The sequence below is a fragment of the Lichenostomus cassidix genome, chromosome Z, assembly GCF_008360975.1.
Source record: "Lichenostomus cassidix isolate B80296 chromosome Z, HeHo_3.0, whole genome shotgun sequence".
In the NCBI taxonomy this organism is placed as follows: Eukaryota; Metazoa; Chordata; class Aves; order Passeriformes; family Meliphagidae; genus Lichenostomus; species Lichenostomus cassidix.
In genome coordinates, this window is record NC_139511.1 from 29,598,439 (window position 1) to 29,670,527 (window position 72,089).

The 72,089-nt window shown below is 38.8% G+C and overlaps 1 protein-coding gene across 12 annotated transcripts; it reads right to left on the reverse strand.

The window, feature by feature from the left end:
- Nucleotides 1-635: 635 nt before the first annotated feature.
- PCGF3 (polycomb group ring finger 3) lies at nt 636-56,897 on the reverse strand. Of its 12 annotated transcripts, none has more exons than XR_014847113.1 (13): nt 56,618-56,897; nt 50,767-50,830; nt 29,183-29,225; nt 24,598-24,660; nt 21,769-21,886; nt 16,762-16,858; nt 12,902-12,957; nt 11,834-11,944; nt 11,243-11,331; nt 9,473-9,610; nt 7,401-7,481; nt 7,114-7,246; nt 636-5,945 (listed from the first exon to the last, which is right to left on the reverse strand). XR_014847113.1 is itself a non-coding variant. In XM_085043757.1 (13 exons), the coding sequence occupies exons 6-13, from the start codon at nt 21,875-21,877 to the stop codon at nt 5,898-5,900; spliced, it is 729 nt and encodes a 242-aa protein (XP_084899883.1). In that variant the 5' UTR covers nt 21,878-21,886; nt 24,598-24,660; nt 29,183-29,225; nt 30,808-30,906; nt 50,767-50,830; nt 56,618-56,896; the 3' UTR covers nt 636-5,897. The 12 variants fall into 12 exon arrangements, 11 of the variants coding, with proteins under 11 accessions (XP_084899883.1, XP_084899881.1, XP_084899887.1 ...); XM_085043757.1 differs by lacking the exon at nt 7,114-7,246 and adding an exon at nt 30,808-30,906 and having other exon boundaries at nt 56,618-56,896; XM_085043755.1 differs by lacking the exon at nt 7,114-7,246 and having other exon boundaries at nt 56,618-56,896.
- Nucleotides 56,898-72,089: the final 15,192 nt, after the last annotated feature.

Genomic DNA, 72,089 nt, shown 5'->3' on the forward strand with positions numbered 1-72,089 from the left:
CTACCTAAAAATTCCCCCGTGCCTTTGATGTCTTCAGGTATTAATATAAACCTCAAGGATCTTGAAGGATAGAAGCTCTTCAGTTTATGTAGTGAGCAACTACCAATGTTTACCAAATACCACAACAAGCCAATTTTTTCAAAGACCAAACATATTCAGTTCAATCAAAGACTCCTGTAAGTAAGAGACTTTTTCGCCTGCCCAGCAGCACACCTAACTAAAATGAAACCTGGAAAGCATTTCCACATGTTCTGTTGGGCCTGTGTGCAGGTGGATGTCTGTGTTCCATGACACTGCAGGTGGTCCCTGTGCACCAACACCTCTTAAGGCTGAAAAGAACACATACAGGTCAGGTAAGTACTTTTTGAACATGACAATGGTGTTCTCCCTCTTGGTGACTGAAGCCATTTAATTTCCTATCTGGCAGTGATTTGACATACACTTGTCACAGACAGACTGCCAGTGAAGTGATACTTTGGGCCATCCTTGAGTTTTGAGTAAAAGGCTGATTTTATGACAATGCAATGACACACCACCTCTGTTTCAGTCACACTGCATTTATTCAGTGCTGTAACAACTGCTAGTTCCTTATGTTCCCGGGAGAGAGTGGGACAAAAACTTCCAGTCTCACAGCATTTCAGTTAGTTTCTTTGCTTTTATTAACAAGCATATAATATTCATTGGCAAAACACTGGATACAAGCTTCACTATCATAAAATCAAAACATTAAGCATTAATCCCCAATAGGCTTATTCAGACAAAACTAGCCACCAGTAGTACAGGAATTACACAGCAACACAAAGCATAAAAAATTGTAAACTTTTAAATGAAGCTAAGCCAAAAATATGGTTTTACACTCTGACAGTTCCAGAATCTTTATTATGCAACATATGAGGATAAAGGCTTAGTGGTTGCACTGGCTAATTGTCCCTTAACTGCAAAATAATCCATTGCAGAAGGAAAGCAAAAACTTTCCTTTTGTCCAGATAAGTCACTTGAATTAAAGATTCCATCAAACCAATACTTTCAGTTTCAAACAGAAATAACAAAAAGAGTGGAATATCAGTATTCAAAACTCAGGACTTCTTCCTTCAGCCATACCTATCTATTTGCATGAATGATTGCACTGGTTTCTGTGGAACCATCCAGGTTATTACTAAAGTTACCAATGCAGATGCTCACAGAATTGGACATTTAGCTCCTACCCTACCACCGGGACATGAACAGGTCATTGTAGCTTCAAAAGATTTCCAAAAACCTCTAAGTATGATAAAATATGGATCAAATAGTAGAGTCATACCTTTAATTTGTATATAAATAAACAGGTAAAACATTACCTGTTGACTTGCCACAAGACCCAAGTTCCTAGGTATTTTTTGTCCTGATGCAAGTTTTGACTAAAGCCGAGATTGAAGCATTGTTCCATGTTCTTTAATAATGTTCTCTGCATCTTTTTCTTCAACAACAGATCTCAATACCTAAGTAACATTTAATTATCTCTTACGTAGGGAGACTCATGTGTGGAACAATTTCTTTCCCTTTTATCAACTTTAGGCAGACTAACTGAAGTTGCATTAATATTTTCAGTGAAATATCCAAACTGAAGTGATTACCTGAGGAAAAGCAGAAACTTGATTTTTCTGTTCAGTAAAGCCTTCTGTACAAAATATGTACTTAAGATTCATCTCACTGATGTACAGACTGGTGGCTTTTTCCTATTTTATTTATCTCAATGTAATATGCAGAATGCTGTAAAATAGCAAGCTATATTTATCATCTAGTAGAAAAAAAAAAATCTGTAGATCCCCTAGGACTGTGTTGTTACAAAGACAATAAGAGCCAGACGAGCTTTCAAAGGCTCATAGCCTATTGGAAAAAATAGCACCATCATAGTTGTAGTCTGATATTTTTTATGGTCCCATATCTCCTGAGGTGACAGTGTTGTGTACACTATTGCACAACCAGTAAAAAAATTTTTTCCCAGGTTTGATGGTACACAAATATACCAGACCTAACAATGGCACCAAAACATTTTCAGATAGGCTGCAAGTCTTGTCGATTGCTTCCACAATTCACATTAAGGTTTCTTGCAAGATCATTTATTTTAAAATATTGCTGACAGATAGTTCTTGTACTTACACAAATTTTAAATCCCCCATTTCACTCTTAAAACAAAAAATGGAACAAAGCAAAAAACACACACACCCACGCCCAAATAACAGCCCCAAATAAAACTCCATTTGAACAAGTAAGAAAAGCCATCTACATTCCTTTTAAATGTATGGTAAGTAGATGCTACATTTACAATTTAAACATATGCCTAATAAATGCATGTTTCAAACCTATTGCACAAAAGCATAAGTAATGCTCTTTATCCATACAAAACAAAAACATACAGATGAAAGCTACTCAAACTCAATGTAAAATGAAGAAGCTTGTAAAAACATCTTACAATTTCATTTTATATGCCCGTAAATAAAGCTGGACCACTGAAACCAAAAATACTTGGATGGTAAAATAAGATAGAAGGCTTAAAATAGAATAAATAATTTTATAAAGTTAAAATTTAAACCCCCAAATCTTATTTAAATCAGTATTATATATCCTATCTGAATTCTTTATTTTTAATGAAAGTATACTTCATGAGACTCTGAACCCAGGTGATTCATCAGTCTCATTGCTGCTGAGGATAATGCACCAAGATACTTCCGTACTGCAATTATTTACCAGCGTAAGAAATTGCAAAAACTACTTCACAGTAATGGCATCTTCACAAAAGCCAAAATAAACTACTCTCACCAGGATTAAGAATTGTGTATGGCCGAATCCAAATTTTAGTTCAACTTTGAACAGTATCAGTGTTACTTTACCAAATACAATCTTGACATAAATTAACTGTCTGTCAAGTGTCACAGAAATGAAGCAAGGCTCTGACCCAAAGAAGACCTTGCTCTGTGTATTGTAGTCTTTTAGTGAGACCAACATATGGTGCAGACACGGTAACATCACTCCCAAGGGAAATTTTTGTAGTGAAGACGTTATCACATGTGATTTAGAAAAATAACTGAGTGACTTTGGAGTTTTACTTTGATTTGGGGTTTATTTTGTTTGGGGTTTTGTTTGTTTGTTTACTGGTGTGGTTTTATCAGATTAAACACATTGCAAAAGCAGTTACACACAATTACAAGCAAAAACCCCAGCTATAGGTATTAATACTGGCTTGAATTTATGTATTCATATAGTTATAAACAGTTTTCTATATACTGATAGCACCATAACAAATTCAAGTGATTCTAAAGATGGTTAAAAACTTATAGGTTTTGTATTGTAAGTTGTTACAGCAAGAGATAGATTTGAAAGGCTTCTGAATTTGTGTGTTTGTAATTAATTTCTCAGTTGCTCAAGTACACAGGGAAGCAATAAATCCCAACGTACTTTAACAGCACTGCGTCAATATCTAGTTATACAAAAGGTTTCTGCAGTACACACACTCTGAGGTAGGCAGATCTCATTTATATGTGTATATGTGTGTATATATATATATATATTTGCTTTTATGTGTGTGTGTATACATATATTCTGATTAAGGTGGTTAATCAGATGCTGTCTGGCAGCTTTAGTTTTATGTCTACATCAGGTACAGCCACTGTGTGTATACTCTGGGTGAACAGAGGGGGGACCCTTACAGTCCTGTTCATATTCTCAGTGGCAAAGCCAGCCTCTTATTTACATTAGAACAGTAACAACCACGTGAAAAACAGCTCCAGGAAGGCCCAGTATGTCAGCTTGTGTACACATCCATACTACCTGCATTCACTGTTTTCATGGAAAGTTTTAAAAATGGTAGACACATGATCTCATTTGTTCTTTTCTGCCAGATCAAGCAAGGACTGAAAAAAAGCTAAAAATACACATATCTGAGTTCACAAACAGCAAGACAAAATAAGAGCCACGATTGATTCCATGAATCACAGACATGCACACACAAACTCCACACAAAAACCATATGTGGAGTTCTGTGTAACCTAAACATTTAAATGCAGCTATCTTACTTTCACCTGCAAAGACAGAAGTGTGTTCTGGCCTTTGTGTGGCTCTCTTTTCCATCTCCACAATTCAGTAGACTCCCTTTCATTCTCTGCTCACATAGTTTTTTATTTCCTTCCTATTCACATCTGTGACTGCAACCAAAAATAAGGAGCCCTGCTTTCAAAGGTTAAGCACAAGCAGCAGCAGAGCTGGGAAGGAGGAGTGAAGACTCCAAAGAAAGAAATTGAGGAACATGTGCTGAGGAATGTAGTGCTTTGAAAACTCAAGAAGAGGAAGAAGATTTGAAATGTTTAGATAAATCTCTTGCAGTACCAGCTTCCGGTTATCAAGTAACACTTTCTAACAGAAGAGGCAAAGGAGCACAGCAAGAGGAAGCAGGGCTTCTTATCGAAAGACAATTTAACAAAAAAATAACAGGGTCTTATAATAAAAAGAGCAACTAGCATTTTCACCTGACAGGAAAACTCTTCCAAAAATTAGGTTAACTATTTCCAGCTGGCAATAATAGGGCATAGACTGTTTTCAGCAACTTGACACCTGTGCCAGACAAATGTTCTCACAATCATACTGTATATGCCATAGTGGATACAGCTTGCAGAAATCACTTTCAACTACTCTTTTTAAAAATCCAAATATTACAAAAAAGCCTTACAAAAAGTGCAGTGAGCCCTGCTAAGTGCTATTGAGGGTGCTTTCTATAACATATATAGTTATATGTGTATATAGATGTATGTACCCATACATACATGAATGTGTATTACCTTGCATCAATTAGGGCTGATGCAAGCAACATTATTAGTTAAGGCCAAAAGGTGCTGAAATAATCTTGTCTGACTCCCCATTCCTCCCTACCCCAAGTTAGCTAGGAATTGCAGTAAGGAAAATGCTATGGTTTCATAAGAAAACAGCTAAAGAAATATAAAGCTGCCCATAATATCTGAGGAAGTTTTAATCAGTGAAATGAAAAATCTGCCATACTCCCAAGGTTGTCCAAGAGCCACTGTTTCAACAGCTAGTGATAGCAAATTCTCTCTAAATTAAAAACTGATTTCTGCAAGCCACAACTACATAAGAAATGTTTATTTTTAAGAAATTCACAAATCTAGCACTTGTGAGTATTTGTCATTACGTGGTGCAATTTATACCATAGCAAAATATGTATCACGGCACATTAAAATCAACTGAAATTATTTCTTACCAAATTAATACATATACAGAAGTATCAAAACTTTATTAAAACACAAGGTAAGGGAGAGCAATAACTGGGCAAAAATGACGAATTTATTGGTTTCCCAGATTTTCTTAAGTTTTCAATGCAGCATAATAAATTATCACCAGTCACTGTATTATTAGGTATGTTCAATGCTCTACATAATAACTTGAATAAAGCCAATGCAATCAGGCATACTATATAAGACAATAACACTTTGCAAAAATATAGTTTTTAAAGATTTAGAATGCGAAAAGTAACTAAATGCAACTTGGTGTCAAAAGCAACATATATATATCACCCCACAACACTCTAAATTTTTTTCTGTGTAACTGTAAGAGACAAATCAGGCTGAGCTACATGAACTGTGAAGTGTTTTCAGTATCTGTAAACTTAATGCTGGTAGTGTCTTGCTGAGTTCAGACTTCTTTCTTCCGTACAAAAAAAGTATAAATATTTTCTGCCCAGAAGTCTAGGTAATGCATCCCTAGAAGAAATATTCAGGACAGTCCACTATGAAAGCCCTCCAATCTTCCAAAATTATTCAGCTGGTTTGTGTCATGTGGTTAGTGATGCACTAAGGTGCCAGATGATAGTCTCTGCAAAAAGCTCTGTCCAGAAGGACAATAAAGTTCCCTTACAGCAAGTCCATTTTGGGTCTATAATGTAGCAGTAGAGGTGCTTTCTGCAAAACAGAAATACCAGTAAGTTAAGAAACAAACCTCAGACTAATCTGTTTAGTAGGATAAACTTCTGTGTCATAAACTAAAGCTTCAATTAAAGACCAGAACAGCTATCTTGTCTGTCAAAAATTCACCAAGACAAAGACAAGGCACATCTTCATCTGTGAGGCTCAAACAAGATAAAAAACCCTTTCCTCTTTATCTCAGGAGCAGATCTGTTTATCTTGGAAATCTCCCTCAAGTAAGAGACATGCCTACAAAGCAGTATTAGAGTATGTGGTATTTCACATTTAATAGCTCTCACTTGACTCCTCTTCTGTGAAAGTATCCATTTATTTATTTTTTTTTAATGAATAGGTAAACTTCTAACAACAACAACATCCTGCACTATGGAGCTCTGTGTCTCATGAAAACAATTACTTCAGATTGTTTGTTCTGGACCTCCCACATCTCAGTTTCATTTTACATCCCCTACTTCTTTCACGTGGGAAGGCAGTTTACAGTTCTGTTTTCCACATGACTCACAATTCCACAGATCTCCCTGATAAAGGTGAAGAGTAGACTATAAAGATGCATGTCAATTTGATGCTCCTGTTTAGTTCTCCCTGCTACCACACAAACCCCTAAAATTTGCATTGTATCCTTTTATCTGTAAAAACATTCAACTTCAGGTGTTTGTTAATCACTGGTCACTCAGAAAGTGACCAGTGTCACTTTTACAAAGCTTGTAAAGGCTTTGTCCAGTACTTTATCATCGATCTGTCATTAACCTAATAATGACAATGCTGTCACTGCACTGTTAATGAACTACTTCAAATCTGTTTCCAGGTCATTCAGAAACACCATATAAAACAGATTCCAGCAGGATTCCACTTGTGACATCTCTGCATTTTTAACACTGACCATTGACTTTATACTGCAACTCATACACAGGTCAATTATTTTTCAACTCCAAGACACAAAAACGCTTCTCTATTCCCATGTGGACCTGTTCTAGATATGCATTCAATGCCATCGAGTAATTTCACCTCAGTGTACACTATATGCTCAGAATGTGTTGCTGTTCCATTACAAATACTAACTTCTTCCAATAATCCTATGTATACATATACTGACTCTGTTCAGTGTTGAATTCCCTCCTAGGTGTTCAGTTTTGCTATTCATTCTTACCACCTGAAAGGGTTAAAAATGACACTTCCTTGTAGCTTCCACTTCCTTTGCCAGACTTGATAACAATTTGACAGCTAATGCAGTGTTCCCTCATCTCTTGCAATGAATATTTAATTCTCCTTTCCTTCATCTACTGGAAACAAATAAATACATGGGGTGTCTAAGGATGCTTATAAAAGTACCTTTTATTGAGTTTGCGGTTACCGCAGTATAGTTCCAAATTATTGCTATTTTATAAACATTTTATTTGGGCACTTCACAATTTACTTGGAACCACTGTGTCATACCTTAAATCTCCATCTAGTAACAACTACAAACTTGAGCGTGTGGTCCTTGCCAAGAATCTCTTCATTGCATAATATGTCCAGCTGACAAAAAAAAGGTGACAGTTAATTCATTGGGACCCAGTACATCAAACAACATATTTCACATAATACTACACATTTAACAAGACTTTCTTCTCTGAAGATATTGGAACTGGTAATCCTGCAGTTGCCCTGCAGACACAAATAATACCAGGAAAAGAAAAGATAATATCTGCCTTCAACATGAAGTACTGAAAGACCATGTCAGTGCCTGCCTAGGAAATACAATATGATCTGGACTTAACTGTTTGATTTATCTTCCCAAGCAGTATTAATGCCCTTTCCTGAAAGCCTTATCTGCTTTTAAACAGGTTGAATAAATGAGGAAGGAAACAGAAATCTCAAAGACAGCTATCATTTAGCATATTATGATTTTTTTTTTTAATCTATCACCAGTTAGGTGGCATCATTACAAGGATACACTTTTTAAAAAAACCCTGTCTGCCACATACTTATATGCCATATTTATGGTTTTTTTGCAGATACTCAATAAGTATTCTCATTTTCTATCTCAGTTTTGAAAAATCTGGTTATCAGAAACAGGGAGAATCTCAACATAAAAGCATGGGATCATATGACTGCTAATCAGCTGAACTACAATATCTGAACGTGAACTAAAACCAGGGAACATGCATGAGTCAGTAAGTTCCACCAAGGTGGCTTATATCATGATGCTTTGCCCCACAGCCTGGAAAGGCCTGAATGTGCATGCAGTCCACTTACATGGCAATAACTCAAACCTGCAATAGTCTGTAACAAGCAACCAAGTGCCCACAAGCTTAAACTCTCTTTCTATGTTACTTGGTACTGGTACAATGATTACACCACCATTTATGTACCTTTTAAGAAGGTAGAAAGGGATAGCAAAGGAACAAACAGTTCTCCCGAAAGTTCTTCCTTCAGTAAAAGCAAAGTAGCTTTTTAGGACAGACTGGCATAGTGCATTGGAAGGCTTACACATGCATCTACCAGAAGAATGTATTTTAAAAAAAAACCCTTTTGAACAATCCTTGTATCTTTGCAGCTGCTGGGCTAAAACCAGGAGTCAACCACTTCTGAGCCGGCTGAGGCCAAGACAGGATACACCATTTTGTTTCAGGAAGACCAGCAGAGTTTGGGGACATACTTTAACCATAACACAGAGTGTTATTTTAAAGTGTACAGAAGTTATGAAGGGAAAGTGATAGGCAAATTAGCTGTTGAGCAGAAAGGTGTTGACACACTGGACTGGAAAGCAGGTGATTTCATTTGAATGAAGAGTCTTAATAAAATTCAATGAATCAGTGTAATAATGTGGAATTGAGAGATGTCAAGCTGAAAGTCAACTGAGATGTTCAGAGACTGTGACCAAGATCCAGCCAAGTGATAAACAGAGGCTGCATTCATATTTGGCTGTTAATTTTTAACTCTGATCTAGGAGAAGAGCAAAGTATTGCTTTCCCTTCTGTACCTTTCACCTTAAATTCTTCCCGTGATTCCGTGTAAAGACAGAGAAAAGTAGGCATCTGATAACACTCTGGTTGTGGTATGCAGCAACTTCACTTTGAGCTTCAGTAAGAGCACAGAAGAGAAACCAGTATTTGTGGTACTTTCTCTTTAACTGGGCTTTGGTAGCATTAAAGTGTTTGTTACTGCCTGGCCCCTGCACAGAGGGCAAACCTCCGGAAAGGGTGGGGATAAACTCAACTACAACCTATCAAACAAATCATCTTGCCAGAGTTCATTTCAACACATGTGGAAGTATATTGCCAAGCCTTTCAGCTGAACTACTTATAAACGCACATGAAAAGATGCATGCAAAATAAGTGGCAAGGCCGGTACAGACCCAAGAAAGGACAATAAAATGGCTATATAACATATGATTCAAGAAGCAGTATATGCTTCTGTTTTCCGAAAATAAAATCATTATAAAAGACATTCTTTTGCAAAGGAACAAACTCAACCCTTTAAAGTTTTTGTATCAATAAACTTATTTTAAAAAATTGAAGTATTACCTCATTAAAAGAAGAAAGGTTCAGTTTTTTGGCAATGAACTTCTTTAGATGCAAGACTGTTGCCTGTGCTGAGCAACGAATCCATTTTCGTTTCAATCCACGCAATTTGCTGCTATTGCACTCCAAGCAGATGCTCACCTTCAGGAAAAGACAAACCATCAAAAGTTGGCTGGAACAATTTTCTGCAGTCCCCCATTATGTATTCCACATGCAGTTATTATTAATACAATAAAGTGAAGTACAGTACTAGTATTCTTTAAACTGAAATGTCTAATAAACCCCCCACATTCTCTAAGACCTTGTAAGCTGAGTGGTAAGTAATAGACAAAAATGTTCAAGAAGTTATTTTTGATGTCAGAACAAGGCTGCATCAGTCCAAATTCATAGGCTGTCAATAACTCAAGAGAACCATATGATAAAAGCTAAAACCAGAAAACAGTAAGAAAATCATGACAATTCTTAATGATTGCTTCTAACACAACTTCTTACTTTTAAAGCAACTGCTAATCTAGTTTAATTTTAACACGTTTAAAAAGAATGAATACAAATGATGTAACAAATTTTTTGTATTTTCATTTCTTCTCGCATCCAGCTATTCATTACAGTCTAAGTTCTTTGTGGTGATATGCTTCTATGCACTAGGAGTATCTAGTAACAAGTACAATCCCTTTAAAATTCCCTTACATGGCAATTGAAAAGAAAATTAACCCAAGCTAAAGTTACCCTGGACACACATAACAGAAAAACATAAAAGGCATGGCTTGTTTATCCAAAAGGAGTTTTCACCTTCAAACAAGCTTTGTGTTTAAAACTTAACAGTGGGTTTTTTCCTGCTTTTCTGCTATTTGTATGGTATAGGGCTAACACAAACTTAGTATTAAAGGCTGAAAACAAAGTATGTAGTAAGTTAGTAAGAATGCCAGTAAGAGTGCTGTTAAGGAAACTTCCCTGTCTGATCATCCAGGAACCACTCTGGCAGTCACATTCTCACCACCTGGGATTGAAGCCTCCTAATAGCTACACCCCTCACACTCACAGTCAGACCAGGATTCCTCACCAGATCAACCCCAGGTTTCCCACAGCAGAGTATCAGAAATCCAGATCCTTCAGATAGCTTAATCGTGGTACAATAACTAAAAAGTAATAGCTCTAGCAGGTGCCTCTGAGGAGGGACCCTGAACAAAGGAACCCCATGGCTTTTACACCCTCACAGCAGCAAAGGCTGGACTCCTGCTGTTTCTCAGTATCCAGTTCCCTGGCTGGTGCCACAGGTCCCTGTGACTTTTCCTGTGCCAAAGGTTGGCAGTTCATGGCCTCTTGCCTCGGGCTCCCACCAAGAGCTCAACCTGCAGCTTTCACCGCAGCTTCACCCTGAGCTACCTTCACTGAATGCATTAACAGTGCCGAAGGTTTGATTTGTAATTATGAATACACATTCAGCTCAATATATCGTGGTAACACCAGGGTACACTCCTGTAGAAGGAAGGAAAATGACATGATTTTGTTTTGAAAGCAAGTAAATACTTTGGAAACCTAAACAGTCAGAAGTATCATATCTTAATGCAAATGTCTTTAATGTATTCTCCATTCCTGCCAAAACCCAAAGGTAAAACCTCACATTTATAAAAAAGCATTGCACAAACCTTGTTTGTATCAGAAAACAGAAAAAGTAGCTTGAAAGAAGCTTATTTTCTTCTCTTATCAAAGTTACCTTACAAAGCACAACAGCTAAAATACAAGATAAAAGTAGAGCATGTCCTATGAGCCCACCTGTTCATCACTTCGGTGGTAGTCATTATCTTCTTCCTGTTTTTCCTCTGAAGTTTCTTTATTTATATTTTCATCTGGTTTAGTTTCCCCTTAGATTAAAAAAAGATATATGGGATACTTATATATTATTTTTATATAAAAATCCCAGATACACTCAGCAGCAGCTTATAATGCTCGTACAATTAAAACAGCACAGTTCAGCATCACAGCATAGAATAAACTTTGCTTTTCCCAAATTATGCTTATCAGCTCAAGCAGTACATGCTGCCAACAACCCGTGACATGAAAGAGGGGAACACCTACGGAGTTCAGCTGCTAGCAGCCCAGAAGCTGGGTAATTTCACAGTCCCCATGTAGGCACTGCTATGGAGACCGACTTTGCCACGAGCAACATGCTATTGACTGCTAAAAACAAAGACTCTATGCACAAATAAGGGACAAGGCAACAATCCTATGATGACTCTATTCCTCACTGTTAGGAAACAACTGTAACTGTAATATACCAACCGGGCATATACTTCCAACAGATCTGTTTATCAATTTACTAGCCATCACCCACTAAAGACAGAATAAATAAAAAAAGTTATTTACCATTTCGATGAGAATCTAGGTGCTGTTTTGTAGAACATGTCTCCCCTTTGATGTCCCCTGGAACTTCCATGCCCAGTTTGTGATAAAACTCCCTTTGCTTTTTCATTTCCGCTGTTTAAAATTGCAAATATTAATCCCTGTAATAAACTCCTAATGCAATATTTATGAAGTTATTCCAAACACTTTCCCACTTAAGGACTGCCAACAAGTGGTGGTGGTGTCATTATTTACTATCTTCTCTCTCTGCTATTGCATCAAGTCATGCCTCATCCTATTTTTCAGAGTTAGAACAGCATAAAGTCATCCTTTAGTTACTATTATACCATTACTACTAGAATGAGATAGTATTTAAAGTACTGTAGTTAATTCTGAATATCCCCCATTTTTAATACAACAGTATTTCAGTCAAAACATTATTGAAGTTTTATAGTTCTAATTTTCAACAGCCTAGAAATAATTTTTAATTAATCTATTTCATCTTATTGATATTTGAAAATGCTCTGGTTAATAAGCAGCTTAAATAGCTTAAAATACTCTATTTAAATGAAAGTTTTAACATACATTAAGACAAAAACCCACTGAGCAATTTTATAAAGCATTTCTTTAGAAGAACAGATCTAGTGTCAAAGAGGATTCTGAAAACAGAAACTGAAAATTCCCTGGTAAGAAAGAACTCACAGAACAGCAGAAACTAAATGCTGTTCTGCATTGCATTTTAGCTCTGAGAATTCTAGAAAGCTTGCACAACAGGTACACAGTTTAATAAAAACAAATTACAGTTATGGTATGGCAACATTCAAAAGCTGAACGACTATTCTGCTTTACTTAATACTGCATTTGGAAAAAATATCCCATGTTGCCTACTACCACCCCCACACTTAATTGCTGCTAGTACAGGTATGAAATCAAATTAATTGCTTAAAAATACACAAGTAAAAAAATCCGGTTTTCCATTGTATTTTTTCTCAGTTGCCCCCCTTCTCTTTTTCACCACTTGAAACTTTCTTTTTTTTAATGGTAAGGAAGTACGTGCAAACTGACCTTTAAAAAGGTCACACCACGACTTACCTTCTTGGAGGCCTGGGACAAGTTTGTAAACAATATCTTGCATTGTTCTGTCATGACTAGCAAGAAAAAAAAAACAAAATCCAAAGTTTAAGTTAACCATCTTGATTCAAAACATTTCTCTTTAAAAAGTCCTGGTACTAACTATATGCAAAAATCTCTAAGTTCACCTAATAAGAATTTGACTTCTGAGATCTGTATTTCTATCAAACCAGAAAGGAAAGTAACATAAAACAAATTATGAAAAAGTACAGGCTAAGACAAAAAACAAACGAAAATCTGAGAAAGAGTAGTCAGTGGAGGAAATCACCCCACTAAATATGGCCTTCTGCATCAAGACAAATATATCACTAATAATCTAAAATTCTTTCACAATTTAGAGATAAACTCATTTTTACTACAAAAAGGATAGCTTACTACAAGGAGAGCTTGTTTCTCAACCCTACAGACTAATTTATCACATATCTAGATTAGTTATCTTTACTAGGATTCTTCTAAAATGCAAGAGAACAGTTAACAGAAGAAGACCACAACAACTAAATTTTACTTTGTTCTTAAAAGACAACATTTTAACAGCGAGAAACATTATGCAGCTAAGTAGCCTGTACAGATAGTGTGCCTCAAATTAAAAAAAAGGTAGTAAACACACTGCAAGTAGAACAGTAGGGCCAGTTTAGATTCTAAACTTTAATTCCCAGCTCACCTAAAAAGCCCCTAGAAATAAGTCACTGTCTGAAAGAAATTAAATACTACCTTAAATTCCAATAGAGAAATAATAGAAGAAGCATTTCAAGTGTCTGGCTTGGCGGCTGCAATGTCACTACCCTGAAAGAGTCTGCAATATCAAATCCTAAATCTGACTTGAACAGAAAAGGCTTAGAAGAGTAGTCTCAAGCTTCTCATCACCTGACATGAGCACTTCACAGCAGCAGAGATCAATGAGTAAGTACAGAAATGGTGACAAATCAAGACATTTACAAACAGTAATTACAATATTTTAAGTAGCTCTACAACAAGATTAAGAATGTCATTAACTCTAAATTCACATCATTTTGACCAGTGGTAATTCCACTCGTACAGGCTGGGATTATCAAGTGTCACTTATGGACTGCAGACACATCACCAAAAATATTTCAAAAAAATATGTAAGACATCACTGTTACATCAGAGGCGACAATTTGGGGGTTGGAACTAGATGACACAGATGATCTTTAAGGCCCCTTACAACTCAAAGAATTTTAAGATTCTATGATGCTATTTAACAGTATTTAGAAATGTAAAAAAAGGAGACATATTTGGTTTACCTATTTTCCAGACAGAGAGAGATGAATAAGAGCGCAAATCTACATTTTAAGGCACCTTGTGGAACTCCAGACTGTCAAATATTTATTTAAAAAGTAAATAGATAAAAAAGTAGGCTGGATAAAAGCTGTTTCACTTTTGATGGTGCAGTATTTTACAACTAGTACAAGCACCTTACTTAAGTTGAACTGTATTCAACAACAGAAAACAACAAATTGCCTTCTTAGCTGTTCTCAATGCCATGTTGTTTCCTGGCCCCTTTTTGCACAGAAAAAAATGTTTATGAACCAAGGCAAAAACCATGTTATCTTACATGTCATTAATTCATTCTTGCCTATTTGCATCTAGTTGTCCCTTTAATTATACACTCATACAGGATATTATCAGTGTATTATATAAAAGTAGAGACAGCATAACTAGTTTTGGGCTCCTGAATGAGCATGACCTTGAGCAACATGTGTGTAGAATATCACCAGTTTTCCATAAAAGTGAAATCAGACTCACATGGCTTCATAAATTGTTATAGGAATGAGAAAGGTACATGGAAAAATCACATGAAAAAATGTAAGCTCTTTATAAAGGAAGAAAAAACATTACTTGATATTCAATAGCTAGTGCAGACACAGCATCACAATGTATTTTCATCAGAAGAGTTACTACACTGCAGTTAAATGAAAAGAAAGCAATCAAGGAAAAGAATGGGGATGTCTTCTGAAAACAAAAGGAAGAAAAAACCCAAAAAAATACTTAGTAAAAATGAAAATTGACTACGCAAATGCATATGGAAAATAAGGAGGTGATTGGCAACAGCCAGCATGGCCTTCCCTAAGAGCAAACAGTGTCTGACAAATTTGGTGGTCTGTGACGAGGTTACAGAGGTAGTGGATGAGGAAAAGGTGACTCATGGCACCTACTTGGACTTGTGCAAAGCATTTGATGCTGTCCTGCACAACATCCTTGTCTCTAAACTGGAGAGACATGGATTTGATCGATGCAGCACTTGATGGATTAGGAATTGACTGGATGACTCAAAAGAGTTGCGATCAGCAGTTCAATATCCAAGAGGAGACCGGTGACAAGTGGTGTCCTCAGGGGTCAGTCCCGGGACCAGCACTGTTCAAAGTCTTTGTCAGCAATGTGGACAGTGGGATTGAAGGCACGCTCAGCAAGTTTGCCACTGACACCAAGATCTGTGGGACAGTTGACATGCTGGAGGGAAGGGATGCTTAGGAGGTGGGTCCATGTGAAGCTCATAAACTTCAACAAGGCCAAGTGCAAGGTCCTGCATCTGGGCTGGGGCAATCAAAACACAAATATAGGCTGGGCAGAGAAGTGATTAAGTGCAGCCCTGAGGAGAAGGACTTGGGGGTCTTAGCGGATGGGAAACTTATGATCTGGCCATATGCACTTGCAGTCCAGAAAGCCAATTGCATCCCGGGCTGCATCAAGAGAAACTTGGCCAGCAGGTTGAAGCAGGTGATTCTGTCCTTCTACTCTGCCCTCAAAAGACCCCAGCTGACACACTGCTTTCAGCTCTGGAGCCCCCAAATAAGAGGGATGTGGACCTGTTGGAGGGAGTACAGAGGACAGCCATGAAAATCATGAGAGGAATGGACCTCCTCTCCTGTGAAGACAGAGAGAGCTGGGGTTGTAGTGCCTGGAGAAGGAAGATTCCAGGGAGCCCTCAGAGCAGCCTTCCAGTACATGCAGGGAACCCATAAGAAGGCTGGAAACAGACTTTTTACACAGGTATGAAGTGATAGGACATGGGGGGAAATGGTTTTAAACTAAAAGATAGCAGGTGTAGGTTAGATAACAGGTAGAAATTCTTCACTGAGAGTGGCAAGGCTGGAAGAGGCTGCCCAGAAAAGTTGTACACACCTGACCCCTGGAAATGTTCAGCCCAGACTGCATAACTAAGTCCAGGTCAAAGACATTACTTTGAGTAATCAAGTCCAGGTCAAAGATGTCCCTGCCCACGGCAGGACAGTTGAAACTAGATGATCTAAAAGGTCCCTTCCAAACCAAATCATTTTAAGATGATTCTTTGACATTCTTACCTGTTCCTATGACCTAAACCTTTGAAAGATTAACTGAACAATAAAGCTCAAAATTATTTCTCTCATTATTGTCAGACACTGAAAAGCACTGTTCAAGTGAGACTGAGGATTTTGTAAAAGTGTAATTCCTACAAATGTTTCATATATATAATTTTTACAACCCAAGCATCCAAAATGAGGAATTACTCAATCCCATTAAAAATCACACAGAATTTAAATATTTAAGTGTACACTTCACTTGTTTTTAAGTCTGGAACAAGCTGCCATGCTAGGGACTTGTAAATTCATAGCAAAGTTTCATCCTGTATCTCCTCAATCACCTCCAAACTTCTTTTCAAATGTTTAATATACTGATAAGCAAGAATAAAAATTCTGGGAGAAGCTGTACTGTATCTAGAATAGATACAGTACAGTCTAGAATAAAGTCTAGAATAAAGCTAGTACAGTCTAGCTATGTACAGTCTAGAATAAAGCTACTTGCACTTCGGCTTTTATACTTACCCAATATACTGTAATGGGTGGCTCTGATGTATAACAATTCTACAGGTTGGACAGGTGTTGTTTTCCTCCAAATATTTCACTAGGCAGCTTCTACAGACTAGTAACATAGACATTCACAATTAAAAAGGAATAACAGTAACATATAAAAGTAGCATAAAAAAGTCACAGAAATGCACATTACTGAAATTTACATGAAGTTCATTTTTTTTACATCATATGTGCATGATGTCTAATCTTGCAGAATACAGTTTCCAGTACCTTTCATTGATTTTCTTGATACAGGGAAGGTATGCATTAGAATTAAGGCATCTATACCTATTGAAAACCTTCTTAATACAGCATACAGCACAAAATGCCACTTTGGAATTTACTACAACAACAATTTCTAGCAGGTCAGTATTCAGCTTGCATGGATGACCTTAAAGAAACTATATGCCATTAAGATACTAAACAAAACATATGTGCTTTAACCATGGCCACATACAGAACAAATGTATGTGACAGCAATGAACCCAACATAAAAAAAAATTCTGAAGCTGGAAGGTGGATATCTGGTTGTTATTTTAATTCTAACTTTTGCAGAGTATGGTACAGTTAAACTTCCACCAGAAAAAGAATTACATTGGTACAAATCTCAGTACTAGTAAAATGTCCTGGTAGGAGTTGCTGAAGCAGTCATTCATCATAAAGCTGCACATTTCTCTATGCATACACACAATCATCCATCTCTCTTTCAAAGTAAAGTTTTTATACTCTACTTTCCTCTGTCCTGCCCCAAAACACTACTCATAAAATACACTACTACATATTATCCTGACTCACTTGAAGTTACAGCTCAAAAGGGTATGGAGAAAACAAGGGAGGAATAGCTTTTGCTTGAAATGCAGTACTTCATGTAGTCTTAGTATTAATGCACTCGCCATACAAAATGAAAGTATTTCTGTAACTATAGTGCCATCTATCTCTCAAACAACAAGAAAGTACAATTACATAAATACTTGTTAATTAAAAAAAAATAGGCAACCATAAATGAAGTGTAGTAAATGTGCACTGTGCTTTGCATTTACACACTTAGAATGACAGCACTATTGGTGGCAGAGGTTAGACAAAGCCTCATAGCTTTGCACATCAAGCACAGATCTCGCACAGCAGTTTATTCCAGCAGAGTGCCAGAGTAGTAGATACATTTCCAAAAGTGAAGCCAAAACCCATTCTTACACAGTCAATGAAAGCAGACTCTGACAGAGGAAGCAGAGACAGGTACCCTGGAAAAAGTATAGGGATGTTGCTAACTTGTGTAGAGAGGGGTCAGAAAGGCCAAATCACAGCTGAATCTGAACTTGGCAAGGGACATGAAGAATTGTAAGGACTTCTACAGGTTCGTCAGTCAGAAAAAGGCGGCCAAAGAATGTGTAGCCCCCAGACAAACAAGACTGGCAAACCAATAACAATGCACAAGAAGAAGGCTGAGGTTCTCAATTTTTTTGCTTTAGTCTTCTCTGGCAATTTCTCTTCCCACACCTCTCCACAAAGCAGAGACTGGAAGAACCTGAATACACATAAGTCTCTGGGACCTGAAGAAATGTGTCCCAGGGTCTTGAGGGAATTGGCTGATGTAGTTACCAGGCCACCCACAGCAATTGCCCTGACAGTCAGGTGAAATCCCCAGTGACTAGAAAAAGGGAAACACTACATCCACTTATAGGAAGTGGTAGAAAAAGAGGAACCTGGAAACCACCAACCTGTCTGCCTTAACTCTGTGCTTGGGAAGATCATGGAGCAGATCCTCCTGGAAGCTGTGCTAAGGCATATGGAGGACAGGGAGGTGATTCCAGACAGCCAGCACAGCTTCACCAAGGGCTCTGAGCAACTTGATGCAGCTGAAGATGCCCCTGCTCATTGCAGTGGTAATACATTAACTGACTTTTATAGGTGCCTTCCAACCCCAACCATTCTGTGATACCTAAAACATCATCCCATGTCAGTACATCTTGCAGTTTGGACTAGGTATGCACTGACTCCTCCTAAAATTAACTGGTCACAAGCTGGCTAATGTTCTGGCAGGCTTATCAGTCTGAGCACAGCGTTCAAATAAATGCAACTAGATGGCTTATGAAGGGTGCTGCAGCCTTCTGGATTCTTTTTCTCTGGGATCCGGTTGGGATTAATAAACTCTACTGAAAATTGAAATCTTTGGAGTAATGGACAGACAACACAGAAATCATTCTACAATCTGAAACAATAGTATTCCTAGAGTTTTCCATTACCGTGATTTTCCCATATTGCTGATCTCTGTTTACTCAGACACATGGGCACTGACTGTGGGCATGAACTGAGCTGCATCTTTCCTGATTTCTTAAATATGTCAGAGAGCTTTCACCAGAACAGGAACAGGCAAGGTTAATGCTCACTTTTTTACCGGTTTAATTTCTCTTGACTTTTTTCATTTCTATATCTAGTTCAAGTTGACTTTTTATATCATCCTGATGAATCCAGAAGATTATACCTTTCATCATGTGAGATTTTCCCTTTCATAACATAGGACAGTTTTCACATGTAAGCACTAACAAAACTGACATTACAAACAAAAAGTTTAACAAGACCTGCAAATATAATCTAGCCTAGAATTTTAATCAAGGAACAGATATAAACTAAAAAAAGACTTAAGACTGAGTCACTACTAATGAAGCTTTTAGCTACTGGCTTACAGGCCTACTTGTCACCAACAAGCTAAAACGCAGAGAAACAAGTAGTAAAGAAAGCAAAAAAACTTTGTTTTCTCTTGAATACAGTTTTATAAAAATTGGCCCTGTTTCGCCAGAGGACTGGCCTTGGTCCTCCAAATTACTTTCACCAAAGGACTCAAGAACTTCATTTCCTACTGAATGGCTGAAGATCAGGAAATTAAAGAAAAATGAAAAAGGTAAGGAAAGTGAGCAGTTCTGAGTAGAACAGAATGACAACTTCAAGGTGATATAATTCAGAAGAGATTTCACTATCTCAACAGACAGGGTTGATAGATTTTGCAAGGATGTTTGTCCGGGAACATACATTACTAGCATTATCTTACACAATACAAACAATGCCGACATGTACAAAGCTTTTTAAAAAAACAGGGCTCTGTGCCTCTTCTCACAAAACTAATTCTACAGGACACAAAGTGAAGTAGTGTTCATAAAATATAATCTGTCAAAATAAGGAAGAAACAAGCAAAAAAGAAAAAAAAAAGAAAAACCCAACAGAAAAAGCAGCAGGAAAAGGTAGTAAGGTGCATTCCCTGGCTTTTGAAGCAAGCACTGTAGCACTGTGAATTAATCTACATATTTCCTCCGTAAGCAAATATAAGAGATGGTGCAGATGATATCAGCTGAGGGGTATCTGTGAGGTTTTGTTTTATTTTTAAAGAACAATGAAAAATTACCTTCTAGCTCTGTGTCAGCCATGTTAAGTTGTTATGATACTCATTTTGTATGCAATCTTCTTAGTACCATAAGTAAAGAAATTTTGCAAAACTAAGCAGAAGTCCAGCTTAAGGATCTTCCTCTGAAAACAACACTATGGAAATTGAGATGTGAAACCAATGCAGAAGGGACATGAGACGCTGATTACTGCATCCAGTTCTGGGGCTTCCAACATAAGAATGATATGGACCCACTGTACTGAGTCCAGAGGAGAGCCATGAAGCTGATCACAGGGCTGGAACTCTCCTAAGAAGACAGGATGAGAAAGTTGGGGTTGTTCAGCCTAGAGAACAAAAGGCTTTGGAGAGACCTTAAAGAAGCTTTCAAACAACTGAAGGGCACTACAAGAAAGATGAAGAGAGATTTTTACAGGGACAGGTACTGACAGGACAAGTGGGGATTGATTCAAACTGAAAGAGGATAGGTTCAGATTAGATATTAGAAAGAATTCTTTACTGTGAGGGAACTGGTATAGGTTGCCCAAAGAAGTTGTGGATGTCCCATCCCTGGAATCATTCAAGGCCAGGTTAGATGGGGCTTTGAGTAACCTGACCCAGTAGAAGCTGACTCTGCCCATGGCCAGGGGATTGGATCTAGATTCTAGTTTCAAGAACCATTCCGTAGTTCTTGGAATCATAGAATGAACCATTCTATGATCCTAGATTCTAGGATACTTGAGAAAGGATGAAGTGTGACAAGTACATCAAATTCATTAATGATGATAAACAGAGCTTCTAAATGGAATATAATAAAATACACAATCACTGACAAATCACGAGCATTGCATTTCCCCTTTGTCAGGTATATTAGGTGAGGAAGATGTCTGCTGAAACTTTTCATTTTATGATGAAGACACAATCACCAAATAACTGCCTTCCAAGAAAATCTAGGACTGTAAGTCATTAAGCAATTAAACAACATACTAGCTTTATCAGAATAAACATAAATATTGTGACACAATAATTTTAAAACATGATTTTAAAATTATGGGATGCATTGCAAGGTTCTAGGTCATCCTTCACTTACATGAAAGTAGAAATTCACAAAATAAGTTAACAACAAACAACTACCTTATCACACTATTTTGGAATACAAGCTCATTTCTAGGGTACAATGCAACAAACTTATTCTTGATCGATAAACTACTCTGCTTTCTGCAGAGGAATAGGAGAGAAAGAGACATTTGAAAGGCTCCAGGTGGAGAATATATGCTATGTCAACTGTCACAGAAGACAGAACTAGGTATTCCACATTCCTTTATCAGGAAGACAGACTGCATTCTTGAATATTTACATTACCACTAATTGTGTATGGCTTCAAGTTTATGCAGTACAGCTTTAATCTTCCCTTCATTTACTTTGTTAAAAAGGTGAATTGTCTGTCAAAGAAAAGCAGTGTCTAGTAAAGCACATGCTATTTTGGCTGATGCACAATAGGTATTTCAAATTTCAACTGAAAACCATTACCACATGCTGCATATCAAGTTAAAAAAACCCAAAAACCAAAAACCAAACCAGCAACTTTAATTTATTATACTTCTACTTACAAGTATGCAAGCATTCTGTTACAGTAGTAGCATCAATCAGGTATCCATTGCACAGACGACAGGTTATATGGGCATTAATGTCCCAAAGCTTAATCTTTCTTGTTAGCATCTTTGGTATCTGTGGAAGAGACATATCACAAAGTAACGCAGCTGCAGTCTTTTGCGAATAAATTATTAACTACTATTAATCCACCTTTAGAGTTTCACACAATGTACATGCATGTGCATGCACAATGATGGCACTAACTTTTATGTCACTTCACAGAAGCAGAACAATGTAAAACCCACACTACTTTGTGAGTCAGTACTGCAAGAGCATTGAAAATGGCCCTTCTGGCATCCTAAGAGTTCCTCTACCAACCAAGGGACTCACATTCAAGGTGAAACCCTACTATCCTGGTAAATTAAATCATCATTTCCAGTCTAGTAATGCTGGAAAACTCACAAAAATATGAAGGAGAAAATACTCAAAGTAATTTCAGAATCAACAGTGTTTTGACAGTTGAAAAGTCAAAGTAACTATTAGGTTTAACCACACTTTTAAGCGTTTGCCTTGTGCCAGTATGTGAAAGCATGATTTTGAATTTTTCTCTCAATAATGGGGTTGGAACATAAAACTTCTGAAATCCCTTTTATTTAAACACAAGTTAATTAAAGACTACATTACAGATTAAAATAATTTCACTGGCAGAGTTGCAGCTTTTTGTACTAAAACTTGAACCAGACATTATTCCTTTCTTTTGAGCATGGGATGGCATAAGCACCTTTAAAAGGAAGAAAAGTTAGAAATCAAAAATGAAAAACCTCATTTAACTTTTTTTTGCAGCAACCCCAATTGCTTAGAGCGAAAACACCACACAAAGCCCATGCCTTAACAAAAAAACTGTTACCTTTTAAACACAGCTGTATTATGTTTTCCAAAATACTCTGAAAATTGCACTGTTACCATAACTTGAAAGCATTCTAGTGAATTTACAGAGAAGGCTATGCTTGCTTACAGTCGACTGCATTTGGTTCCCACACTACAGAACTCACCAAATTACACTGTTATTCCTTAAAGGGATGTTACTGTCCCAAACTCACACATACGGGTTTTCATCTAGCTTAGTTTGAAAAACATTTCAGAATTTGAATGGTGACACAAGTTCCCCAAGTTTCACACAAAAACATTGTAACAAGGTTGTCTGATCTTTAATTTTGTCATCTTTTTTTTCCTACGTTCAATGAAGTGGAACTAAGAAAAAAGAACTATCAGAAGGCAAACTTCCACACCAAAATGGACTATTCCAGTGCAGAAAAGTACCTTATGTTCCACTAAAAATATGGAAAAGCATATCCAACACCTACACATTAAAATCTGCATTGTGCTACACAAAAACGACTAGGAGAAGTTCCAGTTCTCATGGTTAAGAAGTAAATGTGGGGGGGGGGGGGAAATAAACTTATTTTACAGTATTTGAAATTTATTTAAAAATCTAGTTACTACACATTACAAAGGAATAAAAGTGCAGCTTGGTTTTGCAGTAGATAAAATAGGTCACAACCTACACTCTGAAACTGAATTACTTTTCTAAATCGTAGAATTCTTTTTAACCCTCTGAAAACCAAACACACATTAAATCGTTGCAAGTTAGTGCATGAGGTCATCAGTTAAAAGCTATTGCATTAGGTACATACATTTCCATAGTGCTAAGGAAGAGCAATTCAACATCACTCTTCGAGAAGAGTTCAAGGGATGGCATCAAGCCATCCCTTGAACCAGTTAAACAGAAAGTCAGCATGCCAGAAAATGCAATTCATGACAGGCAAAAGAGTAATTAGCCTACACAGATCCTGAGAAAAGTAATATGAACACAACTCTAGTTACTTGTCTAGGCAGGAATTCAGAAGGTGTTCAGGATCACCACAGTCAAAATCCAAGCCCTACTAAGGCAGGAGAGCCAAAGCTTTAACAGTGAATGTGAAATTGTTCATTTTCTAGAAAAAACATTGCAATTTTTTCCTTACTACAGTAGCAATAAACATTGCCACCAGAAGAACCATCAACAATTTTTTTAGAAGTTCAGATGGGGTATAATGAGAACAGTGACTGGATCATACAGCAAAGGCAAAAATAATACAAAAAAAAATAATAAAGCCCTTTGTGCCAGGAGAAAAAAAAATGGGAGAGCACAAATAATACACACTTTGCCAATTTAATAGGAAAAAGATCATACACATTTTGACACTGGAAAAATTAATATCTTCTAGAATATCCAGAGCAAGTCCATCAAACCAACCTCATGAAAATTTCATACAGCTTTCAAGGAGGACAGAAAGTCTCTCCCATTAGACGTTTAAAAGACTGAGAATAAGAACTATTGGAAGAAGCAACACAAAGGTAACAGGTTTTTCCAGGGTAGTACACACCTGTTTTAAAATGTGATAAAACCTACAGCAGGAGATTTCTCCAGAAGGCCTGTCCTACACTGCTTTCTTGCAGCTACTAAAACAGGGAAAGTATCTCTTCTCTGCTCATGCAGAGATCCAGACATGGTAGCTTCAACATACCTTGAATCTCCAATAAACAATGCAACTTTTAAGGTCTGTAAGCAAGCTCTCAGTGTTAGACTTTGTGCCTGCATTTTGTGCAATTGTGACCTATGTTATCTAGTCTCATGAAAAACAAGAACATCAGAATGCCTTTCTTGCTTTTCAAAACAGTTAACCTGTTACAAGAGAACTTATTAAAAATCTAAAAATTAATAAAAATAAAATTTTAAAAGGGCCAGACATCTTCCTATCTATTTAGAAAGGTATAGAGAAGCTCGCAAAAAAATGGCATATTACCAAGATGTCAGTTCAGTCAGATAACATAAATACTCAGACTTTGCAGAAAACTTGAATTGCTTCCTAGAGGAAAACAGAAAAAAAATTTTAGCAGAACTAATGACACATATTAAAAAAAAAATAGAGAGACTAATGCTACAGCCTCATATAGGAAATTAAGTTCACTAATCACAGCAACTAATTAAAAACATAAAGTAATTCCGCATTATGTAAAGTAATTCCACATTTACCACCTGCCCATTCTGCATCACTTCAGAGCAAAGTAAATACCATAATTGCAAATTTCATCATCATCTATTCTTTTCTCATTATTATTGCATTTGAAAATTATATACAGTCATACCACAACATACAAAGCTAAGCTATCATTCACAATATTTAAGAAATTCTCCATGTGGATAGATGGCTAATACAGGATGTCTTTCATATTCCTACCTAGAATACATTAACTATTAGCTCAGAAGGGGTACTAGTCTATTTGAACCACACATCTGCTCTTGGGAAGGTGCCCCAAGATGCCCATGTTTCTTCAGCCTATTGCCAAACAAAAGTTAAGCACTACTTGCATCACGTAAGACAGCCAAGTTGTTATCACCCCACCAAAAAACCTCACAATAAACATATATTTTAGGTAACCACATTTAGTCTGAAATACACTGCTGTAGGACAAAACAATGTGAATTACATCTGGAGTTTACAAGCAAGCAAAGGTAGAAAATATTCCCAATACATTAATGCTGACAAGTATATAATAAATTATATGCCAAGTCCTATTTCTATGTCATCTTAACTCCACCTTGTTATAAAGACTACCCCTTATTTTAACATTTGGAGTATAGAAATGAATTCTTAAAATATTTCTCAAATATTTAAGATTTTACATCAGTCTAATCACCCTGAAAATTTCAGTTTATTCGAATTTATCAAACAACCAACTGAAGACCGAGTTAGGTTTTTTTAACTGCTGGGCTCCCATGAATGCAAGATGACATGTCTCTTGACAAAATCTCACCATCCTTCAGCAGTCTCAGCACCTGTTTTTATTATTTAGGTAGCATTCTCAAAGAGCTGCTTTTACCATATCAACATGTAGCAGCGCAAAAGAAGCCAACTAAGTTTACCAAGTGCTGGATTTCTCTGAAGAATTCTGAATGAAGTGACATCCTTCTGCTTAGACAATTGACAGATTCTATGCATGCAATTAATCCGTGTCAGTATTCTCATACAAACTAGAACTAAACAGCAAGACTACACAACAACAAAAACATGAAGTTTGACTAAGAATCACAAAAACTATATTCCTATTTTCTAGGCAAATACAGGTCTCCCTTAAACATATTTCCTTTGAAAAAGGGATATTTTTTCAAATATGAATTCCAGGTAGTCTGTTTCACAGAACTCATTTTCCCATCCCTCCAACAGTGATATGCTGAAAAGAAGGCTAAAAATGAATTCACATGCTTCTAAAACGAGTAATCTTACCTTAAAAACAAAAGCCACAGAAATCTAAAAGTCCATATCTAAATATACATTCCCTAGCAACTGTGCAGCTTAAAAGCACAGACAGACATCTGGATAACACACTAAGACACTTGGTCTGGCCTCAGTTTACTCTGCTTCAAACCGCTGGATTACATAGAATATCCTGAGTTGGAAGAGACCCATGGAATCACTGAGCCTGAATCCTGGCCCTGCACAGGACATCCCTAACAATCCCACCAACATGCCTGAGAGCATTGTCCAAACTCTTCTTGAACTCTGTCACACTTGCTGCTGCGACCACTTTCCTGGGGCGCCTGTTCCAATGCCCAAAAACCCTCTGGTGAAAAACCTCTCCCCAATACCTAATTTAAATCTCCTGTGACACAGGGTCATGCCATTCCCTCAGGTAACCAGATCACATGATGGACATGATCTCCTGATGTCTTTTCTAACCTGAATTATCATATGATCCTATGAACTTACTACACTATCACGCCACCTTTGCCTGTCCATGGGGACTTCTTACTGTATTGACTGATCTTAAGCTGCTCATGACTGTTACCCAGTCATAATCACAGAGACACCAACTCAATGAAGTTAGCACAAGCTCAACATCTAAAACTGGCTGCTGTAAAAAGAAAGCACACAGAATCAGGTTGATGTTAAAGTCCCACACACCAGCTTGAAACAATAATAGGAGGTGACAATAAGTTTATTTTTCCAAAGCACAGCCTAGGCTGATAGCTTCTTGCCTAAAAATGTTTTTAAAAATATATGTATATCTCCCAACTGACACTTCTTTTTTTTTTTTTACAGGCACTTTATAAACTCACTAGACTGTGCAAGATTCAGTATGAATAGCAAGCCCCTAGAAAAGATGTGCATTTGCCTTGTTTTGTAATGTGACCCATCAACCACTGTGTAGAAAATGCGTGCTCAAGAGCTTCTGAATCTTTCCCAAGATCACAGTCAAGTTCAGAAGCAGAAGTTTCACAGGAAGCTACCATTCTATATAAACACAGGCAAATTCAGAGGACAGACCAGATTCTGAACATTTGCAATATCATTTTCCAAACCTAATAGCTCATTTCAATGCTGCAAACATCAGGCTCCCACTAAATCCCCATGGCAGTTGGCAGACAGCAGAAAATATCATACCTTAATTTAGTTTTTAGAAAGCTAAAGCCAAGAAAGGCAAATCTCTGTAACACAGAAACTCCTCAGGTCTTCTAAATTAAATTCTTAGCTCTTCTGAGATTCACCTGCTCAAATAGTAACCTATGATGGCAAGAAATCTCAAACTTTAAGAACTGTAGATAGCTTTGAAACTCTCAATCCACTGAATGAACTTGATTTTAAAAAATTAAAGTCTTACTTTTTATTTAGTCAAGTGAACACTGAAGCCAAAGTATGGTTCTTCTCTCTCAAAACCATATTAGTAGAATAGTAGGAAGTCACTACTCAGTTCTATAATCACAAAAGTGTTCTCAACTCACCAACCAACAAAACAGACAAACAAAACACAACAGAAAAAAACAAACAAAAACCAAACCAAACAATCAACAAAGAAACAAACAAACAAACCAACCAAACCAACCAACAAAAAAACACAACCCCAAAAAAACCAGTGAAGAAAGACATAGAACAAAACACACCAACCTCAGACTCAACTGTTTTTACAGGAAATGAAAAATTAAAAAAAGCATCCCTTCAGCATGTTACAGAGATTCATAGGATAACGCTATGGATAGAATGGAGTAACCACTCCAAGCTGCTCTAATCCAACCTTGCACTCAAAGCAGGCCCACTTCAATTGCATTACTGTGGGCTTATTCCTACTTCACTGAGAAAACCTTCAAAAATGGAGATTCCACAGCCTCTCTGGGCAACCTGTTCCAGGGCCTGTGACCACCCTCACTGGCAAAAATGCTGCTACTGTTTCACAGGAATCTCCTGCATGGCAGCTTGGGTATGATGCCTCTCATCCTACAAGTGTGTACATGCAAGAGCAGTGCAGCACCCTCATCTTGATTTCTGTCCACAGTTTGTGTTGAAAATAGCAATTACATCTTCCCTAATTCTTAGCATCATTTTCTTTAGGACCTTTGTAAACATCGCATAAAAAAGAGCAACACCAAAATCTTAGTCAATAGCTCAAGAGCCACTTTTAACCCAAGTTGTTAGTACTTGATCTTAGTTACTATTTTTAAGTCAGAACAAAACAAATCAGCACTATACTGCTTTAGGGAAATAGGAAACCCTCTGAAGTGTCTAAGAAGGATTAAGAGATTCTCTCCAAAAAAGTTAAGAAAAGAAAATAGACCAATCTTTCTCTTACAAAGACAAAGCCTACTTTTCTAACATCTGCTACTTAGGAATCCTTAATTGGATAGGAGACATGGCAGAAGAATTGCTTTTTGCAGAGACTGTTTTCTTAGCAGCTGTCAAGCAATGAATTATTCAGAAACAACACACCAACAATGGAGAGAGGAGAGACAGTTTCTTTCAGTGCCGGAACATGAAACCCCAAACAAACACAGAGTATGTTCCAAACACTCAGCTAACACAAAAAAAAGAGATCATTTGCAAAAAGATCAGTATTTCTTCATCTTGGTTCCAGCTGACATTATTTTAAACCACACAGCTGGCAGGGTGTCAGCCTCTCACTGTCTGGAAGTCTTACAACATGGCAAAAAGGGATTGAAGACATTTACAAAGGCATCTGGACTATACTTCCAATTAAAAAATAAGGAAAACAAACGAACCCACACACACAGAGTTGGGAGAGGATGGAAGGGGATATGCACACTTCAGAAAGTCAATATGTTTCATTCATGCTTCATCCACTTCATCCACTAGGGCAATGTTCTCTTAAGATGATCAAGCAGAAGGTTAAGCAATATATTACAGGCCTCTCTACTAAAACTCTGCCACCAATAAGACAAGCCTGCACATCTCCGTACAAGCTTTCACCTGGATGTCAGCACTGAAACTATTATTCATGCAAGATTACAGAGAGGATCAGCAGACGGACTCCTCAGAAGTGAGCCTTATCATTTATGCAGACACTAGTCCAGAATATTTTGGCCTACATGAGGCATACCTCTTAAAACAGCATTTCTTTTCAGAGTCTGCCATCCAGAGACCTGAAAAGACAGAAAAATAGTCTGAAAGTTAACATCCAAAATTCCTCAAAATACAGCTACCACAAAGAAATACTTAGCTCACCAAATTCACCTAAGTAAGTATCTATATTAATTTAAGGTAACAGTGGGGCACAGGCACTTGTAACCAAGAAAAAGGAGGGGAAAAGTCAAAATTTGATCATCAGGAGAAAGAAAGAAAAGAAAGATTTAACACTGTCTCCTACAATAGAACACACTTAAGTCACGGAAAATTGCTCAAAAAACTAAAAAGGCCTATTTATTTTACCATGTGATGGCAATATTAAAAAAAAAATTCTCTTCCAAAAGGATAGGGAAAAACAACTAAATAAATAAGCAGAAACCTTGAACCACAACCTATGGACTAGAAAGTCTGTAAGAAAAGAAAGTATTTTGAACTGATGATGCACCTTCAGATCAGCAACATTCTCAGTTTCCAAGCTATATTTTCAAGTAATCTGCTCTTCGTATCTTAATCTGCCAAAAATAATTTCAATCAAGTAGTTCATATTTCCAGAATATCTAGGTATTTTTCAGAATAAAATTATATTTTAAAAAAAATCAAAAAGAAGACCTTTATTCTCTGGCTAAAGGTGATACAATCTCACATGAGTAGGTAAGTTTGACAGAAGAAGCAATTTTTCATATTGATTCACACAGGGAAAATTCAGATGTTAAGAGAGACACGTAAGGAGTACTACTAGTTCCATCTTCCTGCTCAAAAAAAAAAATCAAAGGCATAGCCTACAGGCTATGATTTTGCTGTTATATTGCTAAGGGAATTATAAAAACAATGACAAAACAAGATAATAATGATAGCACTAGACAAAAACTTCGGAAGAATGCTAACAAAAACCTCTTCACAGTTCCACTGTGAACTTCTTTGATTGAATACAAGGTAAAAAGTTACTATTAACTGAAAGCAATACAGAGTTGCAGGAGATGATCTTTTGCTGGAATTCACCCAAAAAACCCCCAAAAACCATTTAGGACAGAAAGCCTCTCATACAGTAGAATAAACTCCATAAGACATTCGTCACTTCAAAGATCTATTTCTGCAGCAAAATGTGGAGAAGAGAGCAGTGACACTGCTTCTAAAGAAATGAGCTCAGAGGCTTATCACCACTCTAAAAGCACACCACAATATAAACTCAAGCAATAGTCTTTCAAAAGGAATTGTCATGCATTTTCCCTTACTACTGCTGGAAGAGGACAAGGTTACACTTTGGTTCATCTAGAATAAGAAAGTGGCACTCAACTTGTGAAGAATAAAAATCCAACCAAGTTCATTCTGAATCATCACCGTATACTTCATGTTCTAGTTACTGGATGACAGCGATGTACTGTGAAAGCTAAAAAAGGGAAATTCAGTTCCTTTTTAGATCTAGATGGTTGCTGGACACTGGGCAAGTGGATTTTATTGATCCTGTAATAAGTCAGAAGTGAGTACTTTAAAGGATTTCTCAAGTGCTGTGACTGCTCTTAACAACTTGCCAGATTATCAAATTGTAATACTTGTTTGCACCACCTAGCTTTGTAAAGCAAAATAGGAATTTATTCTTACCAGGTACAAATCCAGAACTGAAGTGAATGCCTGACAGATTTACAAACCATTGCAACCTTGCTCTACTTTAACAGGATAAGCATACACATGTTTCTTTCTCTGAAACATAGCACAATAATGTTACTTCATTAAAAAGCAGAAGTATAATGCTCACAGTGATGAAAGCCTGAGGAGAAAAGCTAAATGTAGCAAATAATAACAATTTTACGGAATAATTACTGAAAGGTACTAAAGTCATACAGCACTGAAAGCTGAGGTACACCAGGAAGCAGCAGGTGTACCTCAATTCACAATGACTTAAGGTAAAAGTCACAGCTCTAAGAACAAAGCATTATAACAACAGAACTTCATTCAGATCCAAAACACAATGTGAAAATTTTCAAATCTAATGCTTACAATTGTCTGGCTTACATGAGGCATAAGCCTCTCACTTGTGCCAGCTGCACGCTGATGAAACTCAGTAGACAAACCTAGATTTTTGATGAGCTGAATTAAGGCATAGAAACAAAATACAGCCCTTGCTATAGCAATCAGCTTCATTATTCTCCAAGATGACCAATAAATATTGATCAGTTAACTTTCTAAGTATTAATTTAAATATTAACATTAAATTCTTATATACTATTATATATGTTCAGTTTTAATTGCTGTTTCTATCTAATTCCACAACCTATACTAGCTGAACAGGCCTGCAAACACCTTACTCCATAAAGACAGAATTAAAAAATGGCTCCTGATACTGTGACCACAACCATGTAAAGACAACTAATGCAGTTAGTTACTAGAACTAAGTCTAATTCCCACTTCCGTCACAACGCAAGTAAAGTGTTGTATGGTCATCAGGTCTGAGTTTATGAAGAAATACAAGCACAGAATTTGTCTTCTTCAGCTAGCTGGATTAAAACAAAAACAGTTTGTTATTCTAATCAGTTGCAATAGAAAGATAGAAGTTGTTAATGACTGGACAGAGAGACCTCTGTTCCATACAGAAATTTATATAACAGTAACTTATTAGAATAATGTGCTGACCTGCAACAGATGAAGAATGAAGGCTAAATTAAATTAAATAAAAAGGCCTCAGCTTAAAATGAAGTACCTTCCTCTTTTGCAAGTTTTTCCATTGTAGGGCAAGATACCAGTCAGAAATTTACTTCAAGAGAACTGCAGAAGCACTCACAGTCCTGCTTTCATTGCTAGCAATGTCAATACAGCCTGTACAGTATTCTAAAGAAAGATGAGGATATTACCTCAGATGCAGGACACCTTTTCATCAGATGGAAAGGTAAAGAAAACAATGCTGCGCTTGCTTTGGCTTCAGATACCGAAGTTGTTCATTTCAACTGTTGTCAGGTGTGTGTTGTTGAACTTTTACCTTGAAACAATGTATCAGACACTTATAAAAACAGAGCACAGTGACTTCAAACATTAGTGAGAAGTTTGTACTGGGTTTAGCAAAATGTAGTAAGAGAAGATGATTTGTGTTTCAAACCGAGTTTTAAAATCTTGTAAGCTCCAAAAAGCCTCTTCTATCTGGTGTTTGCAAAGCACTGTTTCATAAAAGAAACTTCCAGAAACAAACCTTTCTGTTGAGCAGAAATAGGTCAAAGACTTAAATTTGCTCTAGCAAGCCTAGTCATGAGTACATGTACAGCTTTGTATGACTTAATTCAACAGCATGATTACATGCTAAGGCAGAAAATATATCCATGTGCACTTTTTCGTATCATGCCAGCAATTCCTCACATCTCAGTGGAACTCCTCACAAGTCGATTTTTTCACTCCTGGGAATGTGTTAACACCACCAGATGGCACCAGCACTCCACCTGCAACAAAGCAGGTAGCTATATCTTAATAACTGAACACAGGAAAAAACGCAGGACTGCACTGAAACAGAAAAAAAGAAATTAAAACACATTCACCGGCAGTCTCACCATGGAGATTTCCAGATCCTGTTGGGTCCCTAGCAGCTAGCCAGACTCACTTGGTCAACCAAATAGTTCTTCCCCTCTCCCCCTTAAAGATGCACACACACCTGTCCCTGCTGGCGAGCTTGGCTGGATCATCAGGCTGGATCATCATTACTTTACTGTAATTGCTGCTACTATGGATTTGGCCAAGCCCATCAATAAACCATGTCCCTTAGTGCCACATCTATACATCTTTTAAACACCTTCAGAGTTCCAACACTGCCCTAGACAGCCTGGTCAAATGCCTGACCACTACTTTGGCACAGAAATTTTTCCTAATACCGAATCTAAACCTCACCTGGTATAGTATGAGGCCACTTCCTCTTCTTGTATCACTTGCTGCCTGGGAGAAGAGACTGACCCCCACCTGGCTACAGCCTCCTCTCAGGTGTAGAGTGAGATGGTCTCCCTGAGCTTCCTTTTCTCCAGACTAAACAACCTTGGCTCCCTCAGCTGCTCTTCATAGGACTTGCGCTCCAGACACCTCACCAGCAGCTCCCTTGCTCTTCTCTGCATTTACTCCGTCAATGTTTTTTTTGATGTGAGGGGCTGAGAACTGGACACAGACCTTGAGATGTGGCCTCACCAGTGCTGAGTACAGGGAGACAATCACTGCTCTAGTCCAGCTGGCCACTCCGTCTATTGCTGATACAGGCCAGGATGCCATTGGCCTTCTTGGCGACTTGGGCACACTCCCAGCTCAGGTTCAGCTGCTGGCAACCAGCACCCCAAGGTCCTTTTCCACTGGGAAGCTTTCTAGCCACCCTGCCCCCAGCCTGCAGTGCTGCATGGGGCTGTTGTGACCCAAGGCCAGGACCTGGCACTGGGCCATATTGAGTCTAATACCACCAGCCTCAGCCGATAGATCAGCCTGTCCAGATCCCCCTGTAGAGACTTCCTGCAGCCCAGGAGATCAACACTCCTACCCAATTTGGTGTCATCTGCAGGCTGACTGAAGGGGCACTTGATCCCCTAGTTCAGGTGATTGATAAAGACACTAAACAGACCTGGCCCCAGTACTGAGCCCTTAGGAACACCACCTGTGACCGATGGTCAGCTGGATATAACTCCATTTCCCACCAGTTTGTAGGCTTGGGCATCCAGCCAGCTTTTCACCCAGCGAAGACTGCACCTGTCCAAGCCATGAACAGCCAGTTTCTACCGAATACTGTGGGAAACAGTGCCAAAGGCTCTATTAAAGTCAATATAAACAACATGAGCCTGTCCCTCATCCTCTAAGCAGGTCACCTTGTCACTGAAGGAGATCAGGTCAGTCAACCAAGATTAAAAACTAGGTCAATACAAGGTCTATATAAAAGTTATCAGAATGCACTTACCTTTCATGAAGTGATTAGAGAGTCACTTCTTAGTGAGAGCTAACATCAAAACCTATTTTGTTTCTACGTAATCCAGTACTTGGGGAGGGCAAGATGGGTGGCGATACTGGGACATTTCTCAGTTCCTTAGTAAATCAGGAACTTTCTTTACCAAATATAACTTTATAAGACTCAGGAAAGTTAAAGATTTCTTCCCAGGATCTCATATTATTGCAGGCTTGTGTCAGAAATACCGCTTCCAAGAACACTGCTTACAAAGCATAGTCACAAAGCCTGAGTCACACGACTAAGCAAAAGGGAAGGTGATAGGAGAGGAACAACTGGACCAGTAACTAAAGCTCTAGACTGCAATCACATTTTTCTTGCTGAAATACTCCCCAAGTCTCTTTGTTTAAGCACAGTTAACAAGAAAAAGCATCCTTGAGACAGACACATCAAAATTTTTAATACATACAAGAGCATTACTATCACCACAAGAATATTGGAGAATTTTTTTTTAGATCGGGAGCTTATGATCCTAGTTTCAAAGTGACTATGTAAGTTGGTAACTGAAAAGACTGTTTAGATTTTGTTGATTTGGGTTTTTTGAACTCCAGTCTTGGTTCTGGAACTAAACAAATTAGTGAAATCTTTTTTTCTCCCTCCCTGAAACCACCTGGCAACCCAAATAAGCTATATCTGAATACTTCTGTAGTAAAATTTTCTATACGTAGTAAGTATAACTTGATCTTCAATATTGCTACCCAAGAGATTGATTCAGCGATGAGCTTTATGCTAGACAGACTTTTAAGCTAGAAATTCTTACTATTAATTAACCATTTCACATTGCTCTTATGTTTTTAATTTTTTCATGATCAAAAGACAAAGAGTAGACAAAGCAAGCAAAGCACAAATAATGGGATCTTTAGCCGATTTATTTGAAATTAAGTTTGCCATGTTATTGTAGAGAACTTGGATCATGATTAACAGTAACATCAGCTATCAGTTAATACAAAACAAAGAAGTCTTCAGTATCACACCACTTTGATGAAAACATTCTTGAAAGTGACCATGTAGTATTTATTTTATTAATCTATTACACTCAAGAGAACTTGGCTCTTTTTTTGAGGAGACTTGACTAACTGGTTGAAGAGAAACTACGTGGGGTGTATTCACACCATTACTAACAGCTGCGCTAAGATGGCTTAAGAAACGTTGACCACAAAGCAAAACACATTCACTTTTACACAGATTTCATTCATTTCCATGTACAGTAAAAGAAAGCACTGATAATAAATGACATGGAAAAACTGACACAAATATTTGAGATAAAGCAGAAGTAATAATTAGGACATAATAGCATTAAATCTACTCATCTACTCTTTATTCACACCACATACTTCCTTTTACGGTACAATGAGAGACTGATCTGTCTGGTACTTCTCCATAAAACACCTGTTTCTGTCCAGAGAAAATTAAATAGGCCCTGCAGTAAATTGTCAAAATGGCAAAGATATTAAGAATTTCTGTCTTACATGTCATTAGTAAAAGACATAATGAAGAAAAGAAGGATTTCATTAAGGCAGGAGAAATAGCAATGGAGTTGAAGTCTAAGTGACTGAGTGACTCAAAACTGGGTCCCACACCCCTTCACACAAATTTTGATAACATTTTCTGTCATTTCAATTTGAAGAGTGAAACGAGGAACATAAAACACCACCTCCTCCCAGCTGTCACAGGAATTAACTTTCTTAAAAAATTCACAAGACCTAAGTACTATTAAAATGTTAAATATATTAAAAATAAATTTAAATTTAAACCTACCCCCTCCAAAACCTTTGCTGCAAACATCAACAACAAGAGCCATTCAATCTCAGTCTGGCAACTAGACGTGTGTTTAATACCAGGGTTGAATAAAATGACATTTTAATATAAGGTTTTATTTTAATATTTTCCCTCATACATTGCTTAGACTTGGAGTCTTTATTGAAATTAATTGACTGTATTAGAGTCCTGAACAGTCAAGCAACTACTTGTAAAATTTTAACTGAAAATGGTTGCAAAACTGATCCATCAATCTGTTTGCAGCCAAAGACATAAACAAATATCCAAATTACCAAAGTTAGTGTTCTTTAAATTTTCACCTGGCAACAGATGCTTATAAAACACTAAATTAAGGAAGATATATTGAAAATCAAGTCAATAACTAACTGTTATTTCTCTAATAAAATCAACTAAACATAATAAACACCTCTTTGTCAGAAAATTGGCAAGACTAGAGAGTTGTTACACACAGTATTTAACTCTAAAAACACATCTACACCTTCACTTACTGATAACAGAACACTTCAAAGAAGAAAGACATAATCCCTGCACTGAAACTCATATTTCATTTTCAGTAAATGTTGAGTTTCATTGGATTCATTGTAGATTTGAATTCGTAATTACCAAGACTTAGCAGTACAAAACCCTGCCACGGACAGATGGACAGTGCCTTCCATCCAAACATGTGAAATCACAAACTTCAAACTTTTCCAGTATTTACTGCAGCTGTAATCAGATAAAGACTAATCCAGAATGTATCACAGGCCAACTTCAATAGCCACAGACTGCCATAAGTGCAATGTTGTAAGCCATTAGTAAAGCATCTTCAGAAATAATGTTCAATTCAAGATGAACACATTAAAGAAGAATAGCATGAAACTGGACCAAGAAAAAGTAAGGGTTACCACAATTAGAAGAATGCAGTGTGAGTGAAAAAACCCCTCTGTCGTTCCTATATTCACCTATCACATCCTGGACTGAGAGGGCTGTATGACTGCTACTTACAAGATAAGAAGAAAACAGAAAGAGTTATTTAAATAAAATATACAGTGGAAATAAACCACAGGCATTAACTATCTAAGAGATGGGTTTAGGAGGGCTTTAGAAAAATGTTCCCAAATATCTGTAATACTGTAATACCTCAGATAACGTAGAAACGTAATCAGGCACCTTGTTTGTTTACTTAAAGACAGTGGGAGATGGTAGAGATAAAAGAGAAGTTAACTAAATGATCCAGACAGTGTTTCAGGCTACACATCTCTGAGATGGAGCTTTTGATACAGCAAGGTCACAGCAAACTCAGGAAAATGACAATAAATGTGTTTTTTCTTCTCAATATGCCAACTGCAGAAAAATAAATGCAAACAATGTCATGCCCTGAACTGTGACTTTCAGCACAACCATTATTAAAACCTTTTCATAAAGACCACCTGTAACCTCTCCGAATTTTTATTATAGAAGTCCACTGCAGAGTTTTGTTGCAGGACTATGTCATGAGGAAAGAAAATGAAAGTGCATTTAAAATGTACAAATGGGAATTTAACAGAGCAGAGAAATTAAGCACCCTGCTTCTCTATAGGAAGCTGGAAACAGATTTTGGCATTAACTGCCTTCAGCTCTGAAGGCAAAAGCAAACATTGCAAAGAAATTCAAGACTAAGGTTTTCCTGACGTCAAGCAATGATGATTAAAAATTGCCTTATATTAATATGCATAAAGCATCAATACTAAATCAGAGCTGGCATTTTAAAAGGTTTGGTTTAGGAAGAAAAGCAGTAAGAGTGAAAAATAAGAGAATGGAAGATTTTTAAAGTAAGGAACATGTACATACACACTAAATGCAAGCTGGCCTACTTACTTGATTGCTTCCCACCTACCATCACAACTGTCAGCCCCAGTGTGTTATTCCCCATATCCTTCCTCCTCCACTTTTTCCACTGCCTCAACATTTCTTAGAGTCAGACAAGAGATAAATATGTATTACATCCACCCGAGACACACTGGAAGTGCTATTATGGAAGAGATCACATTCCCATAATTCATCAATAGGAAGCATTTCAAGTGGCAACAGATGGCAGGCATTTCTTATCAGAAATAAAACATGATAGTGAACATAAAGTAATATATTGTATGATAATTTTTATAGGTACTTTCAGTCTTCTTTCAATCAGTGTATTAACTTAAAAAGCTACCATAGTTGCAGTTATAGTGCTCTAACTTGAACTTGTAAGTTACAATACAGATTTCACTGTAAAATGATGTCTTAAAATCAATATTCAAAAGTTACTGAAACTAATCCAAAAGACTGCTGTTACAAAAGAAACAGAATTTAAAATAATTAATTATAAAGACCACATATTCCTGTATCTATCAAAAAATGTACAAAACACAAGATTAATCCAATTCACAGAGTACTTACAGAGTGGCTATTTTTTTTTCCTATTATTTTACTGAAGTGTATTAGGATACTAGGGTTTGGAGTTTTGTTTGTTTGTTTATATAGTGGGTCAATATTTTGTCTCCAAATAGTAATCTCAAAAGCAGCATGCTACAGTCAGCGTTCCTAAATTGTATTGGTCTTACGTATTAATATCATAAAGCTCACCTGTAAACCTTAACAAAGGGAAAAAAAGGTGATTAAACTTTTCAAGGCTTCTTGAATGACATTTTAAATGGCAGTAAGCATACTACCACAAAAATACAGGTTATTTAGAATTGTGAGTTTCTATAATCTAGACATGCTTTTCCCACATCAGCATTTTCTACATCAGACACCAGGAGGCACCCAGCTAGCCAGCCAAATTTCAGATGCAAGATATAGAACTGCATTTAACATGAGATGCTAATCACTAGGATCAGAATTCCAAACGTTTGAAGAAGTACTGAATTTCTGCATCTTGGGAGGAAAACTGTCTGCCAAAGGATCTGCAACAGGCAGCAGTGTATCTGGAGACTCAGACTGAGAGCATATTAGGTGGCCCTACTGCAACTGCATAAAAACTTCTAAGCTTTGTTGTATCTGCAGTGCCAGCTGCTAAGGGAAATGGGATTCTTTCATTTTCAACTCCAGCCTTCCAAATCATTCACTCCTTTTAACCTCTGAGGCAAGTAATGTAGTGGGCAGAGCAGGAGTCAGCAGCAAAAAACCAGAAGGGAAGAAAGGGCAAGACAAAAAGGTTTTGAAAATAACAAAACACCATTAAAACTTGGTGTCTTACACTGGTTTTGGCTTCTGTGCTTGTACTCAGTATCATGAAACTAGGGATGTGTACTTAACTATAATGTCAGTTATTACACTATTAAGCCCATTTAGAAATAGGATGAAATTTTATTACCAAGAATTTTATGCCCTCCTTTTACACACCCCAATAGACTGACTATCATCTCCAGGGAAAAGAAAGGTATTAAATATAAAGAGTTATAGAACAAAGACTTATTCTTCATAACTTTTGCAATCACCTGTTAGTAAGGGGGACATGGTTTTTAAAACTCACTTGACTGTCACATGCAAACACCTACAGTTTGTATTTCAGCTCAGCCAGTACCTTGCTCTCCGCAGAAACCATTTTCACACAGTTGCTTTCACTAACAGCAAGCATTCAATGTATCTATCTGAAACCATGTTATAGTAATGTAAGCCAGTTCCAATTCATTCTTGTTGGGCTTAGGCAGCTGCAGCATAAACAGAGAAAAGCTACAACAGGAAAGTGAGAAAATACTGCCTCAAAGCAGATGTCTCATTTGGTAATAGAAAACCTAAGAGAATCTGATGCATTTGTAATATAATCCAATTAGAAAAGGTGATCTAATGGTCTCAAAGTTCTAAAATACCGCAGTTGCTCTTCGTTTTTGGGTTGTTTTTTTTTTTAACCAAATGGACTTCTATATTTGTGGTTTACTGTATAACACCTGTATGTGCACAAACTACCATATAGACTAGTAAGGCATATATTTAAAATACAATTTAGTTAATGAAACCTTAGGAAATATTTTATAAACTACATTGTCAGTAACATTCCTTGCCAGATAAAAAAGTTCTTTTGCACTTTACATCAGAAAACATGTTTTCTTAACTGACATCCAGCTGTCTCGATTAGCAGAACTTTAGAGTTTCACCAATATATTGTTCAAAACATCACCTAATAGAGTCATGTTAAAACAGTATCTTCCAGACAGGTAGTGCTGTTTCAAGGCTTAGAGGTGATTTGGGAATGACTCAAATCTGTGGATGGTCTTCTACTGGACCGCTAGATTTACTTTTTCAGAGGAAGGTTAACAGAGACCTTGAGAACGCTCAAGAAAAAGTGACAACTGAATTTTGTTTGGCAGCAACATACCACTAGCTTGGCTCCACAGCCTGTGAAACAGCTTCCTTCGAAACTCTTAATTTAGGTGCTTTCCAGACCCTTCTTCCAATGAAAACATGCTTAGTTGCTCAGACCATGAGATGCTCATGACAGGGTCTTGACACAGTCCTAAGAACAAAGTAACAAATACCAGGACACAAAAGAGTATTTGTGCAACAACAGATAAAAGTCTCTGCCAGATAGCTTGAACAAAAACATCTGTCTGGCCAGATTTTTTCCTACTAAACATTTTCTAATTTCTGACAAAGAATCACTGATTTAATCACAATAAAATTACTCTTTACATTCTGCTATTTCCTTTTTAAGTGCTGAGGGTTCCAATCAACAAGATCATTAACAATCAACATGCACTTAGAAGCATGGATAAAACTGGGAAGCAGTCTTGAAAGTGTCAAAGTCCTAAAAGTCTTTAAAAATACAATAAAAACAAAGCATTATTGCAGAAGTGAACTTATTTTCTGTAATGAATACCACTATGACCTTCTCTAAATAAAGTCAGGTTCATTATCAGAAATCAAAATCACTGCTAGAAGCAGGAGGCTTCTAAAAGAAAGACAGATGTGCTATCCTAGTGCCTGAGTGCTATCCCAGATCAAGTCTTGACAAAATGTTATGGACATATTTGTCATACACTGTAAGAGTATGTTCCAACATCCTCCTTGTTTAGAGATTTAGAGATGTAAACTACAAGACATTAAAGAGACACTTTGTTTCACATAGACCAAAAGATCCTTGGCTTCCAGTAGTTAAAACTGAGATCAAAACCAGTCCTGAATCCACGAATCTTTAGTGAGATTTTACTACCTGATCTCACATGACTTTTTTGAATGTTTAATATCCATGAACTTCAGAGAGAGTAATTTAAGGTCTTAACTGTCGTTGAAACAGACTGTAATGTTCATTATGAAGACCTCTGCAGAACAGATGGGCAACTCAAAACACCAAATGACTTTCAGTTGTCATTTGAACTGATGATATACATTTAAACTGATTGCTCTGAATCCATTCAGGCAAGAAAAGCAGGGCTTGAAAGGTTTACCATCAAGAAGCAAGAGGTCTTACAGACCTGTGCCATGAACTCCTCAAAATCTTTAAGCTTTGGTAATCTTTGCCTTCCTCCTTCCACTTATACATGTATGTTTTAACTTCCATTGCCAAAAAATCATAACCATACAATAAAAACATCTAGTTATATAAAAAATTAAATACAATTCTACAACCCTAGAAATCAACTACTTATTAACAAAGACAAGAAAATGGTATATTCTGAGTAAGTAACTGTATGATAACCTGAGTACTAGGATTTTTATATCTTTCATCTGAGGTGGTCACAAACCTCTATGAGAAACAACAACTTTTTCTACCAATTGTTTCTGAAAAGAGAGAAAGCACCTTCACAAATTATCATAAGACAATTCCACTTGATATTATTAAAAAGGCCCTTAAAAATTCAGGTTTTCAGACACTTGACTGCACTTATTGGTCCAGGTACACTGTCAGACAAGTAGAAGAGCAGCTGTCAAAATGGAAATCTATAGTGAGAACACTGAAGTTACCAGCAGGTAAGAAATAGGAAGGAGCTACAATTCAGCTGAAGGCATATTTTAGCAGCAATCACTTTTTCACATTCCCACATAGATTAAGCCTGGATAGCAGCACTTAATACAAACAAAGATTTGAAAGCACCTGAGAAACTTCCTTTGGCTTTCTTTGGTTAAGACATCCTTTGGTTAAAAAAATTTTAGTGACTAACACTCTCAATCTAGCCAATATGTCCAATAATTGCCTCTGTTCTGCTACAACAGAAAATGAGCAAATGTTGCTAGAATTGCCCTATAACCTGCAAATGGTTAGCAAGTATTCTGGACTGTTTCTGGATTCAAATGTACAGACAGTAACTTACACAAAGTTAGCTATCCATGTACCATACATATCAAATATAAGGAGCCTTGCAAAATTCTTTTGTTCCTGAAAGCCTGGGAGGACTTTAAGATGCACTCTGCTCACACACTTCTCCCATAATTCTGACATTCACCTCTTTCAGATATAAATTGCATGATATGATACAACACACTCAATCTCCTTTGAACCCTTGCTGCTGCAGCTTTCTTACCCCAGACAACATCCTCATGTCTGGCAGTGTGAAAACAAACCTGATAGTTTGTATTATGTATTTAGTATTAAATGTTATAGCAGAATATTAACCAATAGAGCACAAAAGCTATTTTTATTTCTACCTACAGCTGTTCAGTCCTCTGTATCTTTCAGCATTTGATTCCTTCAATTCTTAACCTTAAGTCTTGAAACTTCAGGATTGAAAACGTTTTCCATCTTTTTTCTCCTCACTCAAAACAAATATGATTTTTAAAGTGACATCATGCTCTGTATATGAAGTCAGGGGGAGAAAGAGGAAGAGGGGAAACATTTGGCATGATGGTGTTTGTCTTCCCAAGTGACAGTTACACGTGATGGGGCCCTGTTCCTGGAGATGGCTGAACAACTGCCCATGGCAAGTGGTGAATTAATTCCTTATTTTCTCTGCTTGTGTACACAGCTTTTGCTTTCCCTGTTTATATGTTATTATCTCAACCCATGAGCTCTTTTAGAGTACATCCTTCAGATATTCTCCTCCATCCTGCTCTGGGGGAGTGGGTAAGCAGCTGTATAGGGCTTGGTTAAACTGTGACAGCCCTTTTTTGCACCAGACGTGGGGCACAAAGGGTTTGCGGTATCGACAGATTCCACTGGGATGTATTAGACTAAATATATAGCTGTTAGTGCTGTTTAGCTGGTGAACAGCAGCCTCCTGTGCTTGTCATGGGGCTTGCTTTCCTGACATTTATTAAGAGTCTCGTGCTTGCTAGTGCTCGCTTTTTGCTTTCACTGCTTTCTGTACTGCTGTAGTTCTGCACTGCTTCTCACCTTACTGAATTGTGCCTGGGAACACTTCGATAACACCACATTGATGTGCCTAAGCTGGCCAATGGCCAAGGTATTGCTGCTGTTTTCAGTGCTGTTGTGCTGACAGGCTGAACTTTGGTCAGAACTTGAAGGAATTGTGACATATGAATGCTTCCACAATGGAGGAGAGATCCACCTGCAGCCCAAGGAGAACCCCCTGCTAGAGAGGTGGATGCCTTAAGGAGGCTGTGACCCTGTGAGAAACCCATGCTGGAGGAGGTTTGCTGGCAGGACTTGCGTCTCCACAGGGGACCCACACTGGATGAGTTTGTCCATGGCAAAGACTCATACTGAACAAGTTCAAGGACAACTGTCTCCCATTAGTGGGGCCCCATACTGGAGTAGGGGAAGCAGAGATCCCCTTGCAGGCTGCAGTGAAGACCATGGTGAAGCAGGTTGAGTTCCTGGAGACCATGGAGGACTATGATGCGGACTACACTAGCAGAGGACTCTAACAGGAACCCCTTCCTGCAACCAAGCTGAGGACAAGAGGAGGAGTTCATTGCAATATTAAACCCCAAAAACCCAAAAGGACCAAGTGCAGAGATTAAAACAGATACACCATTAAACTGTTATAATCCATTATTCGAGTTGTATGTTACAGGAATAAATATAACAGGAACTACTCAAACCAATGGAGGAGATGCCTTACAAAAAGTCCAAGCACAGCAGTGACCCAACCTGAGCTGGCTTTGGCACCCAGTAATTCCACGCAACACACCACCTCTCCTGTCCTGAGTGATTACCGTAACAGATGGAGTCCAAAGTCATGGATTAAATGAATACAAAGGACATTTTATGAACATTTTGCAAGGGTGGTCCACACACTAAGGGAATGACATCTGGGTATTTTATCAAAGGGTGGGAGGGGGGATGGTGGTTAACAAGCTTTTATTGAATAGTATGGGACCTGAGCATGATGTAAATGGTGTGGAATCTGGTGGTTTTGGATGGGGTAGAGCTAACTCTCTTGACAGTGGCTAGTGTGCGGCTGTGTTTTGGATGTGTGCTGGACATTGTTGATAATACAGGGATCTACTTGACTGTTGGCTGGGGTTAAACCACAAGAGGCTTCTATATATTATTTACAAAAACTGGAAGATTCCTCCTTATGAAAAATATGCTAGAATATGCTATTAAAAGTTTCCCTTTTTATACAAGAAGACATGCAAGTAATTTAAATGCTACATTAACCCATTAACAGTTGGGATAAAGCCACACTTGTCAATCACTGCAAGCTAAACATTATACCAGGAAAAATCATCACATATTAGTGAGAGTGCACTTGTCATGAAGCAGCATTGGCTCTTATTCTAGCAGACCCTCCTTCAGTGTCAGCCCCACAGACCTTGTGCTGCACATGTGTTTCTCATGGTTAAGTCTTGCATTCAGGTACCACTCATTACATGTGACATACTTCCCTTCAAAGGCAGTGGACAGCCAGTGCTGAAGGTCCAAAATCCATTTCCATCAGCCTGCAACTGAGCAACAGAACCGTCTGAAAAATGTGAGACACTATTCCTCAGCTGTACAAAAACCCATTAGGCCCATCTGTCCTCTGCAGAATCAAGGGCAATGAATAAGCACTTGTCAACCCTACAAAGGCATGGAAAAATCAGCAACCTGGAGCCTTGCAGAACTCCCCTTTTCTCCCTTTGTATCTACATAAACTGCACTTAAACAACAGCCGTCAATATAAACCACTTAAAATGAAGGCTACAATTAGAGTGGCAAAAGTAGATAGGCTAGTAGTAGAAGAAGGCATTGTTGAGAGGAGTTAGGAAAGAAATGAACACATTAACAGGTAATAGAAAATAAAGTGAAAAATAGTAATTTGAACAAAGTAGGACTATAAAGACCAGGCAAAAAACCCCTACACTCATGCAATAAGCACAAAACCACATCCTTTCCATACAGTAAAACTATAGCTTTTAAGCTCTGAGCTTATTTTGAGATGCTGAACATACCACTTTTACCGTATTAAATCAGAATACGAACATAAAGAGCAGCCCTAAACTACTAACCCAACCACCTTAAAAGCTTTTTTTTAAACCTTTACAACTTTTCAGCAATTAGGTACTGTATCCATTGGAACCAGCAGACAGCACAGAGGTTTAAAAGTATCTTCTACCAAAGCACCGAATACATTCATAACTAGATTTCATCAGTCATGTCTCTCACATTTCATATGTTCTGAATTTGTCTTAATATGTTTGTACTTGGGATTGGTCCCATTATGTGAAGGAAAGATTCCACTCATGCTTGTGGCAGGCTTAATAAAATAACTAGAGACATGAGCCTGGCATCTCTGAAATTTCTTTAAGTTGCTATGTGTGCTTATGTAAAACAACTAATACATTTCCAAGTCTGAATGACTTCAGCAATGAAGATTATACCAGTTTTCCAGTTCAAAATATTCTCAGCATGACAGGATAACAGTGTTTGAAAACTTACACTTGTGGAACTATACCTTTAAAGCACTCACATTCTATTAATTTTCATTTCTTTGTCATTATAAGATCTGGTGTTCTGCATGAATGTATGAATGAAGGGAAGAAGTTAAATGTCTAGCAGTATGAAAATGTGCATTATCTTCCACAATGAAATGACACTCCACAGGAAAAACATCTGCAGTTATCAAATCTTTTTCTGTTTTGCTGGGTTTTGGTTTGAGGTTTTTTGTTTTGATTCAGGTTGTTGGCTGGTTTGTGGTTTTTAGGTTTGTTTTTATATTTCACTGTCGATGTTGCAGAAAGAAAAGATTTCCAAAGTTCAACTGTTAAGATCTTTTTTCATTGCATAATCTAATAATGTGACACAGTTCAAGAACACCTTATAGTACATGCAGAGTATCATTCAATCATTCTAAACTGTGCATCACAGTAATTACTAACAACAGACAGTTCTTCAAATTCTGACCAAAAAGCAGAGCGACACCATTACAACATCACTATTTTGTCTGTCCTTGTCAGTGAGGACCACTGCCTATAGCGGACAACAACAGCATGAGAGGTTTCAGCACTTAAAACTGAATTCTTTGTCATGACCTAATCACTGCTGTGATGTGACATTTGCTTGTTAATTTAAAACAGAGCAAATCTGTCTGGCAGTATGCAGGAGCTGAGAGGTCTAAATTACTAAGGCAACAAAATCTCACCATGAGGCTCGTTTCACTTGTGCAAGAGCCCATACAAACTCACTTCTACAGTTTTAGAAACTACTGATTGGAACGGTCCACTCCCTTTGCTGGAGACGGCCTCCTTGAAGCAAGAATTTCTTACATATCAGGTGCTTACAGATACTAGCCCAATTACTGATGAAGGCAACTTTATGGCAGCATGGCTTAATGTAGCAGAAGAGCATGGAGAAAACTCTTCAGGAAAAAAGGCAGGTGTAAGGAGAGCTACATCTATCAACCTGTCTGACAGAATTCTCAAGTGCTGTTCTTACAGCATACATTAGTAAGATCTATCAAAATGATAGTCTATATTTCCTTCCTCATGTTCAGTAAGAGTTACACTTTAATCAGGAGTAGCCAAGGAAACATTTGGTAAATTGCCAAACACCAACTGCATCGCAGAGAAAGTAAGTGGTTACCAGTTTCCCTTACAAGCACCTCAGCACCTGTTGCAACACTAACAAAAGATGCACAGACTCCTGCTAGCAGACATTTCCCTTTCCAGCCCTGCCTATAGTAATTTTGCCAAATGGAAGCCTGTCTCTCTGGAGTCAGAAATATAGAAAACACACACTTAAACAGTGCAAAAGTTAAATTGCTCTTCCATGTCCAGTCCTGGTAATGGCACTCTACAGCCTCTTAAATAGTTTAGTTTTAGTCCAAAAAACAGCTGAAGACCCATTCTGCATTTAGATCTTTGCACAAAACTCCTCAGAATACCTTAAAACAAGGCACTGATGTCAACTTTTACAGGTAACAGAAAATTGTTAGTGAAAATAAAGAGGTTGAAACAGAAACCAAATAACCAGCTAGCTCTTGCCAATTTCAAGTAAAAAAGACAGCACTAACAGACAGGTGAAACAAAGTAGTAGACCTTATCAAAAGGAAAATCTGCAAAAGAATGGAACAGTAATTCAACTTTTGTTGTTGTTGCTCTTTTGTTTTGGTTTTTGGTAAAGGATACACCTATGTGGAAAACTAGTATGAAAGCAGACAAATAATGACCAAATGGCTTTTATGCTGTGAGGAGCCATGACAGCATTTCACATGGACATAAAGATTCCAGGATACTCTGATAAACTTTTGTAATCCACAATTTAAGATCAGAAAGCAGCAAATTAAAAAGAAAGCAGTGACAAGTAATTGATGAGCTACAGCTTTTTATAATTATCTTTCAGTCATTCTGTATGAAAAGGTATCCATTATTAGATACATACATCACTGAACTTACAGAACTGATAATTAGCACGCAAAGAGATAGCCATTACCAATGAAACTGTTCAGATGCACATTGATACAAACAGTTCAAAAACTGTAAGGAAAAAAGCTATTCTCTGAAAAACCTCCAGTTAAACAGAGCCTGACAGTCCGTGCAAGGAAGAAGTAAAAAAATAAACACTATCTCTGCTACTTACCATAACTGTATTCCAAATATACTTTAGGACTACGCCCAGGAATTTTTTAAAGCAAAATCACTTTCATAGGCCCATATTGCTTCCTACAACAAATTTCAAATGCTGGATGTTTGTATGACATGCAATAAAAAGAGAAGAAAGTCCTTCAGTGCAAGTAATTAACTGCTGCAGCCTGCTAGTAGTATTTGTAGGCTTGAATTTGGTTTCTGTCTGCAATTCACCCAGATCTGCTTTTGGTGACTGAACTATGCCATAAGGGACAATCAAAATAACTTACCAACTTTATTAAAAATGCAGTGGTTTTTTAGTAGATGACACTTATACTGACACTGTCTCCCCACATTTTTCAGAACACAACATTCATCACAACAAACATGAACGAGTAGAAGTTTGGCTAACAAGGTCAGAGAGGACCATGTCTCCCAGATCTCCACACAGCAAATCCTGGGCATCTGAAAGACTTTTTGTTCTCAGGATTTACCATGTGTAAATCTCTTCATAGTAGAAAAAAGTAATTTCAGAGGAAAAAGAAAAAAGTTTATTGGGTTTGGATTAAAGTTGGGAGGAGAGAACTGGATTTGGGGCTTTTTTCCATTTGAATGCTAAAATTGTCAAACTCTGCAGATGGCGATAATGGATGAGTAAGTCGAAAAAAAGGTTACTTACCATGGTAAGCCATAAATGGCTAAGGAATCTGGGGGAGAAGCAAAAGCAGCTCGTTTCTCCCTTGTCTTCACTCTTACAGTGAACATATCTTATGGTAACATCAGGACTAATAATGGAAGCTACAGAATAGGACTCCAGAAACTTTTCACATATAATCTATATTTCCCCATTCTAAAGATTTAAAAAAAAAAAATCTATGCCACTTTCCAAACACATCCAGAAATTCAATTTCTTGCCATCGAATGCTGGAGAACAAATGCTCTGAAAGAGAACCGGCTTTGGAAGTGTACATCAAGTTCCACTATAAAAGTAATTTGACCCATTTGGTGAAGTGATGAAGAGAGGAACTGAAACATGGGGACAGCATGTACTTTCTCTTCTCTAAGGGAGGCAGCAAAAATACTTCATTTGAAGACCATAATCCACTTACATATTTGATCACAGAATAGCTTACGTACAGAATTAGTCCTACGCTTATTTTAACGCCATGACATTGATAAATTCAGTAAATGAAAAAAAAAGGCCAGGGTAAAATGCATCTCTGTCCAAAAAAAAAAACCAAAAAAACCAAAACCACCAAAACCAATGAGAAACAAAACAAGATATTATCCTCCCTGTGCAAAATTTTGCACAAATTCAAGACATTTTTAGTCATAAAATCATAATCATAAAACCCAAGAGCTATTATTGTCTGGGCAAAATAACCTTATATAATTTGAATAACTGTTAGAGATTAGAGCAAACAAATTTAGATAAACAATGTCCAGTGGTAGCATCTAAGATTACCCCCAAAATGTTACATTAAAAATGCCTGTAACTAATGCAATGCTTTTTACATCTATATATTTCAATGATAACAAAATGAGACCTTCAGATGCCAAGACTCAATACTATGTGGACCAGTGTGCAGACCACTTCCCATGACCTTTATCAAAACTTGAAAGAATCTGACAAGCAAGAAGGTGAACTGAAGAAAACTGCTCCACCCAGAGTCCTTTTTACCTGGTCTGGTGCCATTTACACTACATCCAATACAAGCTTATACAAGTCTAGGCTACTTTTCCCGTGGCCAGTAGTCAAAAAAAGAATGACCAATGAAGTATTTTACTAGTGTAAACATGAGTCTTCTGAAATTGTTGCAGAATAACTTGATCTTGAGAGAGATTTCTACCTCGTTCTACTCAGTCAAGAAAGAGAAGTACAAGATTAGAAACACAAAATTAATAAATTGGTATGCAAATAAATTATCTACTCTGGTGCTGCCAAGCATAACACTACTATTAGCAAGTACACATGTTATTAAAATGCATTTCAATTAAACTCCTCCTACTCAATAATAGTTAGATTGAAATTTTTGGTAAAATATATTATTACCACAGTATTTCAATTACAGAAAAAAAAATATGGATTTTTCAAGGGAAACAGAAAAATATTGGGCATCTGCATTTTATCTGAGAACAGTATAAGCATAAATCAGAGAACTTTCTTTTACCAACATTTTAACTAAAAATCTGTGAAGTAATCATCACCTCATGGCAACCCAATACAAAAAGCACAATCTTAAAACACAAATTGATTTAAATGCCAAGTCTAGTTTGCAATTTGTTTAAGGAAACTGCTACAGAAGAAGACAGGTTAATTACTTATTTCATTTAACAAATTTTAAAAACCCATGCAAATGTCACTAAAAAAGGTAAATGTTTATCACTAAACCCATGCACTTCACACAATAGTGTAATTTTTTATTACACTTTCCACACCAAAAAACTTTTCCACAAGTGCAGCCTTTTGCACAGGACAAGAGCAACTTGCCTGCGCGGATAAGAAATTTTAAGTGAGCATTTAACAAGTTATGCCTGCTTTTTCCTAAAAAAGGTTCAGTAAAGCTTAAAAAACAGATAGTAAACAACCAACTAGTACAATGGTAAAGCAAGAAAGATTACTCACTTGCTATAGCACTTCAGCTGGGGGGCTTTCTTAAGTATAGACACAAGCAATCAGGCAAATACTGTCCAGACCTCACAGGAAAGGAGTAACCCAAAGATGGAAAGAAAACCATCTCAAGCATTAAGAAGACTGGTTTCAATACAGTCTGTTAGCACTTTCTTGAAGTGAGAAAACAGTATAAGAAGTATCTTTAACAGATACAGATTTAACAGAAGTTACACTCTGAAATATAAATAATTTGATGTAGGAACAGGGGTATATACACTTTCAGCAGTGTGCATGACTAGGTACTCAAACAGCACATAAAAAATTTCCTTACCTCTTCCTATTTTGAATCCTGAAATCAATATCTGAGTCCTTGTGTCTAGAACATTATTTATGTACTAGAAAAAAAAGGTAAATGAAACAAAACCCAGTTATTATCACAATGAAAAAGTATGAAACACAATCATCTAAAATGCAGGAGTTATGCATTGAGATCCCAGACCATTTTGATATTAGTGCCAAGACAGAGCTTAAGCTTCCAAATGTCTCCACGTCCAAATGATTTTTGGGAAAAGTCACTCTGAAGGAACAAAGGACAGCACTATGTTGAAAAAACTTAGTTGTCTTTTGTTGTTCCTCAAATCTGTCCTACTGCTTCCCACTGCTTAGTACAACAAATAATTTTTTATCATAAAAGCAAATATTTTGTCTAGTAAATTAAAACAAATATGGCAATGTCCTTTAACTAAGTAATCAACTGACCCATGGTTTTTATTATGCCAATCTGTGTACTCGATAGTTCAGATACAACAAGAAGTGTCAGATGCAATTATTTATAAATAAAGAATTTATAATTTAGCCAGCTGTACTGTATCTTTCAGCTTGTTCTTTCAGGTAACAAATTAGAAAAAACTGTACAGAACACCACATTGCTTGAAAACTCATCAAACACTGTACTGACACATTTTCATGAAAAAATTACATTTATGATTACAAACACTATATTAATGTTTGCATGCATATCGTAAAAGAATAACAGAGATAACCTGTACTAGCATAACATCACCATAATTCACACAAAATTTGCATTACATATAATAATTGTGATGTTACTGGATGATAATGACCTAGAGATGGTATTGTATGCTGTCTGGTTATGCAGAGAAGAAAAAAAGTTCTTAAGTAAAAGTGAAAAGCTTGACAAGACAGCAATTTGCAAGTTAGAAAATAACATCAAACTCATTCTGTTAACCTAAAAAATAAACTTTTCCTCTCTTAATTATGCAGATACTGCACAGCATATTCTCATTGACACCAAACATACATAGAATACTATCTATCTTAAATCAAAATGAACTTATGCTTTCATAAAGCAACAGTTTCCAGCAATAAGGACAGTCTCAGTATCAAACAAGAAGGATCCTTATTGCTGCCAGAACACAGACCTTTTTAATGTAAACAAAGTCCTAAGTTATTGTCAGTTAAAAATTCAGAATACAAAATAATTATCTCTTAAGACCATCCAAAATAGATGTCTGTGGAGAGAATAATTCTCCTCCTTGCTATTTTGCAGAGATGGAAAATAACATCAGAGCTAGTTGAACAAAGTTCTTCTACTGGCAACAAAACGACAAAAAAGACTGATTTTCACTCTTGCATATTTCTTCCTTGCAATCCCTGCATTATCATAATGCCACCACACGTACCTTGATTTACTCCAGTTCTCACCCCCACCCCCTCAACAATTTCCCCCACTGGCTCCATCAACTTATAATTGTGATTTGAAAGAGGCAGTCATAACTGTGAGAACAGTCATTTTCTGGCACAAAGAACAAGTAACTTGAGCTCACCAGAGTTCGTCATTCCCCCTACTTTTAATGATCTGTACCACCCTCTACTTTTGAAAAATATGTGTTCTGTTTGTCAAAGGAATAAAGAGACCCTTAAGTTCCTACACATAGTCTGAAGTTCCTAGTCTAAAGTACTGTTTCTGATTAAGGAGAAAAAAAAAAAAAGGCAGGGAGGAAAAGAGAATACAGTGTCATTGAAGAACTGACTGCTGGTTTATTTGTTCCTACAGTGCTGGCTCTCCAGTACAATTGCAAGCCTTCAGGTCTCTGCAAACTTCAATCAAACTTCCAGTAACACATAAGGCTTTTAGTCCAACTAGTTCTCACCACACTTGAGTATTTCAGCTTCATATCCTGTTGATTTAAGTATAGATGCACTACTTCAGTAAAATTAACTTGAGTAAATCTAATTTTCAGTCAGTCAATAAGGTAGCATCACCAGCAGCGACTGAGGTAAGTGTGGGGGTAAGCACTAGATCACACTGTACAGGGGGGTTCCCAGGCTCAAGGACTCCTGAGCAACTGCCCAGAGCTGCATAATGACCTGGAAGCCTTGGTGAGCCAATCAAGCTGGGGATGAACAGAGCAGAGCAGCCCTGTGAGAAGGACTTGGGGAGCTGGTGGGTGAGAGGCTGGACATGACCCAGCCATGTGCACTGCCAGCCCAGAGAGCCAAACGTGTCCTGGGCTGCATCCAGAGCAGTGTGGGCAGCAGGGAAGGGAGGGGATTCTGCCCCTCTGCTCTGCTCTGCTCTGGTGAGACCCACCTGGAACTCTGCATCAGCTCTGGTGTCCCAGTACAGGAAGGGCATGGACCTGTTGGAGTGGGTCAGTAAGGAGGCCATCAAGATGACCAGAGAGATGAAGCACCTTTTCCCTACAAGGAAAGGCTTAGAGAAATGGGGCTGTCCAGCCTGGAGAAGAGAAGGCTTTGGGGTGACCTAATTGCAGCCTTCCAGTACCTGAAGGGAGCCTACAAGAAAGTGAGGGATTTTTCACAAGAGCATGTACTGACAGGACAAGGGGAAATGGCTTCCAAATTAAAGACAGGAGGCCTGGATTAGATATTACAAGGAAGTTCTTTGCTGTGAGGGTGGTGAGGCACTGGAACAGGTTGCCCAGAGAAGCTGTGGCTGCCCCATCCCTGGAAGTGTTCAAGGTGAGTTTGGATGGAACTAAGCAACCAGGTCTAGTGAAAGGTGTACTTGTCCACAGCAGGAAAGTTAGAATAAAATTATCTTTAAGGTCCCTTCCAACCCATCCTATGGTACTATGAATTCCAATAAAAGCAGCAGGTTTTCTCTGGGCTCTTAGAGCAATTATAGAACAAATCACTATTTATAGTGTTTCTTCAGGTAGCAGTGAAACTGTGTTATATATCACAATATATAAGATTGCTTTTAACACAGAATAACCTGCTTATTTTTTCTCTTTTATTGCATGTAAGACTTTCATATACTAGCTAAACTTGCAGTCTAACACAGCAAGCTTGTATTTTAGAAAGGGATATATAAGGAATATAAAACTAAGCTTACTCCAAGACAGAGCTTCCAAGTAAGTCTTGTATAAGCTAAAAGACATGAGCGGCTTCTGATCTACTGCAGTCAAATGGCCCTGAGAAGGTTTTCCTCTACATTTCCTTTAAACATGACAGCAGATCTAACCTGGCAAATCAGAGACGTTTCAAACATCATTAAACATCTTTGGTAGCAATGACAAAAAGAGACCAGAGTTTAGATTAATAAACTCTCAGGAACGCTGACAGTCTTAAGTCAATTGGATCTCCAAACACTACTACCAAAATAAGCTTCCACTTAGTAACTTTAATTTCATACATGTGCCAAATAACAATAATTCCAAAGCAAAAAGTAGAAAAAATGTTTCTTTTATAATATACAAGATGTCCTCACACTTGTAAGCTAGTATTGCAACTTAAGACAGTAGTTGTAGAGTTAAACGCTATCAACATGCATGCTTTTCAAAACATCATGTCCACATCCATTTTGTAGCTTAGTAGCTCCACTTAAGAGTTTCAATGGAAATTGAAAAACTTCTTCTCAAAGTATTGCCCAGAGAGTTCAGGAACTTAATCTGGAATTGTATGACAAAAGCTAAAAAGGCCACACCACCTAGATTAAATGGCCGTATGGGAAAAAAGAAATTAAAGCTATTAATGTAAGTGTAGAATGGTTCTTGATGAGAAAACTTACCTGTATCTCAAATATAAAGCTTTGAGATGACCTCCTCTAAATGATATAAGTAGACAGGAGATATAAGAGCAGGACAGCTGCAGTGACTACAAGCTGTACTTTGCAGTCTCTTAGTAGCAGAAATCTTTCCTACCACAATAATTAATTTCTGCCATTCTTGGCATTAATATTAGGCTAGGATAATTACAAACTCTAAGTCGACTTTATTACAACATTTACAAGTGCTCAGTCTTGATTTTTAACGGTGACAGCTGAGTAACAAGATCAAACCAGCCAGATCAGCCCACAAAAAGAAATCCAATAGATCTTCCCCAAGAAGTGATTTATGAAATGTTTTATTACCAAGTTTTCTGCCACAGTACATCCATGCATCTCTAGAAAACTACCTGACCCTCATCTAATGCATTCTACATGTCTGACCAAGCACCTTCGCACAAACACCTTCTGTACTCCCTTAGACACGTCATAAAATATCTACAAGTATAGCTTCAAAAGAAATGTAAAGCTACTGAAATGGTACAAAGTTTCTGTTCCTATTCACTATGTTACTAAAGAATTTTAGGAATTGCAGAGCACCTTTATGAGATATATGACGAGTATCACAGTTGAGCTTCTCATCTGATTTGCCATTAGAAGAATGAACAAATAAAATTCAAAAGTATCCTGCCCAAAATACCAATGCCCTTAACCAATAATATTTTTAAACAGCATACCACCTAGTACTAATGCAACTCATAACAATGTATCTACCATATGCTTAATTGTTCATTCTGTATAAACAAAACCAATCTAGAATGGAGGACACATACTTGGGATGCTCCTTAAACATAAAAGCTCATCTCAACTTTGTATTTTTTTAAATTCAAAGCTTTTCATCCATAAACTTAATTATTCTATAGAATTTTGGAAGAAAATAGACAGTATTATTTTGAAAGATACCAAAGAAAATATTTTCAGAACATCCCAGAGCATGTAGGGGTAATAAACCAGAATTTCTTGAACTGGTTTCTCAGAGGCATGCATTTCGTACAGGAAGCATGAAGGGGCTAAACTAATTTGACAGAAAGCATGCACAGACTAACAGTTTTATAACCAAAAAGAAGAGAAAATGCAACTATGTGAAGTAACAAAACATCCAAGCACTTGACAACCCACAATAATCACACCTCCTTTGAGCCTGTGAACTTTGGGACATACAAAACTTTCTACACAGGACGCTGAAGTAACACCTTATATTTTCAGACTAAAAGTGACCAACTTAAAAGGCCAAATGTGACAACGCCACAACTTACTAGAACTCAGAGGCTTAGAAAACTCTCTGAATTTCTTAATACCGAACACATACATATGTATATATATGTGTGAGTGTGTGTGTGTGTGTGTGTGTGTGTGCGCGTGTGCACATACACGTATTTGTCCTTAGACTTTAAAACAACTCAAGCCACTCTACCTATGAGTATCAGTTCATTTGCTCTTTCTCCCGACTTCAAATCCCAGATACACAGCTCTGGAACCACATACCTGCACGGCTGAAGTCGCACACCCAAGGGACGTGTCCCCTCTATCTCCAGCTTACTGGAAACGCCATCTTCACCCCTCCACTCACAGAGACCCTTTCTCCCAAAGCCGTGGGGTTCTGGCCCCTGCCCAGGCCCCTCCACACAACCGCAACTCCTCCCGAGGGTAGAAACGGGTGGGGCGGGGGGTGTCGGGGTTTCCTTTCCCCCAGCAGCCAAAAGCCACCTTGCCACAGGGCGGGCACAGGCAGCAGGACAGGGACACTCTCCCCCGGCCCACAGGGACTCCCTGACAGTTTCAGGAGAGGAACCCCACAGAACCCGACCCCGCCTGTGACGACCCCCCGCCCGCCCCGAAAGTTCAAGCGCGGCCCCCCCAGCCCCCGGCCCGCTCCTCCGCAGCCCCCACCCCGTCGGGGCGGAGAAGGGCCTCACCCCGCACCCCCTCGCCGCCTCGCCTCACCTCACCCCGCAGCCCCCACCGCAAATACCCCGCAGACGGGCGGGGGGACGGCGGGCCCGCCCCGCCTCCGAGCCCCTCGGCTGCCCTCCGGCCCTCGGCGGGGCAAGGCCGGGACCCCCGCGCCCCATCCCGGCCCCTGACTGACCTGACAGGGGGGCGACGCGGCCGCCGCTCGGGGCTACACCGGGGCTCCCCCCGCCGCCGCCGACCCTCCGCTCCCTGGCCCGTCCTCCTCCGGGCGCCACCGCAGAGCAGAGGGCAGAGGAGTCGGAAACGCGAGGCGGAGGGAAACACCGGCCCCTGTTCCCCTTCCCAAGAAATTTTAAACAGAAAAAGAGGGGGATTTAAAGGGCTCGGCCCGGAGTTTAAAACAAAGAGGCGGAAATAGCCGAGCGCGGCCCGAGCGGAGCCGAGCGGGGGCGCCGCGATCGCGGCGCATGCGCGCGGGGCGCTCACCCGGGCACGGCGCCGGCCGCCCCCTCCTCCCTCCCCCGGGCAGCGGGGCCGGCGAAAGGGGGACGCGGAGCCCCCGCCAGGGCTGGGCCCAGGCCATGTCCCGGTCACAGAACCGCAGAGTATGCTGACTTGGAAGGGACCCATCCGGATCATCCAGTCCGACTCTTATTCCTGTGCCGGACACCCCTAAGAATCAAGCCATGTGCCTGAGAGCATTGTGCAAATGCTTCTTGAGCTCGGTCGGGCTTGGTGCTGTGACCACTTCCTGGGGAGCCTGTTCCCTCTGGCTGAAGATACTTTTCCTAATATCGACATAACTTCGGGCCGTTCCCTCGGGTCCTGTCACTGGGCAGCGCAGAGATCAGTGTCTGCTGTCCACTTCCTCTGGTGGGGATGTTGAAAACTCCAGTCCCCCCTGAGCCTCCTCCAGGCTGAGCAGACCAAGTGACCTCAGCCACTCCTTGAAGGGCTTCGCCTCAAGGCCCTTCACTGTGTTGCCCTCCTTTGGACACTCTCTAATGGCTCAATGTCTTTCTTAGGTTGTGGTGCCCAGAACTGCACATAGCACTCGAGATGAGGCCACACCAGCACAGAGTAGAGGTAGGAGGTCCCTGGCTGACCAGCTTCAGAAAATCCGTGCAACTTGTGAGCAGGAAGGTGAGAATGGCAAAGGCGGTTGGCTTTTAGGCAGGATGTGCCTCTGCATTGCTCCAAGCCACCTCTTCTCTCTGAAAGGTTTTTCTCAAAATTGCACAGGTGTCTTGTCAGCTGATGACAGAGGAAACTGGAGTAGGAGCTAGGTACAAGGGGAAACTTGAATAGGAATGCTGGTGGCAAGACCTACTGGTATCAAACTGTCAGTGGCTCAAAACACCCAACTGATGAAATGACAAAGATTCTGTCTTCCTGAAGGTGTGAAGTCTTAGGTCAAAGAGCATGCATAAAGCTTGGGAAACCCATGCCAAGTCCAAGTTTGCACAAAACAGCTGAAATTTTAACTTGCGAAGACAACTACTTAAAATTCACCTGTCCAAAGACTAAAGACACCAAAGCGATCTTTACATTCTCAATTATACATATATATTGAATGTAATCCTTTAAAATACCTACATGTTTCCCTCTTTCTTTCTTCCTTTCCAATGAAGTATGAGCCATGAGACAGTCTTCCAACTTGTCTAAAAATTACATTGGAAATGGGCTATCTGATATGGCACAAGCCCTCCATGTCCAACAAACTATTGAGCTTTTATTGTGTGCCAAGACTTCAGGGTCTGTGCTTGGCTCTGGGAGCTATGTTTTCCAGCTGCTAGGCCTGAGTTAATGGAAAATATGTCAGCATTTTAGATTTGCTTTGTCTCAGTTCAAGGGTTATGTAGTTACATGAGTGCATCTTGTCTATCCGAAATATAAATTCTGTTTCCAGTTTAACCACAAATTGCTCTGTATGGGCCTTTTTTGTGTGTCGTAGAAAGTAATGGGGCCTCCTATCTGACCCCTGGAATCAGGGTTCAAGTAGCCAGAAGCAAAAGTAACGAACTATAAGAATGTGCATGAAATTACAAACTGTATGCCTGTTTTTCTTGTTTGGTTGGTTGTTTTTTTCCTAGTGTTTCCAGACCAAACACACCAGACTGGGAAAACCATTAAGGCCATGGTCTATAGGTGTTGACTATCTCTTATGATAGAATTTTTTTTAGAAAACGGCACCATGGCACCTTAAGCAAGGTGATAAGGCCGTGCCCACTCAAACAATCTACTGTAATATACCCATTATAACAAGACTTGAGACCCTCAAAGAGCTCAGGCAATGGTGTGCTCTCCTCTCAGCCTCATCACCTAACATCAGGTCCAATGCCTTTGGCAATACTAATACGTGTGATAGCCTTAAGTGATGTGTCTGAAATGTAAGCTTAGCCAGTGACTACAGTATGTAATATCACTGCTGCATAGTAGAGTGCCTTTTCTGAACTACAACACTTTATATTAGAAGAGAAGTGAAACTTTTTGTTTCCATTGCAATCAGAGAGCTGTAATCAAACTACAGAAGTTTGGAGAGTGACTTGGAAGAACTAGAAACTGCATTTAAAGGATTCTTGCAGCTAGTTTTACATGCAATAGTTTTCAGTTTTCACCCAAATAAAAGCATGACATGAACACAGGTAAATTAAATCTTTAGCTTCCAGAAACATGTATTTCCTAGCTAAAACAATTCATGGAACAGACTCTATGTGAAACCTCTTGGCAGAAAAAACTCCCGAAATATCTTAGGTAAAAGAAGTTGTCTTATCTCCTTTAGAAAGGCTGTCTAAGAGTCAAAAGGAACTGGTCAGCATGAGCACATTAATAGTAATGGTGTAAACAGAGAAATTACTAGAAACCCAACAAAGTAGCATATTTTCATAAACAGAGCAGAAAAGTAGCAAACAAAATTAATAAAACACAAAGAAGACAAATAAATGACAAAATTTCTCTAATTCAATACTAACTATGATAAAGTGTTCAAAACCAGCAACACTGAGAATTACTACTTCCAGCATTTTCTTGGGGTTACTATGATTCTGTAGGTCTGTGAGCTAGACTGTTTGCATCAGCGAGTGCTGAGAGAGCCTGTTGATACCATTGCAAGGCTAGTTCCCAAGACTAACCTTTTCAAGATCATGGTGACCAGGCAAGTCCCCCAGTACTGGAGAACAGCAAATATTTCACCTGTCTTTGAAAACAGTAGGAAAGGTAATTCAGAGTACTACAGTTTCACTTTGGTCCCTGAGAATATCATGATGCAATCAAAGATCTCAAAGCTGGGCTCAAACATCTTTGCAGCCTAACACCAAAGAACTCAAGCATGGACCAGCTTTTTTCTTACACATAGATGTACCAGGCACAAGTTATTTAAGCACCTATTCTAATGGGTAAGTCTGTAAGATCTGGGCATTTTTGGAACACACACAAAGAATGTATGAGGTTGGAAGGGGCATTTGGACTCAGGACAGTTTCCCTGCCCAAAGGAGGATAAGGTAAAGCAGCAGTGTTGCTTCTTTAGTTATCACCAGACCGAGAATTGCCATACTTACATTGTAGGTTCCACGTAGTCATCCTAAGGACTGAGTGATAACTTCATTCTTGCCTAGGAAACACTGGGAAACAAGCTTTTGAATGTCAGTTTCACCACAGCTACACTTTGGCTTCAGAGATGTGGTCTATTAATCCTCTGTTTTAAAAATAAAGACCTAGAGGTCCCTTACAGGAGGAGCTATGAGCTAGCTCTCCCTAGGGACACAGATGTGTAGGTGACAGGCCAATCAACCAGTAAAGTGACTTGGCAAGAGACAATTTGGAGGTTCACTGCCCCACAAGTTCAGATACTCTGAAATATGGGTCAGCATTTTTTTATAGATGTACCTTAGCTTAAGCATAATCCATAGGTTCTTAATTCTGTAACTGTTATGCAACCTCCTTCATCTCTAAAATAGTAGGAAATTCCTGTTTCTTTCAATAACCTTTACTATTTGGGGTGTGGGGACCTGATATTTTTCTCCCTCTTTTCCCTGCTAAAGAATTGATAGAGCATGCTCTCAGTCTCTAGCTGAACAGTTTTATTCCTAAACTGATCTGCATATTTTTTTATGATTGAAGGATATTATAAAACTCAGAGAGATTTAAACCCAAGCAATAGATATTTAACTATACCCTCAGTCATTCCAACCCACTTGAGCTCTTCAGTCAGCACTGTTACTTGGCTTTCAAGCTCCTCCATTTCCCTTGGAAAAAAAATTCTTTGTTTTCTCTGTAGTCTGAAAGTCAAATAAATCAGGTTCATTCTCTAGCCAAATCCACTCGACTGTATGAGACAAACTGATTCAGCAATCATTTGTAAAAGAGGAAAAAGCAAATACCAGCCATTTAAGTATCTCTAGGCTTACAAATATTCCCACTGGTAAGTGAAAGATTAATGCTCTTGCCAGATCATGTAACTGTTAGCTAGCAATTAGAAACTTCTGGTTATGAAGTCTTCCCCACTAGAAGGCCTCTTAATGCTTCAAAGAGAAGCATTAGATAGAAAAGTGGAAATAGCGAGGGATTTAGTGACTCAAGAAAGAAGAATATTTTACCACTAATTACTCCACATAAATATAGCTTAGATCCCTTCAACAATCTGGTTTTTAAACACAAGACCTTTAGCAATAACCTTACTTTTAAATGATGAAATTTATACTGAGGGCAGGGGGCAGCAGGGACAAACCAAACAGAAACTCTTGCTCGTTTCCCAGGAGTTCTGCATCTTGGATATTCCATTCTCAGAACCTGGAGCTTGGTCCAGTAGGAGGAAAGTTAGCAGCAGCCTACTCCATTGTGCAAGTGCCATGTGTTGTCCCTGTGACTGTCAGCTATAGGTATTGCATTAAAAGTGAAGAGGAAGTTACCTTCCTGGCTGGTGCACTTCTTTATGACCATCAATTATCATTTGGCTCTAATATGCCAGTCTGAAAACTGATGAGAATACTGGTCAGATTTTTTGTTTCCTACACATGTAGAAACCACAAATATCAGCTTAATATCCAGCAATTCAATTTCAGATACACTTCCAGGCAACCTGTACAAAATCACAAGCAGAGATGATAAACCAGCTTTCTGTAAAGAGAAGCAGGCTACAAGGACAAAGTGACATTTAGAAAAAGGTGTAAAAATATTTTTTTCTTTAATATCCAGGATGTGCTGATTTACCGCTTAGGCACACACAAGTCTATAGGACCAGATGGGATGCACCCAAGTGTACTGAGGGAGGTGCTGGAGTCACTGAGTAACTTTTAATCATTTACCCGCAGTCCTGACTAAACAGGGAGGTCCCAGGTGACCGGAAATTAGTGTGAAACCCTTCTACAAGAAGCTCTTGAGAGACAATCCAGGGAACTACAGGCCTGTCAGTGTGACACTGGTGCCAGGGAAGGACACAGAACAGATCATCTTGAGTGCCATTATGCAGAACATACAGGACAACCAGGGGATCAGGCCCAGCCAGCACAGGTTTAGGAAAGGCAGGTCCTGCTTGACCAACCTGATCTTCTGTAGCAGGATGACCCACTTAGTGGATGAGGGAAAAGCTGTGGATGCTGTCTGCCTGGGTGTCAACACAGCCTGTGACACTGTATCCCACAGCATTCCTCTGGGGAAACTGGCTGTTCATGTCTTGGATGGGTGCACTCTTTGCTGGGTAAATATCTGGCTGAATAGCTGAACAAGTGGTAGTGAATGGAGTCACATCCAGCTGGCAGTTGGTTGCAAGCACTTTTCTCCAGGCCTCAATATTAGGGCTAGTCCTGTTTAACATCTTTATCGATGACTTGGACAAGGGAACAAGTGCCCCTTCCGTCAGCCTGCAGATGACACCAAATTGGGCAGGAGTGCTGATCTGCTGCAGGGCAGGAAGGCTCTGCAGACACATCAGGACAGGCTGGATTAATGGGCTGAGGCTCAACAAGGTGATGTGCCAGGTCCTGCCCTTGAGTCAGAACAGCCCCATGCAGTGCTACAGGCTTGAGGAAGAGTGGCTGGAAAACTGCCTGATGAAAAAGAACCTCGGGGTGCTGGTTGACAGCAAGCTGAGCATGGGCCAGGGGTGTGCCCAGGTGGCCAAGAAAGCAAATGGCATCCTGGCTGATCCCCATCCACATCACCTGTTGTCTTGTGTGCTGAAGTGCACACACTTCCTTCCGTGGGAACGGGCATACAGCCCATGCTGTGATCTTCAGCATGGCATGGGCACTACTGAGGCCTTTAGTAGTCTCCATTTTAAACACTTCCTGAGTATCCTTGGGCTTTCCCCCAAAAGCTTTCCAATTTTCTGCAAGGCTTCCCTACAGCATTTTTCACAATGGCATTAAAAGAGATTTATGAATTGTCTTGGTAGTAGATGGACATGTCCAGTATGCTGTTGGAAAACATTCTTCCTGATAAATGTGGTCACCTGGTAATTCATCCACAGGGAGTTGGGCATGTAGCTAGGAAAGTCCACCACAGGTTTTATAAATTTATGACCAGCTTTCTTGTGGCATGAAAAATATGGGGACATCCTGATGATATGCTAAAATTTGTCAGATCAGTTACAACAGCAGATTTACTGGAGTGCAAATGTTTCCAGATGTTGCTGCAGCTTTTGAGGTGAAGTATGCTGTTGATCTAGGAATCAGGAGAGAGATGTAGTGGGAGAAAAAGGCTCAAAAAGAATCATTTACTGCCATCAAAACCTCAGGAATTCAAATGTTTAACTTCTGATCATATCCATTTGGGAGACTAGAGTATTCATACTGCACCAGCCACAGCCACAGCCACCCCACTCTGAAGAAATTATTATAGCCCATTGTGAAAAAGCTATGTTATGATAAGCTGCATCAGATGGCTAGACTTGAGTGTGGCAAGAACAGGCTGCACCTGCAGGTACAGAGGGAAACCATGTCCTGAGCAGCTTTAGATAGGACTGGATTAGACTTTCCATTGTGACTGTGTTCAAAGAACCACAGGGATTCTGCAGGAGACCTTTTGTGCTAGGTGACACAAGCCATCCCATGAAATAGCTGGGTCTGCATCACATAGGTGATTCTCACAGCCTTTCTCAAAGCAGGAACTAGTTACACCACCACCTAATTACCATGAAGATCCACGGAAGCATGTGAGCCACTCAACTTTAGGCAGAGACTCTCAGGACTGGAAAGGATTCAAATGTTTATATAAATGAAGGATGAACAGGATGTCTAAAGCTATTTGATTAAACCAGTTTAATAGTGACCTGGACCTATCAAGAGCTGTACCCATACCCAGGAAGTACCTTTTATAATTTAACATTCAGTAAGCTAATGTGACCCAGAGAAAAATAACCACCTTGGCAAGGCACTTGGCAAGGCAAGGCACTTCATTTTAGTGTAGATCAGTTTCTTTCTGGTTGATCTTTGTGATCCTGTCTCCCAGGGGAACAAGTGTCCTGCTTCTATGATGTATATTTGGAAGAGTTTATACCAGGAAGGATAGAACCGAGGACAAAGAGAAATGTTTAATGGTGAGTGAAAGTCCCCAAAGTAGCTACTTCTTTTGGCTGAGATACTGATACCCATTTGTAGGATAATTGTCCGAAGACAGTCTTAGACATCTCAAGTCGAAGGCAAATCTCTTGTAGATAATTACACTGGATGTGATTGAACTATATTACTCTTTATAATCACCGAACCTGCTCATAAATCTTTACCTGGTTCCTCCACTTCTCCATCATCTGATACTGCATAGTATGTTTCCTTTCTCTCTAAGAGAAACAAGATCTAAAAACACAGGCACAAGTGAGAGGTAATCAAGGGCAAGCTCCAGTCATCCCATGAACTATTTACAACATAAGGTCCTGCAGAGTTTGAGCCTTCCCTGAACCCATTGGCCTCTGGGGATCTGGCAAGGAACAAGAAACAGCAAAGCAGCAACTGAGGCACACTTGAAATCTCAGTGTTTGCAGGGATCTCCTCTATCATCCTGGTTCTACCACTTCTGTGCCTCTACCTCTCAGCTAGATGAGGAGGAAGAATGACTGATTTTTCATTCATCCTGCCTGACCAAAGGTTTCCAAGCTTTTCTAGGTCAACATAAGGGAAAAGGCTGCAGTCTGTTGTTGCAGAACACTGCTCTGAAATGGTTTGCATATCACCACAAGGACATATAGTTTAGGAACTTCTGAACTACAGAAAGAGGGAGATAGATTCTGGATTCTTAGGTTTAACAATTTAATGAACAAATACGTTGCCTGCACCTTGAACCTTACCTGTCAAATCAGCATCACTCACTCAGCATGCCATTTTTGTCCTAGGCAACATTTTGTAAGTATTTCAATTTTAAGGACTCAGCAAGATTTTAAAAAAATGGGCTGGAGATTAAGATCATCCTTGGAATTTTGCAGGGTTGGTGGGCACGTAAATAGGAGTTGGGATTCCAGTGATGCCTTCAAAACTTTACAATTAATAATTGCCCCTTCTAAGAGGAAGAATGGTTCACCAGAGCATCATAAATTATTTATTTTCCTGAGCTCAGTCAAGAAGTTGAAATTACGCCAGCTTGACATTTCACAGACAAAAAGTGGCTCCCACTTTACTTGCAAGTCAGAAAATGGTACATTCTACAAAGGACAAGGGGAAAACAGCTGACTGTCATGAAGAAATATTATATATTGGCCATCCCATCTATCACCTAATCCATAATGAAACCAAAGTGAAGGATGAAAAGAAAATAAAAAATGCTATTGAAAGTATTAATAGTTTAGTTACAGTAGTCTGATTTTCAGTTTGATACCATTGTACCTCCCATTTATATCTGCCTAACTCTTTATTTAACTGTATTACTTCAAACATTTAAATACATTACAAAGCTGTCCATATCTGGGAGACAAATGACATTGTTTTGGCTAGGATAGAGTTAATTTCCTCATAGGTCTGGTTCAAAGGTGTATATAAGCATACAAAACTTCTAAAAATTGTTTTTCTCCTGCCAAAGTTGTTTAACTGTACTAAACCTCAGTACCTACTCACAAGCTATGGGAACAAGTTGTCCACTTGAACAGTTTCCCAGTTTGGGTCAGTACAGTTAGTAACTGGTGACCAGAAGCAAATGGCCACATCAATTGGCCATCCCTGGTAAGGAGGATATCAGCTCTGCTGCAGAAGCAGGATTGACAGCTGGGAGGCAGGGGTGGCCACCATTTCATCCATAAATACCCACAGCCTCAGTATTTGCCACCCCTTGCAGACTTTTGCCCTAGGCAGAAGGGGTTTATATTTAAATTTTTAAGTGGTTGTGCAGTTTCTGTCTGCACCACTGGAAAAAATGAGGTCCCACACCCAAGCCATGGGCAGGTTTCCTACAATCCATTAGCTGAATTTAAACGGACATAATAAATCAGGCCAAGCACGCTGTTAAGTAATGCACACCTCAAAACCAATACTACGCTTAGTCTTCCTGAAGAAACTTATGTCAAATATTTCTCCTTTCTTCCTGTCTTTTTTACATTTTCCTCATGTTTTAGTTCTGCTATGGAAGAGGTTTGCACACCACTCTGTTTTCGTCTGGACATGTACAATGATGTGAAAAGATGGAAAATTCATGTCTATTTAATACATTGGTTGCAGCAAGAGTTTCAGGAAGTTCTGCTTGCCACTGAACCAACATGTAGAACTTCCAGCAGTTCCTCAAGGATGCTTCAGCTTCAGTCACAAAAGCAATTGTGCAGAGCCAGCACTTTCTGGTCTTTCTGAATGGGAGCACAGTTTTCAGTGGACATGTTTAATCTCAGGTTACTATAACCCATAGGACAAGGAGGAAAATTAAAATAATGTGTAGGTCCTCAGCTCTGAGCGAGATCCTAGGTAATGTAGAAGAAAAATAAAGCTTTCCTAAGTGGTACAGAAACCCAGGGCTGATCAGCCAGAGGTGTACATGCTAACCAAGCTACTGAAGAAATTTAGCCAGAACTGTGACACTATGCTGCACGATAGGCAATCTGGACAAGCTGCCACAACCACAAGACTTACTGACAATTCATTACTGACTATGGAGACAAGCATCACTGACAGCTGTGAGGGCTTCTCAGTGAAAATAATGAACCTTAAGACCACAAGGGGACATGCAGAGGAATGGGGAACCCGAGTTGTGTTTGGGCCATAATGGTTCCTACCTCCTGGTCCTGCCACCCTACACTGTTCCTATGTGGAGTTCCTCCCACAGGATAAATCTAGGCCTTTCCTACAGAGTACAGCTCTTCAGGAACAGACTGTGCCAGTGTGTGTCTCCCATGAGCCACACCTGCTCCACCATGGTCTTCTCCATGGGCTTCAGGGAAACCTCTGCCCCAGTATCTGGAGCACTTCCTCTTCCTCCTTCACTGATCTTGGTGTCCGCAGGGCAGTTGCTCACATCTCTTTTTTAATTACCTTATTTGCCTTTGTGGCATTTTTGCCCTTTCTTGGCTGAAGGGCTCAGCTGTGCCCTGTGGTGTGTCTGGCATAGAGCAGTCCTAGCCACTCCTCACAAAGGTTTCCCTGCAGCCCCTCCACTGGAACTGTGTCACATAAACCTTTTTTACAAGTGAAAAATTCTACAGATTGGGTGTGGATTTCTCCATGGGTAAAGAAGGAGCTCTTGCTAACTAGAAAGAAGGGAGGAAAGCTGGAGAAAGGTCAGGAGTACATCAAAGCCCCAGCCACTGAAGGGAAGCAAGACAGAAGGAAAGGAGTTGGACAAAACCACAGAAGACTAAGGAGGAAGGAGCAAATTATAAAGACTGCAAGGAAGCAGAGAAATGGAGGAGTGTCAAATTAATGGCCGCAGGGAGTGAGAAGGAATGGCCAAGGAACAAAGCAATGGGCTGTGTGAAAGGAGTGAAGGGAGGCTGGGAGATATGTGCCCTGAGATCTACTAGGCAAACTAAGCAGGGAAAAATTAAGCATAAATCAATACTAAGGGAGAGAAGAACACTGCAGAGAAGGGGGAAAAAGTTAATGGAAACTTTAAAAGTCTGTAGGAGGGGAGAAAGAGGAGGAAAAGAGAAAGTGGAGGAGACAGCATATGGAGTTTGGATTTGTTTTTTTCTTAAGTTTTACAGAAAATGTAATAACTGTATGTAAAAGCTGATTCCCCATTTATCACTTTCAGGTATCCATTCTTCAAACACACTTCACTTTTGCAGGAAACTTGAAAGCATTGGTAGGCAAAATGAAATGGGTATTCCCCCTTCTGTTTGGTGTGTGACCTGTGAATGAGCCCAGGAGGTTACGTGGCAGTGTCTCAAGGTAATGTGTCATGACCTAAAGCCACCTGGCTTGTTAGATTTATTGTATTTTCAAAATTATGGTAGTGCATTCCTATTTTACTTTCAAAACAAGGTATGCTGATCTAAGGTATAGTTGAAGCTGTGAATTTACATAAGGTTTGGAAAAGAATGCAGGCCTTCTTTTGAAATATAGCCAGTATAAAGCCCAGGAATTTCTGCGCTGAATTTTTTCATATTTCCTTTTAACAGCTTTAGTTAAAGAATTGCCGATTTGGGGCACTTAGCCTTTGCCCAGCAACATGTACCAAAGCCTGCAACACTTTCAGGCTTATAACTTTGTCCAGTAGTTTATACTGGAGAATCCTAAGATTTTAATAAAGTCTACTAACTGCCTCCTCTTAGTCCTCTTCACATCTACAGTATCTATCCCATTCTGTAACTGCACACCTGGATAGTTCTTCTACACAAGTGTAGAAGAACTATTTCCCTTGAAACTGAATAAATAAATGAGCTGTCTGAGTGGAAAAAAAAGGCAAGTATTTGACTGGGAGATCTGTAAGTGCATATCTAAAAGTCCTTCTGCATTGGCCATGAAGGAGCTTCCTGCAGTGATGCAGTCACTGAGTCTAAAAGAGGAAGTGTGAAGGCCTGGCTTCTGTACCCCTTCTTCCTCCCAGGTGCAGGAAGGTCTGCAGCTCTTTCTGTCCATAGGGCTACAGTGATGTAGTGTCTTTTGGACCAGCCACCTGCTATCATAAACCTTGTGACAACTAGTGAGGTCACTACTTTATTGCTGAATATCTTTGATATTGGCAAAGGAAAGCAAACATTTGGAGGAGGCAGACATAAGCCATGTTTCTTAGGAAAACAAAGATAAAAATGAGAAGGCTATAGCTCAGTATTATTTCAATCAGGCATTACCATAAAGGAGCAAATCTGAATCATGGTTTTGTGGCACACGTAGCAGTCATCCACTGATTAACAATCTCTGCCTGGATTAATGAGTCAGTGAAATCACCCACACATATGAAAACTACAGATAGAATTTATAAGTGCTGTCATTTTCCTTGAGGAAAAGGCAGTGCTGATTAATGAATCTTAGTCTGCTAAGGTTCCCAGTCATGGACAGCAACACATTTATCCCTTGTATGAACTGTGAGGATGATGTTACTCACCAGTGATGAATGATTTGGGGTATTTCAAATTGGTGCAGTACAAGAAACATTGCATGATCACTCTGAAAGTCAGGCATCTGGTTTTGGTTTCTTAAATAAATACCTTTAAATACCTTTTGAAATATGTTGATCGTTAGTTATTTAATTTTTTTAATAAGAAGCAAAATCAAGTTAGAAACTTGCTTCCATTCTTAAATACCATTTAGGTTCCCTTAAGGTTTTGGCTTGAATGAAAGTATGCCATGTTCTTTGAGAACAAAAAATAAATCTTACAAGCACTTCTGAAGTACCAACTGTGGTACTAGCCTTCTTTGAAGTCTGGATTTTTTTCTTAACACTTTTCTTCCTTATCTGTGCCTCAAATGCTACCTAATTACCACTTTTTTGGTGGTTTTGGAGCATTAGTCCTCTCTGTTAACCTGGGAGAAAACTAGGCTGACAGTAAAGGACTTTGTCGAAGGTGAGCAGTTAACAGGGCAAGTACCAATTATATGGCTCCTTTAGCCAGCACTCTGAAATCAGATCCAGCCACTAATGTCAACCTCACCAGGTTTCTGAATACAAAGTTTTGTATCTAAATCTATGCCTAACACATTTAAATTAAATTTCCATTTTATGTAAAGAGAGAGTCAAATCTTCACATTTATCTCCAGTCTAATGAAATGGTCAGTCTGCTCAGTAGGCTGTGGCATGGACTGAGAACAATGTTGGGGCCATCTGAGCCAGGATTGCATTTTAGAGATGAACAAATCCCTCAGTAGGTTCCTACAGGACAACCTTTCACTTTGGGATGGGATGGGTGAGAGTGGGAAGGGGTTCTGCTGTGGAGCCCAAATCTCTGGCAGAAAGAATTCTGTTGAGTGCTGCAGGTTAGAATTTAATCAATTACTGAAGATAATTCTCTAATGGTTAATCTACACCCATTTATTTAAAGATTGTGTTTGGCTCATTTAACACTGGGCTACTCAAAGATTTGTGGCATGCTACAGCATACAGTTCCCATATGGGTGGTTTCTGCTTTCCAGAGTTCAGTGTCATGATATTTGCATACTGAGCAGCCATCCACAACCTCATCACAACAGCCTCTTCAGTCAACAGTACCAGCTCAACTACCATGTTGTCTGAAATACATATAATGTTCAACTATCATTTCAAAAGCATAGCAATAAAAAAATCTGTGAGAGCTCAGAGACCTACTCCTGTGTAAGTGGCCTCAGGAGCAATTCCTCGTCATTAGCCCCATGTCTAACACCAGATGGACACTGATAACCCTGAAACTCCCCTGAATACCAAACAGTGCATGATTCTCCTTTGAGGAGGAGAAATTTTTGGCACGTCCTGATTTGGTAGTATGTGTAGACTTTGAGTAGCGCAGCATGGAGGAGTTACTGTGTCCTGAAAACAGGAGCTGTGGAGAAGCAGCCTTGCACAGAACAGTAGCAAAAGATAGAAGTTACTTCCATTTGATGTGATCTGATCCTTTTGGGTCCCTGGATTGTAACTCACATTCTGTGCAGACAGGAAACTTACATAGTTTGACCTTTTTTCCTGACTGTCTTTTGCTCATTAAAAATCTGCGTTTCAGCCCCACTTATGGCCTTCCTAGAGGTGCTAGAAAATCCATTTCCACTGTGGGTTTCCAGAGGTACTTCTCTCTCTCTGGCCAGAAGAAAACCTCTCAAGCTGTGTTTCCCTGGCCAGGACAGGACTCAGCCCACCACTGGGATGTCACAGCTTTTCTCCATGTTCTTTTCTACCCACTCACCCCATGAGCCTCCAGTGAGTGGGTTTAAACACTGACAGGGTTCGTGTGCATAGCCACTCTCCCCAGCATGCAATCCCCACAGACAGTACAGCTCCATCTGTGCCACATTTCCAAGCACGTGGGGGAGGATCTGCAGGCTGCAGGTTTATTTCAGTGGCATAGAACTTCCATAAGCTTTTGCAGCCCTGAGTGGGCAAGAGTTGGAGGGCAGTAAAGCTGCCGTCCCACCTTTCTACCCTTCTCACGAGTCAGCTTTAATATCAAGGAGCAAACTGCAAAAACGGGATGAAACAAGATGCCAGGCTACTAAAAAGCAACGTCAGTGATTAATAGCGTGATCATGCCAAGACATTTGTGGGTTAGCTTACTGCGGTTCAGATTTAAAAAAGAAAATTGAGAAACGCATTTGCATGATTAGAAATGCATGAAAGACTCACAGTGACAGGGTATTTCTATGGTGACCAGTGCAGCATCATATTTAGACTACAGTGGTAAGAGATGTTAATGGCGGAATCCTGGCTCCTGGAGCAGTCAGTTCTTTAAGGGAGCCGAGTACATTTTAAAAGGAGGGTGAAGGTGTTTCAAAGAGATAACAAAACAAAAATATAGACAGAAAGAAATGTCCTAGCCATGCAGAGGTTTAGAGCTGAGATATGAGGGTTCTTGAATTCCCAAGTACAGCTCTGAGACTACAGCACTACTTTTTCAGTATTTCTAGTGCAACAGGCAGAAAACAAGCAGAAACAATGGATGTGTTTGTGAAGCTGGATACCAGAGGAAAACAAAGACTCTGTTTTCGGCTTCTTGTAAAGAAAACATCACAGCTTAATTGTTTTCAGCTTGGCACATTGATGTTTTATTGCTAAGGAAGCCAGGACAGATCATGGGATACAAGGGTCAGACCCAAGAAACAGAAAATAATCCCTAAGTCCATATCTAGATATAAATCACACATTATTTCTTAGAGGAGCTATATATAAAGGGAAACACATTGTCCCTTAGCTTTGTGATAATTTTCCTCTGAAACAGATACATATTTTGAGCAAGTCAAACTGACAGTATTCCACCTTCATGGCAAACTGAAAGTATATACCTGTGTTAGACTTTAGGTCTATCCTGTTCCTTGCTAAGCTGGTTTGTTTTGTTTTGTTTTGTTCTCTCAAGGAATATGTTCAGAAACATTTTCTTGCACTACTTTCCTCCCTGGATTAGGCCATTACTCTTTTCTTGTACTTGCTTGCACCTGGTGCTGCAATTACCACCAACTTTTCTTAGCCCTCTCCAGTAGCCATCACCTAGCTTGACTTACAGAAGCCTCTGACTCCCTTTCTTCCTGTAAGGCTTTCTTAAAGCTTTACTTGTAAGAATCCCAGGTTTTTTGCCTGGCTATTACATAAAACATTAAAAGTGTATTCTTTTATAACACTACTAA

Bases quoted from the DNA above. Each gene is read 5' to 3' on its own strand.
- PCGF3 (XM_085043754.1), bottom strand. From the start codon at position 21,901: ATGTCTCTTCCACAGATACCAAAGATGCTAACAAGAAAGATTAAGCTT. The intron at 7,482-9,472 runs GTAATACTTCAA...TTTTTTTGTCAG, and splicing joins ACCTTTCTTCTTTTAATGAG to CTGGACATATTATGCAATGA. The intron at 5,946-7,400 runs GTATGACACAGT...TCTGTTTTGCAG, and splicing joins TTACTAGATGGAGATTTAAG to AAAGCACCTCTACTGCTACA.